We start from the raw sequence: 72089 nt of genomic DNA on the forward strand, positions 1-72089 counted from the left end.
TCGTGAGGCCATCAGCATGACTAAAGCCCAGCTGACGACAGGCCACCGAGGCGTCTTTCGTGGCCCAGCTCGAATCGTCGCAAATTGTCCCCCACTCACCCCCATGGTAGATCTCAACTCGACCCTGCCTTGGTGTCGAACCACCTGCCAACCTAAGATCACCTTCTACATCTAGGGAAGGCAATCATGAGGAGGAGATAAAGAAATAGATGAAAAATTATATTCTAAATGTAAATATAATACTGTGTACATGCTGTGCTGAAGCGGCCACATTATCGAAATTATCAGCACGTTGTATGCAGGACCATTAGATGTATTACTAAAATGAACATGGTATCATCACCAGGGTCTAGATAGTCAACGACAGATGTGATTGCATAACTACAAACGTAATAATGCTCTATCGGTCATGTATTGTGATGGGTAGAAATTATTTTTTTAGATGGTTTAATATAACAGATAATGACTATTATTGTTGTAGAAACATGCAAAATTTTCTAATCCACAAGCCCCTTCAACTTCGTTTCGGAACTAATTGGCTGGAACATTCGGTGTGTTCTCTGCCCGCATGAGATTTATAATAGCATGCATGAATTTGTGATGTTTCCACGAGTTAATTGTGCAGTTTGCGTTCTCATTGTACACGCCGTTAATTAAATGGATGTACCTCCAGTACACCAATGCCTCTACCGTGTCTACTTGCCTTTACTTTGGAATACAATCTTATAGGTCTCTATATTATCTACGCGCATAATCAGGTAACTAACGCACTCTGTCGTAAGTATGCCGTACTGTCAAGTTGTAATTACTTTCTAATTGTACTTGTCATTGTCATTGAAATCTATGACATTTTGTTTATCATTTCGAAATCAGGATTTTATCACACCACACGGATGATTATCGTTTTGTGAGAGACATTCATTTATTGCGTTGCCTTTGATAGAGTGCTGAAATTAGAATTCTTTTCTGCTTAAGCGTTTATCCTGATAGACACATTTATCGTAAGTTTATAATTTACATTGGCTACTGTGGCATCAATTCATCAGTTAAAAACAGAATATTTTCTTCGTACAATGGAGGTATGATTTTTGCTTTGTGTGAGAATAATTTCTCAATTATTTGTGCACAAATTACTGATTCTAACACTACTTTTATCGATTGTTAATTGGTTGTTTCAAAAACATTTTTGTCAGTTTCCCTAACAGATGCCACCTTTCCTAAATATCGTTGCTCAATTTATAGTCTAGAAAAGAAGATGATTTTTCTCAAAAGAAGTGGAGTTTGTATTGCTCACCTATGCCATCACTACAAAGAACACCTGCATCCTCATAGTGTCCACAGAATGAGATGAGATCTTCTGAATAGGAGCACTCAAGAAGTTCGCTCTCTGATCCCAAACAGGAGATTGGTGTTATGATTGCCTGCGAAGAGTCTCCTCTCCCGAAGAAGGCGTGCGTTGTAGCTGTCAGGGCCTCTGGGAAACCGAGCTGCCGGCACACTACGTGCGCATCCTGCAGGTCCCAGCTATCGTCACAGACCGTAGCCCACTGGGAGTTATGGTAAACTTCGACTCGCCCCTCATGACTTACATGTCCACCCATAAGACGTACATTACCCTCTAAAAATGACAATATTTTGAAATGTAGCGCACAACGAGTCTATGCTTGAATATTATACGAATACATATGTACATAGTACAAAGTATATTAAGTTCCTGCGGTCACTTGAATAGGCTGCAGACTAAATGTTTCAATTTGAGACAGTGATGTGGTGGTGAAAAAAAATACTACCAGGCAAGTTTGTTTCAAGGATCATTGGTTATGTCATTGTTGGCCTTAATCAATCTTGGTATCTCCTTTAAAAAATGCTCCATTTTAGAAAATGCAGGATGCATTCATAAGGACAGATTTTCTTCATTATAAGGAAATATCTATGAACAATCGAAAACTGACGTCTTTGTTCACAACATCTTATTGAACTTCCAAGGATTCTATAATACAACGCCGTTTACGTTAGACAGGAAAAATAGCACACGATTGTTAGTGTATTTTTTTGATTCCATCTCTGTATTCTTCGGCCTAATGTCTTGCTTTGCACATTTTACAAACTCTTAATTATTCACACTCAGCCAATATCATAGGAGCATTTTTTTTTTCAATAGTGAACGTATGAACAGATGGGCCTCATTGTCACGATACCTTTTCACCAGCGCATAATTTGGATGCCTTTTCTCAATCTATGAGCATTATGACACTGAACTGAATTAAATGTAACGGCGTAATTGTCATGTGTTTTATAGAACCCATGCTGTCCTTAACAGACTCGTTTAGTCCTTTCCGTCGCTACTAGCTCAACAGACATGAAAACACTACTGCTGACTGCTCAGCGCCATAACGCACATAATATACAAGCATATTGGAACGCCTCGCCCTTCACGTAAACACCTTGTATGGTGAATTGTATTCCATTTTTCATGCGCACATTTTGCTCTGGCAGATGTTGTCCATTCATTAGCCTATTACGTTGTATTATATTTCCACAGTATATCTTTCTAAAGATATATTTTCCTCCGAGTGTGTCGACCTAAATGAAAGAATCCTTCATCCGTCATGGCCGTCCTTCTCTGTCGCTTGTTTGTATGCTTCCTTGTACATAAGTGCATATTGATAAATTTTGTCAAATTGTGATACCTGCAGCTAACGTAGGCTCATTGAATTTATAATGAGAAGAAAAATAATGTGATTAAATTGAATGTGACGATAATAGGTGTTTTTGTATACACCTGTCCTGTTTTGGAACGATTCGATAGACCTAGTCGTCACCTTCTTGATCAAATTATGTAAAAACATCACCCTCACGCTTACGCCATTATACTCACAAAATACAACAGCAAGGACATTACTGCCCTCTGCATAGCCACCACGTACTTACCGTAATAAGCAAGGACTGTTTTTAGCAAAACGAGAAATGTGACAAATTTTCGCATGATTTCGGTGTAAAAATGCTCTGCTTAAATTCTGTCCGCGTAAAGAAATGCTCTGTTAGAATGTAATGAATACTGTCTTTCCTCTTTTACTGATGCTTGGTTGTAATGAACCCGTGTCACCAAGGAGATATGCCCATGAAACCATCAAATATGCTTTTATATGTACATGATTTCCCTACGCAAATTGGACTTCGAACTCTGAGGAAACAAATGCATAAGAGCCAACGCTCATATCATTGGCGAGCTAAATATTTGCCAATGTTGACATGACGTATAGCAAACTTTCATATTTTGTTCGAATTGTGTGGCAGGAGAATGTTGTATAAAGGTCAATGAAAAGAATTTGGGGAATCATCAGCCTTATACGAGAAAGATCTTTTTGTTCTTTCGTACAACCGATAGTGTTTAAAAATTACCGATTCTCAAGAGCAAGCATTCGCTGTAATATTGTGTATATTTTCAATTCATGAATTTTATTCATGAATTTATCAATGTTTTTTTGTTTATAAATTATCCAACAAAGAATTGCTCATAAAGCCTAGAAATTTCGATTCATTTCGTAATCATGGCAATATTTTCTGATGATTCTTTATTGAAACATAACTCAATCTTACCACGTTGGAATGATCGAAATGGAGCGCATTATACACACTGATATTACTACAGCATGTGATAAATGGTGAAATGTAAATTTCATATAAGGAGGATATTCAGGGAAGAAAACGAAAAATGAGAATGAAAACGAGAATGTTTTATAAAGGTCAATAAAAAGAATTTGGGGGATCATCAGACTTATTCGAGAATTTTTTTTTTTTCGTTCTTTCGTACAACCGATTGTGTTTATAAATTGCTGACTCTCAAGAGCAAGCATTTTCTGTAATGTATATATTGTGTATATTTTCAACAACACGCATGTCAAAATGCAACAGATTTCTTTGCACATTCTGTTGAAAATACTAAAAGTGAATATAAAGTATGAATTGAATTGAAGTTGAAAGTTAGAGTAAAATTAAAGCGGCAATGGTGACATAGAAACTACAGTATTGTGGTCTGTAATGGTTGCCCGACTCCACCCCTTCTCCGCCTCCCTCAAAGGCATAATTTACCATTTGCAGGAGAAGAAACAAAAACCTAGCATTAGTGCTTCAAAATAGTTCTAAGATGTGAGATAAAAATAGAAACAGCCAATGTAAAAATTTGAACCAGTATAGATAATCGATGTTAAGCATTGTTAAATATACAAAATGTGAGCAATAGTTATAAAAAACTTTTTTTAGACTAAACCGTCCACAGTTACGGTTTAATAAGAAAAAATAGTGATATCTCCTTATACTTCAGGCTTTATTGAAAAGAAAATATTTATATGGTAGGATGTTTTGTGATACAACTGACCTACACATATGCATCAAAAGTGATATCTTTAACATTTTTTAAATAACTGCTCCCAAAGGTAAACAGGATCTTTAAGTTTTCATGAGAAAGAGTTATCCTTTTCCAGCGGCAAAGCTTTGACATGGCCCCTAACACTGTCAACAATATTTTGTCAACTGAGTGGAGAGGAAATATTGGTTTGGTTGGACACCTTTTTCTCTTACTCATTTCATTCAATGAAAGCGAAGTTTTGGTGAATAGTTTATAATGGTGAATATCAAACTATTTCTTTTTCCAGCACGAAGTTTTTACAGAAAATATTATCTTATCATTAAATTGGCACCGTATACTGCATACATTCTATTGCAGAAAGATCGGATGAAACTGTTTAATTCTCTGCCTGTAAAACAGGAACATTATGATAACTTATAGATATATATATAGTTCGCAGTATAAGGGCCTTTGAAAAAATGTGTAACCGAAACAATTAGATATTATCATAATGATAGACAGAATGCTCCTATGAAGGAGTTTTATTTCTTTATTACTCCACCTCCTAAACATAAACCTTTTGTGCGCCTTCTTGCCGGTTGGAACAGAGAAGAGAACCCCATAGCACTGAACACACCAAATCTCTGGTACAATAAGGACTAGATAATTATCATTAATAAAAATCATGACACGGATAGGCAGTACCAAACCGCAGAATGACTTTCGGCTCTTGATGCGTTGGAGCTACACGACTTGTCAAATGAAACTGTAGGGCCTACTAGCAACAGAAATCATGAACATTCAACAAATATATCATTGCTAATTTGAATTTTATTCATGAATTTATCAATATCTTTGGTTTATAAATTATTCAATAAAGAATCTCTCATAAAACCAACAAATTTCCATTAGTTCCGTAATCATGGTAATGTTTTCTAATGATTCTTTCTTGAAACACAACTCAATCTTACCGCGTTGGAATGATCGAAATAGAGCGCATAATTATATACACTGATATTACTACAGCATGTGATAATTGGTGAAATGTAAATTGTAAGGAGGATATTCAGGGAAGAAAACGAAATTGATGTATTTATGGGAGAAAAAGGACCAAATGAATTACAACGTAACGACTCCACTTGAAGCTATGCAGGCAGACTCTGTGCAGCGGTTCCGAAGTCAACATCCAAAAGTGGACATGATTAATCGACGAACGACGTCACCAGAAAAGTACACAGAAAACACACACCTACGCACATGCACACCTACGCACAAACACACACAATCACACACACACACACACACACACACACACACACACACACACACACACACACACAAACAACACCCATGTACATTATACACACACACTCATATCGAAATATAAGGTACATGATACTATGCGTACGGAACCAAGCTATGGCTTATTATATACTGATGTGATGTGATGTGATGTGATGTGATGTGATGTGATGTGATGTGATGTGATGTGATGTGATGTGATGTGATGTGATGTGAGTGGTAAACAGTGTACTTAGTACACATCTCTGTCAAATTATCCTTATGCATGTCTTTCTTTATATCTTGTTTTCTTTAGCGCAAAGTGGAAAATCCACATTGCCTCAAAGGAGAGGAAGTCAATTTAAGTCCTCTGAAATTATCAACAAAAGCAATGACCAGCGCTAAAATACCTTGAATGTCAATATATGGTTTTATGTGATGTGAGGTTGGCAGTCTAGCCCCATAGAGTCATCATGGGGCTCTGGACATGCGTTGCTCAGATCTGTAGCGCTTTTCACGTCGCTCTTTTTATCCTTTGAAGGGTTCTTTATTCAAAAGTCTGCTGACATTTTATGATGGAAATATAAAACACAGGGGCCGATTAATCATATATATAGGGTTTGGCGCGGGGTGGAAGGAGGGGCGGCTGCAACTCTCTCCCCCCCCCCCCCCCCGCCCTCACGGTTTTTCAATGTGACCCCCCCCCCCCCCCAACTCGGGGAAAATCAGAATAAAATTTAGATTGAAGAGAAAAAAAATCGGACAAAAATCACAACTCCCATTTTCTGTGCCATTCAATGTGTTGACCTCTGACCCCCCCCCCCCCCCCGCAGCTCCCCACCCAATCGCCCACCTGAATAACTTTCGGCGGTCCCTGATCTGATATAGTTATAATATCAAAGGACGAAAAAGAGAGAATTCCTCGTACAGACACTTTTTAAAAATTCAGCTCTTTCTTCACAGACTCATACCACCAAAGATGGTAGTCTCCTTTTACAGCGATACGCTGAATGACTTAGCGATCAGACTGGGACATGTACATGTAGTTAACTTACACTTACTTGATATCGTTATACTCGATATCATTATTAAACACAGACTATAAGATAATTGCTCGAGTTATGTCTCAGCGATTACAAAGAGTGATTCATAAAATAGTTTCATGTGATCAGACTGGTTATATAAAAGGGCGTTCAGCTGTAGATAATTTGAGATTCATTCAAGATATTATTGATTATTGTCAAGTATTCAAAAAGGAATTTATATTTATTTTTTTGGGATTTTCAAAAAGGAATTTATATTTATTTTTTTGGATTTTCAAAAAGCGTTTGATTGTATGAGTCATTAGTTTCTTTTGCAGGTTGATTTATCTTTCAACTTGTTATAAAATTCCTCAGAAATATGTAAAAGAGTTGAATAAGATATTCTTTTCATTTTTGTGGAATTTTAAAAGAGATAAAGTTAAAAGAGCGGTTGTAATGAATTGTGTTTTACAAGGTGGTTTAGGAATGATTGATTTAGATGCAAAAATGAAGTCACTTAGGCTTTCTTGGTTGCCGAAATTATTAGATGCTAGTGATAAATCTTGGAAATATATATGTAAATTTTGGCTATATGAAATTGGAGGGGTTTATCTATGTCTACATTATAATTGTTCAGCTGCAGATATGTTATTGTGTAAAAGATACAAATCTTTCTACATGGGCAAAAGCGCATTATACAAAATATAATTATTGCAGGTAAATGATATACCAAATGAAATTATTTGGAATAATACGAACATCAAGTATATGAATGAAGTTTTATTTATTAAAGATTGGGTTGATAGTGTTAAACAGTTGATAGAAAATGAATCATGGAAAAATCATGAACAAATATATGAAATAATGAATTTGAATTCTTTGTTAATATTGTTTCAATACGAAAGAATTAAAAAAGCATTGCCATAAGTGTGGTTTGATTATTTATGTAAAAGGCAATGTACCCGAGATGTTTCATTCAATAAAGAATTGTTTCAGATAAATACTGGGGATATAATTGAATTGAAAGCTTTAAAAACAAAACAGTTTTATTTGTTGTTGCTGGGTAAAAAGAAATCTGAGTTAAGTGTGACGTATGTTTGGACAAAAACATTGCATATACCTCCAAAATTTGATTGGAAAGTGTTGTTTGATTTCAAGTTTGGAAAGTTATTTAATGATAAGGTAAAGCAATACAGTTTTAAGTTATTACATAGAATATTACCATTTAAAGAAAATTTAGTAAAATGGAAAATTACGTCTATATTATGATTTGTAAGAAATGCAGCGAAGCTGAATCTATTTGGCATGTTATGTTATATTGCCCAGATACAAGGTTATATTGGGAAAAAATATCAAATTTTATACGCGCTTATTTTCGTATTGATATAACTGTTAATGAGCGAATGATATTAACAGGATTTAATGTAAGAGATAATGTTTGATGTTGTTAAATTTGATGTTAGTTTCTGCCCAATATACGATTTTTCGTTTGTATATACTTAGCAATTATACAACAAAAGCAACGAATGTTTAGGCACTATTGACAGATTTTAGAACGGAGCTCATTATGAATTTGAAATTTTTGGTTAAAAAAGTCTACTTGATTTCACGAAAAGGCAACTTTGTTAATTAGAGCAGAAGTTGGATCATAAAAATCATATTTGATTACCTGTGGATGCACAAATTAATATGCTGAGGTAATGTTACATTCAGGGAATATTTTGGATATAATTTATTTGAAGTATACTTTCACCTGAGGAATCGAAATTTATGTGATGATATGATTTTGACAAGTAATTGTTCGCACCCTTATTTTCTATGTTTGTACATCCTGCTCTCTTTATGTCTTTGTCAACTTTTTCAGATATTTGAAATTAAATAAAGTCCCTCGAAGGAGGATAAAGAAAAAAACAACAACTTACACTTACTTCAATTCATGTATATGAGATAAGCTGCAGTTAAGAATGTGATTGAAATGAGAGTGCAAAAGCAGAATGTTTGTGTTGGCAATGTTGCCAAGATATGTGTGTTTACATCTTCTTGTGATCGAAGTTTATACCTGTAGTCCAGGGATAGTCAAGAATGCGGGCGTGAAAGGTCCATCTATACTTACGCTTTTGCTTTAAACAACACAGGCGCCTTTGTACAATCTATTCTTCTTCTTCTTCTTCTTCTTCCTTTTGTCTTTGAGTCCTCCTATTAAAAACAATATGTCCTTTTTCTTATACTTTTTCTTCGTAGTCATCAGGTCCCTTATTTCTATCTTACTACTTGATACAGGCAGCATCAATTTTGTACAACTTATAATGTTCTGTGTGTGTGTATGTGTGTGTGTGTGTGTGTTTATGTGATTTTGTGTGCAAAACGTGCAGGTAGTGCTCCTAACTGTTGTTGATGCACGTATATTCTAAAACATTTCTTATGCGGTTTCAGTAACTATCCCGCTCCCCTTCCCCGTGATACTTCTATACTCATCCGTGGAAAAAAAAAACACCTGATCACGCAGACACTCAGAAAAAATGAGTAAATCAAGACATTATAGTCATACACGATAATACTAGACGATGTGTTGTCTTCACTGGAATGTATTCTATATTTTGATACATTTTGCAGTAGCAGTCCCCTGATTTTTACAACCACAATAGTTAAGCATATAGAAATATGCCATTTTGTTTTAAGCTTCTCTTTTCTTTGTATATGCACATTCATTTACATTGGTATTTAAACCATTTCTTTTATCTACGCCGATATACATGCATTTTTGAAGATCTATTCATTTTTCTCGAAAGTAGCAAATCGAATTTACCCTACATGCATAATGAAAAATTCAGCCAACATCACAGACGCCATACTTAACATACATACACGCCATATATAAAAAAGAAATGGAATAGCGAAAATCACTCGTTTGTTAATAGGATGGAAAGAGTAATTTGCTCGTTAGTTTGTAACTGCCACTGAGATTTGCAACAATGTTATTTTTGTCAGCCTTAATATATCAATTTAAACACAGAAAACAGAAATTCTTCACTTCTCAAGTTGTCTTCTATAGTACTGACCTGTTGACTATTTTGATCGATCTGTCATCCTGACAGAAATATTAAATTGTTCTAAGTTTGTCATTTCCATTGACACCTTTTTGAGAGCATTTTGACTAATTTGAAGGCAGAAGTTTTAATTACACAATGGACAGATTTTTTGTTTTGTTTTGTGTATCATCATTAGATAGCTTTTTTTGATTCTACGATAGAGTGCTGTACAGAAGGCGGGTCCCACACTATTTTTAGTTATTCTTTTTAATAAATGCTTCTGGACGTACATACATGAATTCATAGAAAACTAAATGCCAAGTTAACAATCACGAGGTATGCAATTCTGTAACAAGAGCAAAAATAAAATGTCATATCACGAAATAATTGCGAAGGATACATTACCTGAAACGGAAAGGAAGCTCTACAATCATCACTTGAATGCTTAGATGAAAACATATTTGGGTTTTATGTTAAATTCTTATGACGAATAACAGTCAAAGACACTTACCGCAAATTCCCATCCAATTGGTCAAACAGATGTTAGATTTTTTTGCGCTTTCATATTATGTCTGTATTACTGATGACATGAAGTAAAGGCCTACACAGATATATGCCACTTCTTATAACCTCCCTTATCAACTGCTTATTGGTTTTACATAAAATACATTATAACACTATTATTTTTATCAACAATTGAGCTCATATGAGTACCGTGAAAGACGTAAAAGTTATCATTACATAGTTTAATATTCAATGTGATTTGACTTGAAGGAAGCAAAATATGTCTTCATGAATGCATGTCTTGACAATAATTATACTTGCATAATTGAAGAGGTGATGCCGTCACCTTACAACTTTTCATTGACCTGTTAAATTGTTTTATTGACACAGATAAAAAAAAATGATACTGCCCTTTGCACTAATTTTGATTTACGTGGTGGATAAAACGGAAACATTAGATGCTTGTATAAAAGCAACCAATCACAAGTAGACGATTTAAAAGTCCCCTTTGCCATCATTTAGCCTCCCCCGCCCCATTTTTTCTTTAAACCCCGGAAGTGGCACAAGAAAATAAAATGAAACCTTTGAATGTGAGCGCGGTAGTGCCTTTGTTTTGGCGGTTAAAAACATATTGTGTGTATGTGTGTGTGTGTTTGTGGGGGATTTGTTTTGGCGGTTAAAGACATTTTGTGTGTATGTGTGTGTAGTGTGTGTGTGTGGGGGGGGGGGGGGGGGGGGGGAGGCTGGGCAGCTGAAGAAAGCCAAAAGTACATGGCACTAGAAGTTGCTTTCCAGAAGAGGCACCAAAAGTATAAAGTGCCCCCCCCCCCCCCTCCACTTTCGAAGACGTGTAAGGCGTCGGCCATGTAAAGGAATGGATAAACAATGACGAAAGGCGTCTGGTTTGTTCTTGATCCTGGTAGGAGGTGATTCTGGTATTAAAAATGTGCGCTTCTTCCAAAGTATACGTCATCATGTAGCAATCCTATGGAAGGCCATAGCTGCCATTAAACACGAATTTCTTGACGTATGCTCCGTTTCAAGCTTGAGGCTGCTGTAGATTTTCGGCCGTGGAATCTATCGATGGTGCAACGGCGACTTTTTCGCCGTTACTCGTAGGATCTACCACAGAATTGTAGTTCGGAGGTAGTTGCGGAGGACTCGCCGATTGTGGATATGCCGTCGATTGCGGATAGTTTCCCGACTGCGGGTAGCCTCCTCCCTGTGGATAGCCTGCCGCTTGTGGATAACCTGCCACTTGCGGATAACCGACGAAATGCGGATTACCTGCTGCCGGTTGCGGATTGTTTGGTACCTGAGGATTAGTCGGGTTCAAAGTCACAGAGGGCGCTGCTGCAGTGGTGCCGTTGGGATACGTTGTGCCACTGACAGTAAATGCTGCTACTCCTGCATTAGGATGTTGTGGTCTCCTCATCCTTCCGATTAGCACCGCGACACAAGTGACCATGGAAGAGAAGACTACCAGCGAGCTAAGCACGATTCCTGTTATCACATACGTTGAGAGTCCAGATCCAGAGTATCCTGGAAACAGAAAACAAAAGGCGCCAATGCTGATGACTTAAATCTAATCACTTGAAGAAAACATTCCATTCAGGCAAACAGATTTAATAAAAACAGACAGATGGTGAGTAAATAACATAACATGATCTTAATAGTACTCTCAGAAAGAGGTGTTGATATCTTGTAAACAAAGAAACTCAAACAAAAATGCTCTATACTGACATGATACTCACATAATATGCATACCAAATTATTTTCGCCCTACAACAACGAAAAAAAGTGTTGGAGTGGATTTATCTATCTATTTATTTATTCATTTGTTGTATAATTAATTCATATCTTATAATTTTTTTTCTTTTTATATCTATTCCAGTATCTTCGGTAGAAAAAAATCCCTGCGGGGCTCAGGCTGTTCCACCGTATTTACAGGTTTCAGACCTTTAAAAGACCTACCGTAAGAGGTGTGCTCACAGCGAACCCCGACGTCCTCGGTGTGGTCGCAGCCAGTGCTGCCAAAATTGACGTACAGGCAATTGGCCAGCGTAGACTCGTACCCGTAACACGACAAGCTGCTAACGTGAATAGCGCCATCACCTGGTCCGAAGTACTCTAACGCCACATCGACATCGTCGTAGCCAAGCTGGTCGCAGACGACTTCGGCCTCGGTTGACGACCAGGTGTTGTCGCATATAGTGCCCCATGAGTTTTCGTGGAAGATTTCAACCCGGCCAGCCTGTGGTGATGTCCCACCCACCAGGCGAACGTCGTATTCTTGAGCTGCAGAAGTTAAGTCAGAAGAACATTTTGAGTTCTATTTATAGTGAGAACGTGCACTCTTGTGTCCAAATGTTAACTAACAGTTTTCTCGTGACGGCTTCTAAGAGGTAGGCCCTAATGTGACACAATCATATCATAAATGTTGAAGAGCGATTCCAAAGCATTTATTTTTGACAGTTATAAAACTAGAACAGTAAAAGAGTTCATAAACTGGTTGTATGGATCTTGGCAAAAGTGACAAGTCTTTAGTTTTCGTGGAACATGCTCAGCCGGCATAAGTTTCGCCATTGCCCACGTATTTTGACCGCTATTTTGACTGGAGGGTAGTAAAGACCGATCAGAGATACGCTTACGACTACGGCTCGCCGTAATCACGCTCAATGACATTACAATTGCATACTTTTAGCAATGCGCAGTCACTTAGATACAAAGCAGATAATGCACGGGTTTATGTTCGGGACGTTAGAGGAGATCAATGCAGAGCACTTTTGCGTATGAACTGCCATGAAACTACTAAATTCACCATGACAAAGATAATAGTGGTGATGATGATCATGATTGTGATGATGATGATGACGCTGACGATGATGGTAGCGATCTTGGTGATACTAATGGTGATGGTGATGATGGTGGTGATAGTGATGATGATGAAGGTGATGGTGATGATGATGGTAATGATGATGATGGTAATGGTGATGATGACGGTGATGATCATCAGGGTTATAATGGTGATGGTGATGATGGTAGTGATAATGATGATGATGGTGTTGATGGAGATGGTGATGGTGATGGTAATGATGATGACGGTGTTGTTGATGATGATGTTGGTGGTGATTGAGATCTTGTTGATGATGATGATAGTAATAATGGTGATGATGATGTCGATGGTGATAATGATGATGAAGAAGAAGATGATGATGGTAATGGTGATAGTGATGATGGTTGTGATGGTGGTTATGATGATGACTGAAGAATAAAGATGTTAGTGGAAGAGGGACTGTAGACCCTAAAATGAATGCGATTGTTCAATGCGTTGTACTCTGTACAGATTGCTGCTGTGCTCGTAAGCCTGCTTTTCGAATACGGGCAGGATGATGCGTTTTGATAAGGTACGTGTCAATAAAAGACCTTAATATGAAAGCATGATTGACTACCGAAATCTAAATTTTGAATTGTAAATTGTTGCCACATCAGGTAATGTTTCAAGCTGCCGAGTGAACACTTTAAGAAGATCGACTTGAGAATAAAGGGAAGGGAAAAGAGAGGCGGTCTTCATGTTCACGACAAACCACATCTCTACGTACCATACGGGCCGCCGCTACATTCGATGGCAGCTTCAAGTCCACCGGAACAAATGCTGCTCCAGCTGCTGTGAGAACAATCTTGGATATCAAATTCGTATCCGGTGCAATCGACATCTGAGAGGTGGTTAGGTCTCTCGTTCAGTCCAGAGAAGGACAAATAGGCGTACTTGACTCCGTCAAACCCGAGCTGACGACAGGCCACCATGGCGTCTTTCGTGGTCCAGCTCGAATCGTCGCAAATTGTCCCCCACTCACCCCCATGGTAGATCTCAACTCGACCCTGCCTTGGTGTCGAACCACCTGCCAACCTGAGTTTGCCTTCAACATCTAGGGAAAATAGACAGGGGGAGGGAGTGATTGAAAAGAAGGGGAAAGAAGGAGAGATGAATATATCAGCATCATATATCAATGAGTAAATGTACAATATCATATGGAAGAATTGAATATGAATATATCTTATTGGTGTAACAAATTTGAACTGTCGTTGTTTTGTTCCAGTGTTCCACGTCTGACAAGCTTGGCTTTTTAGTGGAACACTGTTTTCCATCGTTATGATTATTTACTATTTTTGTTGCCATGACAAAGTGCATTGTTTGTTTTTTATGACATCATTCGTGCATATACTTTATGCATCTAAAAAAAAAAACCTGCCCTTATCAGACGAATGAAAGACAAATCGACAACTTGTACCGCTTTGAATAATGTTCTCTTTTTCTTTTTTGATGATGGAAATTAATAAACTATTGAATCGAATATATTATTCTCTAAGTGTGCACGATATGATTAAATGGTCTGATGTAGCTAGATAAGTGCATGTGTGTGCTGAACGTATGGAGGACCATAAAATGTAGGAATGTGAAATGGACATCATTTTTAATCATCGTTGTCCGCGTTTCAATAGCCCAATGAGCGATTGTAAAAAGTATAATCACGTGAACTCGATCCATTGAGTATCGGTTGAACATTCTTAGATGATACTATATGATATAACAAGTGATTACTTTTGTTTTCGGGGGCAGGCATACTGTTCTAACATTAGGGATTGCTCCAACATGGAGGTATTAGACTGACCCTCTTTGTTTTAATTTGGCTGGAACAGTCTATGTGTTCCCTTCCCGCCTATTACCAAGTGCATAATGCCGAGAGTCAATATGTGATTGTTCGCTCACTATGTGCACGTTATAATTCAATTCAATTCAATTCAATTCAATTCGATTCAATTCAATTCAATTCAATTCAATTCAATTCAATTCGATTCAATTCAATTCAATTCAAATCTATTTCCATTTCCATTACATAAACAGGGGAATTTATACGCAATGCATTAATTTGTAGTAATCTCAAAAACGTACGTTAACAAAATACATGTGATGATGAGTAACAACATAATTGCATTTATAAGGTATAAACATATACATATTACACGAATGTGAATGGAAATGGAGGGTCCCACTAAAAAGGCAAGCTTGTAAGATATGGGACCCTCAGAAATGCATAACTCGAGAACGAATAATGACTTCATGAAACTACAAACAAATATATGAAACAAAATCAAAGAAACCAATGTCAATGTCAATTCAGATAGATGTAACTCCGGTACAAGTGGGTTAGTGATGCCTCCCCTTCGTAATACTGTCCATAAAAGAAAAAATGCAACAGCGAAAATCACTCGTTAATTATTAGCATAGAAAAGACTTATTGCTTGTTAGTTTCTGAAATTTGCAACATTTTGTCAATCTTAATTTGTCAATGTAAGCACAGAAAACAGAAATTCCCTCTTTATGAGGGATCTTCACTTCTCAAGTTGTCTTCGATACAGTACTGACTTGTTGACTTTTTTGATCGACCTGTTATCCTGGCAGAAAAATTTGTTCTAAGTTTGTCATTTCCATTGACACCTTTTTGAGAGCATTTTGACTAATTTGAAGGCAAAAGTTTTAATTACACAACGGACAGATGATTCTTGTTTTGTACGAGTCTTTCAAAAAAAAATGGTGCTAAATCCTTTTTCATCAAATTAGACTTTTTGACAGACAGATTGTATTCGTATGTAATCGTTGTTACAAGTATATTTGAAAAAAAATGGAGAAGTCAGGGAATGACAAAGTAATTTTGTCCAAAAAGGTGCTCAATCCATTTCTGTTTTTGTTCCTAAAGGTGCAAGAGGAAGACCAGTTTAGTTTGCCATATTTTGTATTACTTGATTTGATACAAGTTGTGAACTTAATGTTTCATTTTTATGCATTTAAATTTCACGGAGAAAGGTATGAACCAGTATAAGAGAATGTGTAAAGTTATAAAATTATCCTATATAAAAAAGAAAAACGTGCATGGGTTACAGAAACTAATTCTGACTTTAATTCAATATCAATTCAATTCATTCATTTCATAAAATCATATTCAAAATATTTACATAGATGTATGAGTCAAAGGAGGAAATCACGCAATAGCCTTGGGCTTGGAAATGGAGATTTCCTTTACAATAATAGTGTAAAATCACAGTTTTTAATCAAACAGATTTTTATATCAAAATGAACTTAAAACAGAACTTAAATTAGATGCCGTTACAAAATCACCAATTCGTTATGATAGAAACAGGAAACATGAATCAAAACAACGATTGAACTACAATACAATAAAAAACAAAACAAAAACGCAGGATAATTGTCAAAGGTTTGTATGGAAATTGCACAATTTTCATCGTTCATTATATAATAAACATTAACTAATACAGATTAAGAAAGAAACTGCTTATATTGAGTCATGAAAAGATTCAATGTATTAACAGCTTTCAGTTTCGTGCTTAACAAATTCCACAATTTAACCCCTTTGAACCTATTGAGTTGGACTGACTGATTTTCAGACGATAAAATGGTAAAATATAACATTGTTTGTTTCTAATATTGAAAGATTGTTTCATGGCATGAGAAGAAAAATAATCATTGAATATATCATGCAAGACTGAGACTGGAAACTACTAAAACATCTTTTAAATGTTGTAAGTCATCATGCTTACTTTTTTTTTGTTCTAAAAGGTGATATATCCTCCATAACACCCCAGTTAATTCTTTACACGTAGATTTTCCCAAAGGCACATTTTCTCTCTCTCTCATCATAATTGGGTAAGCTCTGATATTATTGGAAATTGCATGAACACTTAGAAGCTTGTGAAATATAAGAATAAGGGTTTTCTCCTTATCATCAAAAGTGGACTAAGTTTTCGTTTACACAAATTAGCGATTCTTATTGTACTTTTATAGATCTTCCCTATCAGTTGTTTCGAAGGCATTGTGTGTCCTTCCCTGGTTTTAAGACAGTTACTCCCTACAAACAATTACTTTGACCCTTTAATTCCCATGAATTTAACTCTAAATTAATCCAAAGTAATCCAGATCCCAGTCCTAGCTCTAATCATCATTCTAAATTCATCACAAACCGGTAGCCGAGGTTATTGCTGTGTGGGGGTAGTTGCTGTTTAGGTCAATTCAAACTCCACAAAGTAAGATGATCACTCGTATTTTGTGTATGCTTTACCCAATAAAATGAAGTAGATTTTGTATTGCTCACCTACGCCATCACTGCAAACAACTCCAGCATCCTCATAGTGTCGGCATAGGTAGGAATTTTCCAAATAGGAGCAGTCCTGAAGCATGTCCTCGTATCCAGAACATGAGATTGATGTTAGGATTGCCTGTGATGAGTTTCCTTCGCCGAAGAAAGCAAGCTGTGTAGCTGTCAGGGCCTCTGGGAAACCGAGCTGTCGGCACACTACGTACGCATCCTGAAGATCCCAGCTATCGTCACATACCGTAGCCCACTGGGAGTTATGGTAAACCTCGACTCGCCCCTCATGACTTACATGTCCACCCACGAGACGAACATCACCCTCTAAAAAAGAAGACAGTGATTTGAAATGCGGTAAGAAACGACTGCTGCAATACCTTCGTTTATAGAGTCACGTTGGCATACTTTATTAGATAGTGTGTGATAACGTGATAACTATTAAGAGCGAACAGCCTGGTCAAGGGATTACAGATGCTTTACGTATGATTATCTTCGAAGATTGGTGTATTTTATGCGCAGAAAAGAATTATCTAGGCATGATGGGAGATCTAAACACATATCAAAAAAATGTAGGCATTACGAAATTCGTGACAGACTTCCTTGACAATCTCTCCATACGCCATGTTTCCACTGATAAACTTCTCTGTGCATGATCCACCAAATTCGTTTTCTGCACTTGATTACATGACATTAAATGATGAATTTCTATCGATATAAGTGATCATTTGGTGGAGTTTCTTATGTGTTACGTTGAGAAAATAAATCTATCGAAATGCGACGACGTCACTATTTTCTGGATTGCAAGCTGCGTTTACACCAAATCCGGTACGGGTCACGGAACGGGGTGTTTGCTATGGTGCGCCAAAAGAAACCATGCCTCTGGTTCTGTTACAATATCACTTCCCCGCTATTAATTTTGTTGCAACATTAATCTTCCCCCTTGATTTGTTCTTGTTTTTGACATAAAAATGATATTTTGGGTGATTTTGTATGGAATTACTGATTTAAAAAAAAGATATCTATTTTTTTTTTTTAAACAGAACCAGACATGGTTCCTTTTGGCGTAAACGCCCCATTAGTACCCACAACACGCTGGCCTATCAGTCGCTGCTAGCTATTAAAGCATCAGACATTAAAGCACTGACTGACTGAGCTCACGGCGCCATAATACACACACAACATACCTACATGGATCGCCTCCCCTACATTTACACACCTTGCATCATGTGTATGAGTATGCTTACCATTATTCACTTGTACATTTTGCTTGGACTCATGTTGTTTATGAAGGATAATCCATTATTCCAATATTTACACAGGATGTATATATATATATATATATATATATATATATATATACTTACATATGTAAAATATTATCCCTCATCCGTCGTGGCCGTTTCTCTCTGTCTTTCATTAATTGTGTGCTTTCTATAGTAGGCCTACTCATAACCATTTGATATCTTTTATGGAACTAAAATACTTGCACGTAAGTAATATCATGATCTATAATGAGAAATTAATTGAAATCTAAATGAATTAAATGCAAAAATAGAAACTGTTTTGTGTATAATACAACCTTTCCTGTTCTCGAATGATTCGATAGATCTAGTCGTTATTACCGGGTTAACCGATATGAAAGCATTACGTTCACGACGCCATTACTCACAGAATATACCAGCGTGGACATCTCTGCCCTCTGTACAAACCTCGTACTTACCGTTATAAGCAAGGGCTGTTTCTAGCAAGGCGAAAACTGTGACAAATTTCCACATGATTACAGTGTAAAAACGTCGTGCTGCACTGCTGTCTGTCCCCTTTTCGTTGGTGCTGAGACGTCACGAATCTATTTCACCGAGTTGATATGATGACGATAATGACAAATATTCTCCTTTTGCATCAATTATGTACACGACCTCCCTACGCGTTTTGGACTTTGATCCCTGCCAAATGGATGAAGAAATGAAAACGGAACCAATGCGTTCTCAGTCTACAGAGAGACACAAAAGGTTTTTTTTTTTTTTTTTTTTTTTCTTCATCCGTGGAATACCTTTCTTTCAACCACGGGCTTTGTCGTGTTTATGTTTGCTAGTTTGGGCGTGACATATTTTATGATAGATTTCAGCAATGACCCTACATGTGCGAGAGATTGCAGTACGGTCAATAAAAATAATGATGTGGCATCGTTTTTTTCTTCTTTGAAAGCACCCAGTCACTGTTTTGTTGTTGTTGCTGTTTTCAGGAAAAACGTGTTTGGTATACAACGTTAAGATTAAGAGTTCTATGTGTATATCATTATGTAGGCTTATTAGTGTATCATATTCGTATTAGAAAATAGAGCCTCATCCACGTCAACCTCTGCTTATGATAACGGCCCCCTGTCAATTTCTCCTTTGATCACATACGAATACAGCATGCCTTAACATGTTGCTTTAATTCATGGTATTATAGACTGTTATCAAATCGATAATTCATGTATAGATATGCACGTTATGCTCCCCGTTTTTGCGTACTTTGTATCACTTTGTTTTCATTTTTATTGTTTTAGAAGAAAGAAAATACAAAAATAAAACCAAACCCCAGCAAACATATCACGACGTTGACGATCAAATTATCATACTAGTTGCTCATCATACTAGTTGCTCATTCACACAACACTGTACAGTGATGTCGACAGGCTGTCTTGCTCAAGTACACAAACATAGGGACATGTAAGAAGTTTGAGTGATATAAATCATTTGATAAAGCATTGGTCGTATTACTCATCTGTCATAATACGAAGATTAAATTTGCACTAGTTCCGTGATGTTTTGTTAGAAAAAAAAACCCCCGAATTACAAAGTAATTATTAGGAAACATGAAGTAACCAACGACCGACGTCACCAGAAAGCACACACACAAGCACACACCTACGCACACACTCATTGACGCACACATATTTTCAGTACAAAGATGACAAAACACATTTTTACAAGTTCAATATTTACCAGTTGAATAAAATCAATCCGACCGTTTGGTGATGGCGCTATTGTACTATTTAGCGAGACGAAATATGATTTCTTTTTGACCGACTGCGGTCATGCACTTGGCGGTCATGACTGTCCAATCGTCTCACTGCTTGGAAGAAAGAATGAACTACACCTGCCCTGGGGTTGTTTTCCACCCTACCATTATCATGATTATGGTGCTGTGTATATTACCATTTAGTTGCCATCGTCTTTTTCTCTTCGTTTTGTTTGTTCTATTGCTTTTCCAATAATCATATTTTACCCTGTCCCACAATTTACGTCTCATTGCGTTGAGGAAGGGGCGGTGGTAATTTATGTACATGGAGGTCATTGTGCGCTTTTTTTTAATGATTATATCTATATTATCCCCTCATTTCTCTTGTATTTGGCTCTGCAACTTGCAACCATCCCACCCGCGACATATCAATACGTATAACTTTACTCGCTACAACAACAACAACATAAAAAAACCATAACAAAACAACAACAACAAAACAAACAAAAAGCAAAACAAAAAGGCACTCAAACTCAATGAGTTTATTAGAAAAACGCAATTTTCCAGCGTGTTTGAATTGCACTGAAAAAAAATGTACATATTCTTGAAATTTGCACTTCCCAATTCTCAATCAGAGTTTACAACTGCAACAGTTTTCCACGATAAAATTCCTTACAGTTTATCGTTTACCTATAATGCAACATTAAAGGGATATCACAGCACTGGTGGAGATGAAAATTGTGCTTTAACTTTTTTGCGAGATACCAAGAAAACACTTATGAAATAATACAGAGCATACCATTTTAAGAGGAATTCAAAGTTTATTTGATAAAAATCGGGTTTGAAGTAGCTGAAACATCCAAAAACAAAGCAAAGCAAAACGATCGTAATAAAGTGTGGGTCCCACACTTATTTAGGATCGCTCTGTTTTGGATATCTCGGCCATTTCAAAACCAATTTTCATCAAATAAACATTGAATCCATTTTGGAATTACATGCTCTTTCATATTTCATAAGAGGTTTCTCACTATCTCACCAAAACAAAACAAAAAATGATAAAAACCTGAAGTTAAGGCTCAACCAAAACTAAACAATTCATTTAATGCATTTTTTATATAGTTATGTATAATATATTACACACAGATTTTTTTTTCTGCATAACATGTTTCAATATAAGTAACAAATCAATACATTTTGATAACTTATAGATTCAGCCCTCTTCACGGACGTAATACATAGAAAAGATTAACAAGATTTTTTTTTCACTGTGTTTATTCTCAGGAAACGATATAGTGATAATCTCAATTTACAGTTATAATATCATGTATCACAATAACCATAAACTATGATAGGAAAGCGACGGACAAACGATTTTTGACTACATCATCTATTTTGAGACCAAGTACATAACCCACATGATAGTGATGACTCAGAAAAGTTGAAATGGGTCAATTAAGTCAATCCTGAGATTTTCTGAAATAAGAGCTATCATTTTTCTACATTATTCCTGAGTTTGGGATCATAACATTAATTGGAAAGTGTATTTTCAGCATTTTTTCTACAACATTTTTGGAGAGTAGAATGATCAGGTATGTCTAAGAGGTCCCTTCACTTTCAACTCTAAACTTTTGAAAGGATGATGCTACTACTTTGAAAATTGGCATTAATCATGAACAGAATGTGTTAATAGGACATGCTCAATTTCAACTTAATCTAATAATGCCATCATTGTTGTTTCTCCAGTGGCTTAAATCCTGTGTTTTGTCCCTTTCATCACACAGCTAGCACAACTTGGTAAACAAGGTAGAGATTAAATGCTTGAATAGACCTTGTACTTCAGAGCCTCTTTTCTCAGTTTACACTTTTCCAGAATGTGCGCTTTCTTTCCAATATTTAGATAGGTTACCCCATCTCACTAGATGGCGATTCCGCCACGATCATCAAAAATTGACAAAGTGCGGCGGATCGTGGCTTGATCACTTTAAATCTTCTCCATCGTATCTTGAGCGGTTCAGAAGCGCGGAGGATCGCCACCATCGCCATGGTCGGCGACCTCGCTGCGGAAGTTTTGAACATGTCCAAAACTTCCGTAGCGAGGTCGCCTCACGAGCGCATTAAAAGCGCCACATTCTTAACTCTGATGGGGCAGCAACGCGTATTAAAGGCGTAACTCAAGCGCATCGAAAGCGGCCCCATCGCCCATGAAAATTACGACTTTGACAGTATAACGTAACAGGAACCAAGCATGAACGATAGAAAGTGATTCACGAACCAGGAAGGTGGACATGGAGAAAAATGTATAAATTTCATTTTTTTCACGTACACTCAGTACGAATCTACTCTGTTTATTAAATTGTTTGTTTGTCATATACCATTCCAAGTCAATGAAAGTAAATTAAGTTGTAATCTTTCCAAATATATCTTCATAAAACGGTTTCATTGTAGGATACGATTTGTTGATTGCTTTTAAGCCGGTTCTTTAATAGCAAATACACATTTTACCCTTTTGATTTAATGGATGACTTAAATAATAGTGCAATTTTACATCAGGTTCTTCAGGTCCTAACTGGTGTGTTCTAGAATTCTATGATGTAAGGGTAAAACCATATTATGTATATCCATGTTGTTTGACACTGACATCTGCCTGAAGAAATTCAATCATGAAATCCATTTTATACCCCGATAGCTTGAGATCGTAGCATGAGCCCGGCGTAAACGTATCACTGTCGCTCCGATCGTATCACTGTTGTAGCGAGGTCTTGATAAGCATACGAATATCGCAACACAGTCGGTTCAATCCCAGAAGCAGCGCGTCTCGTCAGCCTGGAAATGCGGCAACAACGTGGCAGAGTCGTATTATCATCGTGGCACTATCGCCTACAGCGCAGGTTGAGCGTGGATAGTGTGATCGCCTCGGAGGCCAAAAATGGAGACAGACGGCGATCGCGCCATGATTTGTTAAATCGTCACAGATCACCATGGTCGCCTAGTGAGGTGGGGGCTTTAGAGGAGGCCATTTGAAATTGATTTATACATCATTTTAAAGCTTAAAGTCTGTTCTTTCAGAATCTGCCCGTAACTAAAAATCAATGTCTTGCGACTTTATGTTGGTTTTGTGATGCAGGTTCACATTTGTATTTGTATTGTAAAACACACAGAACTTAAGTTCCGTTAATGTCTTATTTGTTGTCTGAAATTAATGGTTACCTCAATAATTGAGTACAGTGAATCATTACTCTGCATAAGTGAAATAAAACGGAAACCTGATTTGAACCTGCACTGTGCATAGCAAATTCTTTCCCCCACAAAAACAATAATGATTTCCATTCTAGATTCTCAGATTCTCACTTAACGGCGTGAATGCTATGACATACAATGTACTTCCATCCCAAGACCGTAGCGCTTGCCACCAAAGGAAGTCATAATAAATATCGACTTATGTGGAGGATCGAACGAATGTTTTAATCTTCCAGCTGCATCTGCTGTGGATTCTCTACCGAGGTAAGTGCAGGTGGTTCCACATCGGATTTTCTGCCGTCTGTTGCAGCATTTACCACAGAATCGTAGCTCGGAGGTGGTTGCGGATAACCTGCGGATTGTGCGTGTCCTGTTGATTGCGGATAGCTTTCCAACTGTGAACAATCTGCTGATTGTGGATCGCCTGCCGGTTGCGGATGGTTTTGTATTTGAGAAGGGTTCAAAGTCACTGAGGGCGCTGTTGCAGTGGTGCCGTTTGAATTAATTGCGCCACTGACAGTTAGTGCTGCCGCTTCTGCAGCTGGGGTACTATTCTGCTGTCTCCTTGTCCTTCCGAATACCCCTGCGACTACGGAGCAGACGAGTACCAAGGAGCATAACACAATTCCAAATATCGTATACGCCTTGAGTGCAGCAGATCCTAGAAATAGAAAACAAAACAAAAAAAGCACCAGAGATGATACTTTAATCTAATCATTTGAGAGAAACATTATATGTATTCATGCTTGTGAAACTGTGTGTACATGGGTGTGTTATCCTTGCTTTTTTTTTTCCGGTGTTAACGATAATGTATGACATGCTAATGTATTGGTAATATGTATGTTTTGTACATATGTTTGACTGATGAGATGAAATTCAGTTCAATTCATTTAATTTCAAATGAGTTTGTGATGCACATTTTCAATGCAGATAGGTACAATCGACCTTTAAGAATGGTGCCAGTGAAGCACCTTACCAGCACTGCGTGTGAAACACATCAAAAATACACAGACATCAATTCACATACTACATTCTAAGAAAAAAAAAGGTTCTTTTGAGCACAATTAAATGGTTCTCAGCACTGTCACAATAGCGACACCTTTTATGAAGCCTGTGAGAACCTTTTTAAATGGTGCCTGTTAGCACCTTTTAACATTGGTGCTCATTAGAACCTTTTCCAATGAAATGGTTCTCATGAGCACCTTTTAAAAAGAGTCAGAAAGGTGCCCATCTTTAGTCAAAAAGGTGCCTATGGGCACCTTTCAAAATATGTATGGTACTCACGAGCACCATTTCATCGGGAAAAAAGGTTCTAATGGGCACCTTTTGCAAAAGGTGCCGACAAGCACCATTTAAAAAAGGTTCTCACGAGCACCAAAAAGGGTGTCGCTATTGTGACAGTGCTGAGAACCATTTAATGGTGCTCAAAAGAACCCTTTTTTCTAAGAGTGTATGAAAAATTCGGAGAAAACAAATATGTGAAATCATAACAAATGATGACTTGGTCTAAATAATCTAATGTGAGCTTTAAACATACGGTTGAGTCTCTCTGGCAAACTATTGCCAATATGCTCTGCACAAAAAAAAAAAAAATCAAACAAAGTATACCATTCTGACATAATTCGTATGTGTACGGAATGGGTTGGTTGCTTGTAAAACTTTAAGCAGGGAGAGAAAAACACCCACAAACACACACCCACACCCCCACACAAACGCACAGAAACTTAGGACTAGCTGCAAATACTGTAAGAAGCCTCTCTTAATTTACCTAATAGAGATGTTCAGTTTTGAGAATCAAAGAATATAAAGAGCGAGTTCCACGAAATACATTTTCAATGAAAAGCACACATATCCTCCACTTGTTATTATGGGGAAAATACGGGAAGGATGATATTTCTTCCATGAAGAGGCGACTCAAGAGAATTTTCGATTGTAGAAATGAAAGGGGAATTACGTTTACTAGTTTTAAATAATTATGTGTTTTATCACAAACTCACTGTAGTAGTCTCCTCACCCGGTGCCGACTACACATAAGCTGCTTCGTCGTTTTTCCCCACTTTTACTGCTGTGTTTTACTTAAAATGTCTATTTTGTCCTATTTTCCCTCACTCTCACTGATGTGTTTTAATAAAGATTACGAATTTGCTACAGCACACACATTGGGTGAAGTTGTTCAAACTAATCAATAAAGACCGACACTTTTAACTACTCATAATTGTCACGTTTTCATGAATCCACGCCGACGCAGTAATGGGTTTCTAAATTTCAAAGAAAGCTTGTCAGGCATCCTTTTGAGATTATATTTCTTGAAGAGGGTTTACTTTTATTAACAACATCTGAAATCTATTTTATTTTGAATATCTTCAGTTTAAGAAAAAGAAAAGAAAGGGATGAGACTCGGGCTATTCCAAGATTTTTCAAGTGTGAGATATATAAAAGACATACCATCAGAGTCGTACTTGCAGCGAACTCCAACGTCCTCTGTGTGGTCGCAGCCAGTGCTGCCAAAATTGACGTACAGGCAGAATTCCAATGAAGACGCGCCTCCGTCACATGACAAGCTGTTAATGTGAATAGCGCCATCACCTGGTCCGAAGTACTCTAACGCCACATCGACATCGTCGTAGCCCAGCTGGTCGCAGACGACTTCGGCCTCGGTTGACGACCAGGTGTTGTCGCAGATCGTGCCCCATGAGTTTTCGTGGAAGACCTCGATCCGGCCAGCCTGTGGTGATGGCCCGTCCACCAGACGAACGTCGTATTCTTGAGCTGCAGAAGTCAATCAGTTAGGACATTTTCTTTTAAAAAGGGATGGTACAGTATCGCTTCATGTGAAGATTCAGCTTATAACTTTTTGCAAGATATTAGGAACCACTATCACTTAGTAAGAAGTGTTACAGAGCATACAATTCTAAGAAGAATTCAAAGCTTATCTGATGAAAGTTGGTTTTGAAATGACTACGATATCAAGTTACAAAGTAAAACAAGGCGTTCCTTAAAAGAGGTGGGTCACATCTTTTATTCGGATCGCTTTGTTTTGGATATGTCAGCCATTTCAAAACCAATTTTCATCAAATAAACTTTAAATTCCTCGTAGGAATAAAAAGAAAATATCGTTTGATTATTTCACTGGTTTTTTTTTTTCATTATCTCAAAATGTAATCATCAAAAAATGTTTGGAGCCTGAGGCCCCATCTCAACCGAAACTATACCATTCCCTTAACCCTTTCGATACCAGGGACTTTCTGAACAGTGTGTACAATGTTACGTGACTCTCTATGCCATTACGTACTCAAAGCACCGTAAGGCTTAGAGATTTAATTCTTGTGAAGAGGACTTTCCCTCATGTGTGTCCTAGTGCTCCACAGGAAAATACAGCTTCCTTGTGATAGCTGATCCGTGGTATGGAGACATAACCATAAACCTTATGCAGGTTGATCGTAACAAAGTCAAATCAGAACAGTAAAACCAGGGAAGTATTCTAGTAAAACAGAATGGTAGAGACTAAATAGGGAGGAAAGAAGATTCGTCAAAATCGGAGCCGGAATGATACAAAAATTGAAAAAAAAAAAGTCAGGGATTTTTAGATCTCACCACATGTTTTCTTTTAAAGGAAAGAGTGTTATTGATCAGTTGCTACCACATTATTGTGTATTAGAGGAGATTATAATAGTGATCTCATTATCAAAATGCTCTGATTGATGTGTACGTAAGTATTCTTTATCTCTTCTGTAATGACATGGTATGGATATGCATGACTTTGGACCAAATATTTTTGTAATCATGTTGTTGCCTGGCAACAGTGACCTTTAGTGCAACTTTTATCAACCCCAACGATCGTGTCAGATGGCGAGTACTAATCATGCACTCAATCGGGACAATCCTATCGGCATAAAATAGACCGATCGTGATCATTTCGCATCCAAGCGTCCCAACTTGTACCGACTCGCATCACTTCACGTAAAATTCCGGATGAGTTGAACAAAACTTCCACGATCAGTAACGAACGCCCAATCGTGGCGTTCGTAACGGATCGCACGATAGTAGGGACCCAGCATGATTATAGGGCTCACACGGGTAAAATAATTCCCCAGAGAGAAGCGTGTTAAAATTCAAAATTCAAAAAATTCTGTAAAATAGCTGGGAAAAAATGAGGTATTTCACCTTCACTAACCTGGATAAGTGAGAGATACCCTTTCATCCATCAAATTTCCAAGGCGGGTTCTTCAGCTCAAACTCTCTCCAAGGGTCCGGAAACCCAGACTACGAGTTCTTTTCACGCAAAAAAAAAGTAAAGAAAAATCACCTATTTTCTGCACATACACCCAATTAGATATAGTCCCTTCAAATTCCATGAGAAAAACTTTCATCTTCCAACCAATTGCACTTTGTAGAGGAATTCATACTCAATATCTGCAGCTATTCAGTTTCTTTCTTTTTTTTTTGGCCAAACTGCATTATTGATTTTTAATTAATTTTTTCTTCATTTATTTTGGTATCTTTGGTACGATTATGTGAAGGGGTGTGGATCATTTCATTTACAGGTGTGAGCCCTATACTGAATGTGCGAATGTGTTCATCTTTATGTGTGCGTGTTTGTGTGGAGTTCTCGCCTGCGCAGGGTCTACTGTGGGTGCTTGTGCTAACATTGTATGCGTGTGTGCGTGTGTGCGTGTGTGCGTGTGTGCGTGTGCGTTTGCGCGCGTGCGTGTGTTTGTATGTGCGTGCATTTTTGTATTCATGTGGGGAAAACTCTGTTAAAACAGCTACCGGTACTCCGTGTCATTCCGCATGCACAAATCTCTACGTACCGTACGGGCCACCGCTGCATTCGATGACAGCTGCACTTTCAATGGAACACGTGCTGCCCCAGCTACTGTGAGAGCAATCTTGGATCCTGGATTCGTATCCGGTGCAATCGACATCTGAGAGGTGGTTGGGCCTCTGCTCCACTTCTTGTGTGATTTACACATAGGTGAACGTGACGCCATCATACCCGAGCTGACGACAGGCCACCATAGCCTCTTTCGGAAGCCAGAAATCGTCGCAAATTGTCCCCCACTCACCCCCATGGTAGATCTCAACTCGACCCTCCCTTGGTGTCGAACCGCCCGCAAACCTAAGTTTGCCTTCAATATCTAAAAAAATAAGTTTACATGTATAGTTCGGAGGTATGGGGGGGGGGGGGTTCGGAAAGGAAGAGAGAGATATGGAAAATTAACTTTATGTGAGTTCGGTAAGTAAGCAGGACGATAACATGTATGAACGTGAAATGGATATCTCTCTATATCATCACTATAATAGGTTCACAACAGTCAATAAAGTGACTGAATAGTTAAGAAGTACTTTGTATTCGTGGGATAGATAAGAAATATAAATCAGTACCTGGTGTTCGCGTAAAAATTGATCTGTTGAACATGCTTTCCTCTCACTTCAACATTATAGGGACTTCATATATTTTTCTTGTAAACAGGACAAAAAAATAAGGCTTTTGTTGTCGGAAACAGACAAAGTGTCACAACCTCAGGGATTTATTTGCCATGGAAGTCAACTATGATAACTCCTATAAAAATAGACTCCAGTGCAAGTGCTATCAATCTCGATAAAGGCATGCAACAGCGAAATTGGGAATCATCCATGTGTGTATAATATGTCAAACGAGATTCAAAGGGTGATTGCCTTTTGAGTTTTACATATCTAGTGAAATCATTATGACAACGTTGTGGATCAGAAAGAGAAGGATTTTATCGCAGTAAGCAAAATAATAATTACTGCTTTATGAGGGACCCTCATCTCATTACCCTTTATGTGCCATGGAGTAAACCACCATGTATGTTACATTATTCTGTCTTTTGTCTTTGATACAGTAATGACGTTTAGATTACTTTAATTGATCTCCTTCAAAGGTTATGGCGAAAAAAATTCCGATTGCATCATTTCCGTTGACACCTTTGACAGTATTTTGTCAATTTGAAGGCAGTTTTCATTGTACAGTATACTTTGTGTGAGGCTTTCATCCCTCCAAATGTCCTCACCGACTACTGATTCTTACTGTATTTTATATGTATCTGCTTTATAAGTTGTTTCAAAAGCGTTAATTCTTATCTCTTTTCATGGTTCTAGGACAAAAATTACTCCCAAGATAATTAACCCGACCCTTCCCTTCACCCTAACCCTTACCCTAAATCTTCACTCTAACTCCCGGTATTTAGATTGGGGTGAACATTTTCCTTGGGATAACCACTTTCCCTTTGGAATAGATAGCACCTTTCCCAACAAATGCTGCTTTATGTTAATTCAAATTCCACAAAATGAAGCTGATCTCTCGATACCCTCATCACCGATGTGTTGGCTCAGTGAGTAGAGCGGCTGCCCTCACAATCGGGAGGTCGTGGGTTCAAACTCCGGCCGCGTCATACCAAAAGATGTTAAAAGATGGGAGTTGCTGCTACCTTATTTGCCGTTCAACAGTTGAAAAGGTTAGAGCAACGTCGATCTGGCGCTGCTCAGTGGCTGCCGGGCCCACGATCAATTGGGCAAAAAGAATTTCCATTCTTGGACAATAAAATTTGGAGTTTATATCCACTGCTTGAAAGAACACAGTGTCCCATAACGTGAAACACAATGCGAAACACGGAGTGAACACAGTGTGAGATCTCTTCGCACCATCGAACTCGAGCATTTTAACAGTGTGAACAAAAGTCACTGTGAATCATCAATTCGCAGTGTGAAACAAAGCATCACCATGTGAATACCCTTTGAAAAAACCCCAACACACTACAGTGTGAAAATAATCTTCACACTGTGTGACACTGACTTGTGTCCTTTCCAACAGGTTGGCAGCTTTAGACTTAAAAAGTAGAGTTTGTATTGCTCACCTATGCCATCACTGCAAACAACTCCTGCATCCTCATAGTGTCCGCACCTAATGTCGGTATTTTCCGAATACGAGCACTCCAGGAGCCCGCTCTCGTATCCCGATCAGGAAACAGTTACGATTGTCTGCGATGAGTTTCCTTCATCAAAGAAAACGTATGGTATGGTTGCCAGGGCCTCTGGGAAACCGAGCTGTCGGCACACTACGTGCGCATCCTGCAGATCCCAGCTATCGCCACAGACCGTAGCCCACTGGGAGTTATGGTAAACCTCGACTCGCCCCTCATGACTTATATGTCCCCCAACGAGGCGAGCATTGCCCTCTAAAGACAAGACGATATCGATATACTGAAATAAATATTGTTACAGAATGTTGTTATCTTTTTCGTATGTTCTCCATGTCATTCACAATTTAAAACAAACCATGGCACCATGATGACAGTTATTTCCCTTTCGATTTTCGATCAATTTGATTTTAGCACTTCCATCAAACAATTTAACATTTACATCATCAAAATGAAAAGCAGCAGCATCATATTTCGCGGGAATGCGAGGGAGGATCTTTCTCAGCATTCAAATTCGCATAATGACGAGTGGACAGCTGAACAGAAACTGACATTGCCATGAAAGAATGGAGAGCACAGCTGCCATGTTAAACAACAGGTCGACAGGACAACCTCGATTCTACCACTCGAGAGAAAGAGAAAAAATATGTTGGACTTATAAACACACCAAAACGGTTTATTTTAGAAATAATTTTGATACAACTATTGTTAACTTTTCGGATGTTTTACAATAGCCAACATTGATTATACAGATTAACATTTTTACATTGGTTATTTCCCCCTCACATTTTAGAGCTATCTTTTAAGCTCTGGTGCTGGATATTTGTTTCATATGCAAATGGTAAGTAGCGCCTTTGAGCTCGCGGCGCAATCAATAACGGAATATCATATAAATTAGATACCATCGTGGATATTAATGCCCTTTGTCGAAACCTTCTACTTACCGTAAGAAGCAAGGGACATCTTTAGGAAAACAAGAAATGTGACAAATCTCCACATGGCTTTGGTTTAAAGATGTTTTGCAGAACTGTTGTTTGCCCTCTTTTTACCGGTGATTATGAGACGTAAGGAATACGTTTCAGCCAAATGATTGTTGGGACGGAAGGTCATATTTATTTTTTACATACATACAACGAACCTTTATTAGTAGCCGATTAGACTTTGACCAAGGAAAATAAAGGAGGAACCATGGCGTATAAAGTGACACAAAAGCTTTATCTTGTTCTTGAATTGTTTGCTGTCATCCGAGCTTTATCTCTGCTTAGTGTTGGCATGACGTATGATAGATTTTATAATGACCCGAAATTAGTTGGAGATAGCAGAACGGTAAAAATAAAGAAGACGGGACAGCATTTAATAATTCGAGAGAGGTGTTTGTTCTGCGATGCAACTGATAATAATTGAAAATTACCGACTATCATGAGCAAACATTCTCTTTAATGATGCAAGCACGGTCATTTCTATAACGGTACACTGTAAAAACATCGGTGTTAGATTTAACACCACGGGTGTTAAATCTAACACCGATCAAACTTCAATAAAGGACCACACCCACAGGTGTTGAAAATGCACTATGATGGTGTTGAAAAGTGTTCACCTGACACTTCGTGGTGTTAATTTGACACCGTACCTGGTGTTATTTTGACACTGTACTGGTGTTAATTCAAAAATGACACCACATGGTGTTGATTTGATATTTGTTGGTGTTAATATCAATGGTTTAACACCCGTCCAGCTTCAATAAGAGACCACACCAGCTGGTGTTACTTTGGTGTAAATTTATTTTCACATTTTTTCAAAAATTTAGTATTTTAATGTAAAATTCTTGATCGTCTTGTTTAAATTAAAAATCAACAAAAAGTGCAGTTACTAAGAAACTCTTCAAAAAACAGTTTAAAATTTGGAAATGACACCCGGAGGTGTTAATTTAACACCATAAATGAGCACCGAAAATTTAACACCAGCTCGGTGTTCACTATTTAACACCGGACTTTTTGCAGTGTAACTGGCCGTTAACGATCGTCCCGTCACTGTACAGGCATGCTAACCTGGAAACATTGAACTGCACAGTACTTGAATATGAGACCATTCTGAAGCAAATAATTTTCACACAACAATAGATATAATGTACTCTTAAATGAATTCCACAAGGATTGGAACAATCATCCCCCACCATTTCCATTGATTCCTACTGATCAGTTACTAGCCATCCCCTTTAAGAGTTCTATATGTTTATTTGTGTTGCAATATATTCGTATAATATCCAATCCACGTCAAGCTCTACTTACAATGACGGTCCCTTCTCCCTTGTTCAAATAATGGATATGCTTTAACATGTTACTTTGATTCACATGTTATTAGACAGCGTTAGAGACTGATGTTGTTATGAAACTGACAATTTCTGTATTGATTTGTATGCTATACTCTCCTTTTTTTAGCATACTCTGTATCACTCTGTTTTCATTTGTTGTTTTCTATTTGGAGAAAGAAAATACAGAAATTAAAATATACCAAACCAAACATCTCACGATATTGACGATCAAGGTATCATACTGGGTGCTCATTCGTACAACACTGTACAGAAAAGAGCGATAACGAAAGGCTGTCTTGCTCAAGTACTCAAATATAAAGACATGTAAGGAGTTCTCTTGAATACTATAAATAGTTAACTAAGAAAGCATTTTCATGGTCGTATTCATGGTATTACTCATCATTGTGTCACAATACGAAGAAATTTGCATGAGTTCCGCAATGTTTTGTCGGAAAAACAAAAAACGATTTACAACGTAATAACAGGGAAGCATGAAGTAACCAAACTACCAGAAAACCACACACAGAGACACACCTACGTACGGAAGCCCATTCGTGCCACGCAGGATAAAACTTTCAGTGAAGCTAACTGGCGGCCGCCAGATAATTATCGTTTAGCGATATCGATATCGATAATTATCTGGCGGCTGCCAGTTAGCTCCACTGAAAGTTTTATCCTGCGTGGCATGAATGGGCTTCCGTACCGACGCACAAACTCATTGACCCACACATATTTTAAGTAAATAGATGACAAAACACATTTTTTCCCCAATTCAATATTTACCGGGTGAATATACATTGTAATCATTCCAACAATTTGATGATGGGCCTATTCTATTATTTATCGAGTCAACATTTGATTTTTTTTTTTTTTTTTTTTTTACCGATTGCGGTCATTATCTTGCACCAGGTCTGTTTTATGTACCTGGCGGTCATGACTGTCCAATCGTCTCAAAGGTTGGAAGATTTAAGAATGAGCTATATGTACAGCTGCCACGGGGTTGTTTTCCACCCTACCATCATGGTGCTGTGTATCATTCAGTTTCCTCCGTCTTTTTATTTCGAGTTTTACTTGTCCTATTGCCTTTTCCATAATTATTATCTTTTACCCTGTCCCACAATTTACATCTTTATTGCGTTGGATGGAAATTTCTGTGCATGGAGGTCATTGTGCTTTTGTGTGTGTGTTTTTCCCTATCTATATTTTCCCGTTGTTTCTCTTTTATTTGGCTCTGTAACTTGCAACCACGCCACCCGCGACATATCTATACATAGCTCACTCGAGACAAAAACAAGCAAGCAAGCAAACAAACAAACAAACAAACAAACAAAAAACAAAATCAAATGACACTCAACTTCAATGAGTATGTTACAAACACGCAATTCTCCAGCGTGTTTTAATTGCACTGAAAAAAACGTATATATTCTTGATATTTGTACTTCCCAATTCTCCATCAGAGTTTACAACTGATATAGTTTGCCACAATAAAATTCATTACAGTTTACCGTTTACCTGTAATACAACATCAATGCATTTTATATAGTCATTATATGTATAAAATATTACATACAGTTTCTGCATAACGTGTAAGTGTTTCAATATAAAGTAATAATTTAATACATTTTGATTACTTATAGATTCATCCCTCTTCAAGGACGCAATACATGGAAGAGATTAAAACAGAGATTTCTTTTATTTTTCTTCTTCACTGTGTAATTCTCAGAATATATAGTTATAATCACAATGTACAGTTATAATAATATTATGTGTTACCATAACCATAAACTATAATAAGGCGGACAAGCGATTTCTGACTATATCATCTATTTTGAGACCAATTGCGTAGGCCACAAGAAAACCATTAAAAAAATATCGACCTATGTGGGGGGGGGGGGGGGGGGGGATCGACCAAGTGTTTTCATCTTCCAGCTGGGTCTGCTGTGTATTCTCTACCGTTGAATTCGTCGGTGGTGCAACAACGGACATTCTGCCGTCTGTTGCAACATCTATGCAACAGAATCGTAGCTCGGAGGTCGCTGCGGATAACCTGCGGATTGTGCGTTTCCTGTTGATGGCGGGTAGTTTTCCAACTGCAAACAATCTGCTGATTGCGGATCACCGAACGATTGCGGATCGCCTGCCGATTGCGGATGGTTTGGTAGTTGAGTGGGGTTCAAAAATGTTGCAGTGGTGCCGTTGGAATTCATTGCGTCATTGACAGTTAATGCTGCCGAGTCTTCTGACATGTCTGCGGAACTATTCTGCGGTCTCTTTCTTCTTACGGATATCTTTGCGAATATGGCGCAGGGAAGTATCAGCGTGCAAAACACAATTACATATATCTTAATGGATCTGAATCCAGCGGGTCCTAGAAATGAAATAAAACAAAGAGAAAGGACAATAGATGATAACTTTAATCCAAAGTTCCATTTGAGAGAGACACTCAATACGGAAAATTCGGAGATATGAAATCATAAGAGATAATGACTAGCGACAGCTTAAATGATCTAGCGTGATCTTTAATGAAAAGTTTGAGTCTCTCTTGCAAAGAATTGCTAATATCATGCTCTGCAAAGAAAATCAAACGATGTGCACCAATGTGACATACTTTGTATGTAAACGCAATGGAATAGTTTTTTTTTTACACTTAAAGAGAAAGAGAGAAAACACACATACACACTTACACAACACAAGCAAATACCACGCCCCGTTTAATTGATTCTAACTATATAGAGATGTTCAATTTTGAGGATCAAAGAAGATAAAGACTGAGTTTCACGGAATCCATTTTCAATGGAAGGTGGTGCACATTCCCTCATCTTGTTACTCTTTATCCCCACTCAGTGAGTGGTGACTTGTATATTATCATATTCTTACAATGTTGTATTGTTTAGACAATCGATTTCTGAGGCCACTGTCCTCGTCAAGCGTTTGTTTAATATAATGATGCTCTCCTGTATTTCTGTCACATCAAGAGTTGCTTAACTTGTCTTTGAAAGACAGACATATGCGGGATCCAATGTTTGGAAAAATATATGCATTGTGTCATAGAAAATGCTGGAAATTTGAATTAATCATTTATCTGTTTTAAATGTCAGATTCAAATTATACTGTGCTCAATTATTTCAATCAACTGACTTTGTATTTCATTAATGTACGAAAAAAAAAATCATAAATGAAAAAAAAAAATCAAATTTAATAAAATGCTAAGCCAGGTTACATTGTTTCCATGAAGAGGCGAGTTAAGTGGATTTTAGTTTTGTAGAAATGAAAATAAATAAGGAATTATTTTTTGTTAACTTTTACACACGTGCCATCACAAACCGCGCGTAGTATAGTCTCCTCGTGCAGCGTTGACTACACAAAACTATTTTGTCCTATTTTTACTCCCTCTCACTGACGTGCTTAACTATTATAGCACACATATGTTGGGTGAACTTGTTATTAAAGATAATCCAGTTTTATTTATAGATTTCACGGTTTCCTGAATCTACGCCGAAACAGTTAATGAAATATGGTGCTCATATTCATTTCAAAGACCCAGTGAGATACATTTTTGAAGAGGGATTTACCATTATAGACCATATCTAAGATTTATTTTGAATATCTTCGCTAAAAAGAGGGAGAGGGAGAGAGAGAAAAAAAGATATGGGACTCGGGCTATTCCAAGATATTTACAAGTGCAAGATCTACATGAACAAAAGACATACCGTAAGAGGTGAACTCGCAGCGAACCCCAACGTCTTCGGTGTGATTGCAACCAGTGCTGCTAAAATTGACGTACAGGCAATTCTTCACTGAAGACTCGTCCCCGTCACATGACAAGCTGTTAATGTGAATATCGCCATCACCTGGTCCGAAGTACTCTAACGCCACATCGACATCGTCGTAGCCCAGCTGGTCGCAGACGACTTCGGCCTCGGTTGACGACCAGGTGTTGTCGCAGATCGTGCCCCACGAGTTATCGTGAAAGATCTCTACCCGGCCAGCCTGTGGTGATGGCCCGTCCACCAGACGAACGTCGTATTCTTGCGCTGCAGAAGTTAGTCAGTTAGGACATTTTCTTTTAAACACACTTTAGAGATGGAGCGAGAAATGCAACAATGCGTAAGGGAGTGGCACAATGGATGATTTAAAAGAAAAAAAAAAACCCTGAAACCAAACAAATTTGAGCTGTATATTAATAACATTCACTGTAAAAACATCGGTGTTAGATTTAACACCCACCATGGGTGTTAAATCTAACACCGATCAAACTTCACAGGTGTAGAAAATGCACTGTGATGGTGTTGAAAAGTGTTCACCTGACACTTCGTGGTGATCATTTGACACTGTACCTGGTGTTATTTTGACACTGTATTGGTGTTAATTAAAAAATGACACCACATGGTGTTGATTTGATATTTGTTGGTGTTAATATCAATGGTTTAACATCCGTCCAGCTTCAATAAGAGACCACACCAGGTGGTGTTACTGTGGTGTAAATTTATTTTCACATTTTTTCAAAAATCTAGTATTTTAATGTAAAATTCTTGAGTCTTGTCTAAATTAAAAATCAACAAGAAGTGCAGTTGGTAAGAAACTCTTCAAAAAAAAGTTTTATATTTGGAAATGACACCCGGAGGTGTTAATTCAACACCAGAAATGAGCACCGAAAATTTAACACCAGCTCGGTGTTCACTATTTAACACCGGACTTTTTGCAGTGTTTCATCTTAAATACGCTACCAAACTCACTCATTTAATGTTTTAGAAATCCAAGCAGTCCATGCTTAATGAGGTTATTGTATGGTTTGCGATCATCTTTATTTAACACTGTTCAATGGTTTTCACCAATTGTACACGTTTTCGTCATATTCATAGCTAATTTCAGCAAATATTATATATTTTTTGAATGTCGTATGTGTTTTGTAAAATGAACTCTTTCAGTTTTTGAGACGCATGTTCTTTTTTTTATTATGAATAAAAAGTTGAATTGAACTGAATTGAACAGGAGTGTTTCACATACCCCACAAAAATAACTTTTGTGACCTTTGTTAGTGACCACTCTCATAAACAGTGACAGAAGTTAGTTAATAAGTGTAGCAATACAACTGCCAAATAATTTTTCTTAGATTTTTTACATTAAAATGTGGCATGGTTTTGATTAGGAGCAGTTACTTTTCTGTTGCGTGTACATCAGTTATATTAAACATTGTCAAGCAATACAATAAATCGAGCCAAATCAAATCAAACTTTCAAAACCCTTCCTCATAAGATAGACATCAATAAAAAAGACATATTATATGCGAATACAAAATGAAGCACAAAAGCAATATCATCAAATTCGGCCAACCTTTTCTAGTATTGAGGGTATGATTATTAATGAAGCAATAACAAAAGATCTCATTATTCTTTAACATTTTATCATATTTTGTACATGTATTTCAGGGGAATTCAGCCGCAAACATTTAAATAGATTTATTTTCCCTTGGGAAGAGTCGTGCAGTGGGAACGGGGTATCATACCCCGTTCCCACTGCCGATCAGATCAACTCGATCAAGCGAGATCAATCCCGATCACCTATTTTTACCAGAGCAATCCCGACCAAATGCTCGATCGTCCTTCAACACGATCCCTTCCCGACCGCTATTCGATCTTGTACGATCCGCACCCGACCGTTCTCGACATCTCCAGAATCTCTCCTCGACAACCACATAGATCTCTACTCGAACATCCCGATCTACACACAATCAATACACGATCGCTACACGGTCAATACTCGATTTCTACTGACTGAGTTGGTAACAAAACTTGGTAGAAAGAGTTGGTAACAAAACTTGGTAGCAGAACTTGGTAGCAAGAGTTGGTAGCAAAAGTTGGTAACAAAATAGGTATACCAATTTAACATCCTCTACAAGTGGCGCTTGGGAGTGACATACTTTAAGTGATGCTGAACTTGGTATGTGTGCCGCTTGTGTTGGTGAGCTGCTTCTGACACAACATATCACATGGTAGACACAGACTAGCAGTTTTAATAATTTAAAGGGATCGTTGTAAACTGCAACAAAACCAACCCCGCCTACTCGGCCATCCTGACACGGCTTGCGGAGGCGTTTGTACACACAGTCAAATACACTCTCTTAATTCACGACGAGAAGGCGAGTTCGTCACAGGGGGGGGGGGGGGGGGGGGGGGTCATATATATTATATATATATATATATATATATATATATATATATATATTATATATGCATATATATATATATATATATATATATATATATGAAGACCGGAATATAAGAACGACCCAAGTCCAAGTTTTTGGCCAAATTCAGTTTGACATGGGGAATTGTAGCTTATGCATGGCCTCATCTTGTGTATAAATGATAAATCCTAATTACCCCCGGAAGTACCTAAAATAAATGAGTTAAATCTTATATGAATGTAAGAATGAAGGACTTGGGTCATTCTTACATTCATATAATAGCGCCCTCTCTCGTCCTTCTCTCATCTCTATAGCAGAATATCATGTATATGAATCAAAGAACGACCCAAGTCCATATGAATCAAAGAACGACCCAAGTCCATCACACAAAATGGCCTCTCCACAATTAATGTAAATGTTAATTGTCATAATAATATATGTTCTAATTTGTATATTCAATGTTGCCTTCCCATCATAGTTAAATAGAATATTATTGGACAAATAAAAAAGATATGAAGTTTTTTTAAGTTTACTCGAAATGGTCTTCCATGGACTTGGGTCGTTCTTATATTCATATACTCATATATGAATCACCAATAGTGATCATGATGCAGAAATACAGAGCTACACCATAAAAATAATTATGGCTTCTTGGGCTTGATATTATTGAGCTGCAGAAACAAAGAGATATTTGATGAAGTTTTATACGCAGTTCCAGGATTTCTTGTTTTTGTTTAGAAATGCTCTATTCTTCGCTTTAATTACACAGGCATATGGCTGTCTACTTGTTTTCTTTTTTTTCATAATTTAATTTTTCATTTTTAATTTCAAATAATTTTATTTCCATATATAATATTACAAAGCCATATACACTCAGCAAAAAAGAAGAAGAAAGTAAACACTTTTTCAAGTTCACCTTTCTCATAGACTATTTGGCTATTACAAAAATATCAATGTTGAATATACCAAACTAAAGGTAATTGAATCGGCTATCAACCTACTAGGTCAATAAAAAGGGAAACTTTATGTATGAGTGACCACATTCATTTTTACTTCCAAGACACAAAAGTAAAAATGGCAAAAATGGACAAGTTGTTATTCAAGCGTATGTGCTCTCTCATATAGCAATGAAACAAAAGGCATTTTCAACACAGTAAGAAATGCAAACTAGACTTGGAATTTGTCAAGACTGACAAATTAGGTGATCCGATTTTTTTTAATCAATGATTCGAGTCCTGATCGCAATAGGCATGACCATATAGGTTTCATCTGTGTTTAGAGACATTGGACGTGTGATATTTGGATTCTCATTTAGAAAAGAGAGTTAGGTCTGCTATCTCTGTTACCAAATTCGGTATACACTATAAAGAAGATACAGAATGAAGTATATTTGACCATTGACCCAACTTTGCACAGCCAAGATGGCATCTGACCAAAAAGTGGTTATTTTGTGAAATGATTCTTGTAACATGGCCTTTGCGTGTGTAAAATATGGGAAAGATAGGACATGTATTCACCAAGATACAGGTTAAAACATTTATGACCTTTGACCCTAATTTACATACCCAAGATGGTGTCTGATCAAGTAGTTGTTATTTTATGAAATAATGTACGTGACATAAACTAAACATGTGCCAAATATGGGGATGATAGGGGCTGTTTTTCTTGAGTTATTGCAAAGAAAGTTGCAGAGAGAAAGAAATATCTCAATACATCGAATATAAGTTTGATGTCAACCAAGTTTTTACGTGATCTCGGCATCGTATGAAAAAATGAAGAATCACTGATGATAGCCCAAAGTCTCAGCTACATCATATTAAAATCTGGGAGAAATTTACAGAAGAGTAAGTGAGGTAGTGCTCGATAAAGAAAGTCATGTCAATTTTCATTTCCAGAAAAATTCCCTCCCATAGAGATAACACGTAAACTGGTTAAATTTGACAAGGTTACATTATATCCATTTTCACGTGGTGAAGACATCATCCGATTAAAACTTTGATTAACAAAACTTAAAGAGTATTACATTGGCTACAACATACTAACATCTGGAAGAAATTCACCGAAGGGTAATTGAGCTAGTCGTCGATAAAGACAATCATGTCAATTTTCACATCTAGAAAAATTCCCTCCCATAGAGATAACACGTCATAATAAAGATAAAGAAAGAAGTACATATGACCTTTGACCCTACTTTGCACAGACAAGATGGCGTCTGAGCAAAAAGTGGTTATTTTGTGAAATGATTCTTGTAACATGGTCTTTACGTATGCAAAATATGGGAAAGATAAGACATGTATTAACCAAGATACAGGATGAAACATTTTTGACCTTTGACCCTAATTTACATACCCAAGAAGGTGCCCGATCAAGTAGTTGTTATTTTATGAAATAATGTACGTGACATAAACTAAACATGTGCAAAATATTGGGCTGATAGAGCTTGTTTTTCTTGAGTTATTGCAAAGAAAGTTGCAGAAAGAAAGGAATATGAAAATACATGGAAGATAAGCTTTAATTTCAACCAAGTTTTTGGGCATGATGCCGACTCCGTATGAAAAAACGAAGGGCACATTAACGATAGCCCAAAGTCTCAGCTACAACATACTAAAATATGGGAGAAATTCACCGAAGCATAAGTGAGCTAGTGCTCGATAAAGATAGTCATGTCAGTTTTCATTTCCAGAAAAACTGCACTCCCATAGAGATAACACGTAAACTGGTCAAATTTGACAAGATTACTTTAAATCCATTTTTACGAGGTGATGCCGTCATCCAATCAAATTGTTATTATTATATATCTGAAAGACCATTTAATAAGCTACAACATATTGAAATTTGGACGTAAATCAATTAAAGAAAAAGTGAGATATGCTTGAATGAACTTGAAATTTGATGACGTCATTTTGAAAATTTACTTTTTTAACTTTATTAAGAAATTTGATATCTTTGAATGACTTTTTCAGTATCGCCAACCCATAAACTGACATGTACAACTCATCAGCTTTCAGAATATGTAAAGAAAATGGGGGGTCACCGTCCATCCTGACGAGTAAAATCGGATTTAAAATTGGCGGTTTTGGGGCATTGTTGTACTGTATATCGCCATTGACGCGCGCGCGGAATTTCAACTTTGACAGTCCCGTATGACGTCATATTGAGTCGGATTGACTTGAAACTTGCTAGAAATATTCCTTGACTTTTCAGACATCCGATAAATGTAAAAAATCGGGAAATTTCTGTTGCATATGAGCTGTACGTGCGTATATGTGCGCGCGCGTACGCGTCCGTCCAATTTTTTCAATTTTTCAAAAAATGCTCCAAATGGTCTGAAACGTATGCAAAAAAAATTTGAGCTTGATTGGAGCATACAAATATTTCAACGCGCGCGTACGCGCACGTCTTTACGATGCGAGGAATTCTGAAAATATGGGTAGAATTCCCTTGAATTGAAATTTATGTGACGTAAATTTCATTGAGAAATTCCACTCCATTAATGAGATATGATTGAAAATGTGTTTTCATATAATGACGTCATAGTGACGTCACGGTCGACTGATCACTACGATTTTACTTGACATGTCGTCTTTGGGACATGATACACATATGGTATAAGTTTGACATTCATAGGCAATGCACTTTCTGAGCTTATCTCTACACAACTTTTGCGGAGAAATAAAGAAGAAGAAGAAGAAGAAGAAGAAGAACAAAGAATCAGTACAGATACAGAAGGTGATCCGAGAGGATTCTCGGATCACCTAATAAATTTGCAAAAATCAACCTATGATCTCTATAATGTCTCTGTAACCCTCCAAAGATAAAGTAAAGCAAAAAGAAAATAATGGAGGAAAATGAAGAATCTTCTGTCAAGTTCATATTCAAAACATATAAAAGACGAAGCAGTGGTAACAAAGATGGTAAAAAATTTGAAATGTTATTCCAAATAAAAAACATTTGAAATGATATTTGGTTCTGGTATATGAATAATGAATTCTTAAATTCCTTAATTTAAAAAGGAAATAAAGAAATTCTGCCTATCTGTCCCCTTTGCAGCTTACTCCGTATGCCATTTTAATTTTTGAGTTCACAGAAATTTGTCATGTTCCCCCTTCAGTTTCCCAACTATGTTTTGTTTGCGAACACAAAGAGAAACAAGGGAATGAAAACTTATTTCTGTTATTTTATTCCTGTCTCTCATTGCGGTTAATTGGTCTTTTGTTATCATTGTTATTTTTAAGGGCTTTTGCATATTAATTTCAATATATCAAGTTCTGCAATTTTTACTTTTATGCCTTGGAGGACAAAAACCGAATGTGTTCACTCATGCGTAAAATTCCATCTTGGTATAGACCTATCATGTTGATTGCCAAGTAAATAACCTTTAATATGGTACACGGCACGATGATTTTTATCAAAATCTTCTATGAAATATATGTTTTAATCTATTTGTTCTCATGAGGATGACAAAAGAATTTTACAGTTTTGATTTAAAGGAAGCAAAAGTCAGAGTATCTTTTAGAGTATTTTAAAATGCTCCATGTTCATTAACTCTTATTCTTATTGGTACACCAGTTACCATGTTATCCAAAAATCTTTTTTTATGAAAAATATGAAATATATGTTTTAATCTATTTGTTCTCATGAGGATGACAAAAGAATTTTACAGTTTTGATTTAAAGGAAGCAAAAGTCAGAGTATCTTTTAGAGTATTTTAAAATGCTCCATGTTCATTAACTCTTGTTCTTATTGGTACACCAGTTACCATGTTATCCAAAAATCTTTTTTTTTCTTAAATAAATCCTCTATCTTACATAAACATTGAAATTCAGATAAACTCATAACGACCTACACAAGCATACTTCACTGAACTCTTGAGATACGTTACTTGCTTAAATTAAAAACAAAAATCTGTCCCCACTGTTTGGTAGATTGCTAGGAATCCTGAAAACCAAAACCAAATAAAAAAACAAGACATGCACAAAGGGACATAATGAGGAATCAAAGCACATTGTTTCAATGGAGTGACCATTCATTTACTTTCATTTTCCTTAATCGCGGAGGGAGTGGCGCCATTATAGTCTAGTGGGATTTGGGGAAAATATGACTGTTAGAGGCATTTTTTAGTAAAAGTTGGGAACCGGTCTAGTTTGTATAATTCAAGTAAGCTGTATCCAAAAATTCCGGTTCCCAAGCGGAATTTTGAGTCTAAGAGCAACTAATTTGCATAAACAAAATGGCCGCCAGTTCATTTCTTTTTAAGGTGTTTCGATGGTCTAATTGTCATAAAATCTCCCTAGACATGCAGAAATTGTAATAATTTCAGAAATTAAGGTGCAAAGACAATAGCTAGGTCATCAAGTGTTCGTAACTCTCACTTTTTATATGCAAATTAAGAAGTGAAATATGCAAATTAGGAGTTGCCGCTGATACAGCAATGGATTGCCGCGTAAATATGCACATGTATAGTACCTACGTGTTCACTTCTGTTTTTACTCATGTTAACAAGTTATCGGGCAAACAAAAAGTACTTGGTGTCGCAAGAGTCAAATCAAAATTGATCAATTTAAAAGAATTCAATCAATTCAAAAGAATTGAATGACACGTATGCAAATATATATGCAAATTGATATACAAGAGGATACATAACTGGCATGGTTTAGATTCTACAACGCGTTGCCGCAAATCTGAATCATAATTCTGATGATAGTTATCATTTATCAAGACCGGTTCACGAGTCCTAGTATGATAAAGAGATACAAGAACCAATTTTAAGTATTAAAATAAAACATGCATCTCATTTGCATAATAAATTATGCAAATATTCTTCTATTTTCTCAACATATTTACCCCTAAAATAGAGTTTTGTTATGAAAATATACCTTAGCGAAGTGAAAAATAGATATGCTATCGGTCAAACAATGTGTACATGGTGTCATCTGAGTCCGAGGAAAATCAAGTACTGGAATCAACCAATTCAGAATAAAAAGAAAAATAAATAACAATATTTGCAATAACGTATGCAAATTTGTATGCAAGAGTCTATATTACGACAGGCCTCGAGATTCTACAACACATTGCCGCGATATATGAATCTGAATCATTAGAGCTATATCCAGACATAAGTTGACGATTCTTTTGTGATAAAGAGATACAAGAATAAACAGCTATTAGAAATACCCTAATAATCTAATTTGCATAATGAATTATACAAATAATTGGCCATTTCTTTGGATATATTTCTTAAAACAAAGTCTTGCTATCAAAATGTACCTTGGCGTACTGAAATACAGCTAAGTTATCGGGCAAACAAGTTGAACATTGTGATGTCGTCAGAGTCCGAAGCAAACCAAGTACTGGAATCAATCAATAAAAAAGAACTGAATGACACTAAAAGGAAATATGTTTGCAATTTGATATTCAAGAGGCCGTAGACCAGGCAGGTTTCGAGATTCTACAACGCACTGCCGCAATATATAGATATGTTTCATTGTACAAATGATGCACAGGATAGAGTGCGTTAGTGCAGGCGCATAGTGCACTCGAGGGTATTTACAATTGTGAAACATGCACTGCATTGTAAATATCCGAGAGTGAGCTATACGCCTCCACTAACGCCACGAAATAATCCTGTGCATCATTTGTTTTATAAAATCGGTCGAAAATTCGAAAACTAACAGCATTTTTCAGCGTTTTTCACGTACCTTTGTGGGTCAAGACGTCCGAAGATGTTCGTCCCAAACATTTACGCACGTCGCACTCGGAAATCCCGCACATATAAGTATGAGGGGGGGTTGGGTTTCCGGATACTTAAGTTCCCGCATGAAAACTTACTTATTTTACATAGAATATGCACCCTTTACCTTAAAGACTTGGATAGACTCCTCATATAGGCCTACTAGACAACATACTTTGAAAACGGCGTGAGAATTAACCTGCTAAATCGTTGGATTTGCCCTTCAAAGTGACTCCATGTACGCGTCCGGTCCCACAACGCTTGGTCTACTGTACTGTACGTATAAGAGTATACGTACGCCACACATGTTATGCACAAGGGAAGAAAGGCCGGCGGCCGGCAGCCCGAACTAGAAGTTGTTTACAGGATTGACAGCGCGTATGCATGCAATTCAAAGGCCACAAGGAGCCGCCGCGCGCACAGACGATCGGCAATAGGATTTAACACGCAGTGCAATTGGACTGAGTAACCAAAGCACACGTCACTCATTTCAGCGCTTCCTATTGGCTACATTCTTGAACCCATTTTATAAAACAGTTATAACATCAAGACCTTTTAATGATTCCTGGTGTGATTAAAAGATGCAAAAGTTAATTGCAACTACTAAACAACACATCTCTATTATCTCATTTTCATAATAAATTATGAAAATATTCACCCATTTTCTATGCATATTTACCATCAAAACAAGGTCTTGCCATCAAAGTTATTGTGCAATCACATCACTACACATTACTCTATGGATTAGTGCAAGGTCGCTTTACCCTTCCCTGTACTTTGTCGTTTTCATTGGATAGATTGGTCTATAATTATTTTCAATCTGTTGAATTTAAAATCAAGTGGCAACTTTCATAAATCTCGTCTGCGAAAGTAATTTATTTATTTTTTATCTATCTCTTCACCCACTCTGCAGGCTCAAGCAAAAAAAAAAAAAATGTAAGAAAAATCCTGGTATCTCGGACAGTGTCGGAAACAGAAACGAAGGATGAACTATGTAATTCCAGTCATCAACACCTTTATTTTGGCTGAAAAGAAACATAATCTGAGTCGAAAAGTCTATTTCTCAATTGATCTACATTCATGCAAGGTTTGCATCATCACATTGATGCTAACATGCACACACTGCTGTACATCGTAGGCCTGATTTGTGACATTAATTTGCATCGAAATGTTCTGCATTGCTTTCGCATACACATGAAATAATCTCAAGGCAACTTTGCAGGATTGGAGATCAATACGTTCCCACCCATTATCTATTGGTGAAAAAAGATCAGGTCTGGAACAGTGAGCAGAACTTTCTTCTTTTTTATCTTTTTTTTTTTGATACAGGAGTATTGACGTTGAACTGCTTCCGCGAGCGTTCAGTATACTTTGGTCGGTAAAATTGCGGAACATATTTTGTGACAAACCAGCTTGTGTGATGCATCTTTTGAATGGAATATAAATTTATTTTTATAAAGACGACCGATAACAACCATGTTCTTGGAACCCTTTAGTTTTCTTCTCGTACAAGCAGCATCCTTGATGATTGTGAGTCATTGATCACTTGCTTTGATCACTTGCTTTAATAAGAGCTCTACTGTCAGTATCAGTCTGGCAGAAAAAGCACAACTCCAGCATCTATATACGGAAAAAGGTCTCTTTAAGGTAGCTATCAGATCGATGTTATTTCTCAAGGGAACAAAAGTAACTTCATTTTCGCAAGGTAGTGAAAACCCCAGGTCCTCCATGAAAAGATCCATATCCTTATTCTTGGGTAGAAATTCAAGTGACAACATGGACATTCAAAAACTATACTTGATAAAGCATAAATAAATTATAATGAGAGGCAAAATGTACGTCTGATACGAAGTGGAATCCTCTGTATGTAACATGGTTTCTAATGAGTATTCACTATTCCTTAGTTCTTATACAATCCACTGGTCCTTAAAGCTAGAGGCCTGTTTGCTAAGAATGCTGTTTCTATGATCTGAATCACACCTGGTGAGATATATCATAAGTCAGACGGACAAGGGTGCGTGGCGTCGTCCAGTTAAGAATAAATTGAAGTGCATCATGGTGGTTATCACTGGCGGCATGTTATCCACGAAGGAAGGTGTAAACCCCTTATTTCGCAGATTGCACTGGCCGAGGCAATTTTGGAAATTGACTAAGTTACATTCTTATAACAGATTTAGAAGGATCAAATCTAGGTAGATGTGTGCCACACGTCTTTTTTTTTTTCCATTTCTTCTCCCGCACTGGTATTCTAACATCGTTATTTAAGTTTATCGTAATAAGGCGCGGTCAGAGTGGCAAGAGATCGCAAAGTTTAAGATCGCGAAGTCTTCACGATCTTTTGTTGTCCGGTTACACTGGCAAAAAATCGAGAAGTCTGGCGGGGACAGCATTATTAAATGAAATATCCCTAACTGTAGTGGGAAGTTTCGCGGAAAGTTTACTGTCACACGCACTTGAAAAACTTCAAGATCTTAAAGATTGCGATCTTAAACGTTTCGATAATTTGCCAATTTGACCGCGCCTTTTGAGATCTTGAAGATCGCGATCTTAAACTTCTTGATCTTTTGCCAGTACGTGATCGCGGCTATTCTACAAGCTTAATATTCCAATGGATCCTTCTCCAGTCTTAAATATATATATATATATATATATATATATATATATATATATAATTTCATCTGACGGACTTACAATATAATTTTGTTTATTCATTGGGGCATCAGTAATGTTTGTTGTGGCATTACAGGTATTTGTCATCGACTTGCAAGGAAAAAAAAAACTCCTCAAGAGAAAATAGAATAAAACTACATAGCCCATATCAAACTATACACGAATGTTTGCTACATATAATCATATGTAATCATTCATATATTATAATTATTATTATATATATACGGTATATATATATATATATATATATATATATATATATGTTAACCATGCTCTGGTTAACTAGGAAACAGAATTTACGTGCTGATGCTACAGATTTTCTTATTGGAACAATACAACGATGGATGTTGCATATGAACAAAGTGGCATTGATCGATGACATTCCCCCCCCCCCCATAAAAAGTTGAGTCATGATCCGCATTGAGCGAATTTTCATCAATTCGTTTTGCGATTATCGATGAACTAAAAATATTCTTAATGGAATTAACAATTTTATGGCAAGATTGCAGGTATTTTGTATATATTATGCAAATTAGATGTAAAAGTTCATTAGCTTGAAAAAGACCCGTTTTTTGTTTTGTTAGGTGATCCGAGAATCCTCTCGGATCACCTTCTGTATCTGTACTGATTCTTTGTTAGGTGATCCGAGTATCCTCTCGGATCACCTTCTGTATCTGTACGGATTCTTTGTTGGTTCTTCTTATTTCTGGACAAAAGTTGTGTATCTACTTACTCAAAAAGTTCTCAGAGTATCAATTTTAAACTCATACCATATATGTATCATGTCCCAAAGACGACAAATCTAATGTATAATTGTGATCAGTCGACCGTGACGTCACTATGACGTCATTATATGAAAACACATTTTCATTCATATCTCATTAATAGAATGGAATTTTTCAATGAAATTTACGTCACATACACTTCAATTTATGCACATTCTATTCATATTCTCAAAATTCATATTTTCTCTTAAAACGTGCGCGTACGCGCGCGTTGAAATATTTGTATGCTCAAATCGAGCTCAAATTTTTTTTGCACACGTTTCAGACCATTTGGAGCATTTTTTGAAAAATTGAAAAAATTGGACGGACGCGTACGCGCGCGCGCATATACGCACGTACAGCTCATATGCAATAGAAATTTCCACTTTTTTTACACAGATCGGATGCCTGAAATGTCAAGGAATATTTCTACAAAGTTTCAAGTCAATCCCACTCAAAATGACGTCATACGGGTCCGTCAAAGTTGAAATTCCGCGCGCGCGTCAATGGCGATATACAGTGCAACAATGCCAAAAAACTGCCAATTTTAAATCCGATTTTACTCGTCAGGATGGACGGTGACCCCCCATTTTCTTTACATATTTTGAAAGCTGATGAGTTGTACATGTCATTTCATGGGTTGGCAATGCTGGAAAAATGATTAAAATATATCAAATTTCTTAATAAAGTTAAAAAAGTAAATTTTCAAAATGACGTCATCAAATTTCAAGTTCATTCAAGCATATCTCACTTATTCTTTAGTTGATTTTCGTCCAAATTTCAATATGTTGTAGCTTATTAAATGGTCTTTCAGATATATAATAACAACAATTTGATTGGATAACGGCATCACCTCGTAAAAAGGGATTAAAAGTAACATTGTTAAATTTGACCAGTTTACGTGTTATCTCTATGGGAGTGCAGTTTTTCTGGAAATGAAAACTGACATGACTATCTTTATCGAGCACTAGCTCACTTATGCTTCGGTGAATTTCTCCCATGTTTTAGTATGTTGTAGCTGAGACTTTGGGCTATCGTGTGTGTGCCCTTCGTTTTTTCATACGGAGTCGGCATCATGCCCAAAAACTTGGTTGAAATTAAAGCTTATCTTCCATGTATTTTCATATTCCTTTCTTTCTGCAACTTTCTTTGCAATAACTCAAGAAAAACAAGCTCTATCAGCCCAATATTTTGCACATGTTTAGTTTATGTCACGTACATTATTTCATAAAATAACAACTACTTGATCGGGCACCTTCTTGGGTATGTAAATTAGGGTCAAAGGTCAAAAATGTTTCATCCTGTATCTTGGTGAATACATGTCTTATCTTTCCCATATTTTGCTTACGTAAAGACCATGTTACAAGAATCATTTCACAAAATAACCACTTTTTGCTCAGACGCCATCTTGTCTGTGCAAAGTAGGGTCAAAGGTCATATGTACTTCTTTCTTTATCTTCATTATGACGTGTTATCTCTATGGGAGGGAATTTTTCTAGATGTGAAAATTGACATGATTGTCTTTATCGACGACTAGCTCAATTACCCTTCAGTGAATTTCTTCCAGATTTGAGTATGTTGTAGCCAATGTAATACTCTTTAAGTTTGGTTAATCAAAGTTTTAATCGGATGATGTCTTCACCACGTGAAAATGGATATAATGTAACCTTGTCAAATTTAACCAGTTTACGTGTTATCTCTATGGGAGGGAATTTTTCTGGAAATAAAAATTGACATGACGGTCTTTATCGAGCACTACCTCACTTACTCTTCTGTAAATTTCTCCCAGATTTTAATATGTTGTAGCTCAGACTTTGGGCTATCATCACTGATTCTCCATTTTTTCATACGACGCCGAAATCACGTCAAAAAACTTGGTTGACATCAAACTTATCTTCGATGTATTGAGATATTTCTTTCTCTCTGCAACTTTCTTTGCAATAACTCAAGAAAAACAGCCCCTATCATCCCCATATTTTGCACATGTTTAGTTTATGTCACGTACATTATTTCATAAAATAACAACTACTTGATCAGACACCATCTTGGGTATGTAAATTAGGGTCAACGGTCATAAATGTTTTAACCTGTATCTTGGTGAATACATGTCCTATCTTTCCCATATTTTGCACACGCAAAGGACATGTTACAAGAATCATTTCACAAAATAACCAATTTTTGCTCAGATGCCATCTTGGCTGTGCAAAGTTGGGTCAATGGTCAAATATACTTCATTCTGTATCTTCGTTATAGTGTATACCGAATTTGGTAACAAAGATAGCAGACCTGACTCTCTTTTCTAAATGAGAATCCAAATATCACACGTCCAATGTCTCTAAACACAGATGAAACCTATATGGTCATGCCTATTGCGATCAGGACTCGAATAATTGATTAAAAAAAATCGGATCACCTAATTTGTCAGTCTTGACAAATTCCAAGTCTAGTTAGGTGATCCGAGTATCCTCTCGGATCACCTTCTGTATCTGTACGGATTCTTTTTAGGTGATCCGAGTATCCTCTCGGATCACCTTCTGTATCTGTACGGATTCTTTGTTAGGTGATCCGAGTATCCTCTCGGATCACCTTCTGTATCTGTACGGATTCTTTGTTGGTTCTTCTTCTTCTTTATTTCTGGACAAAAGTTGTGTATCTACTTACTCAAAAAGTTCTCAGAGTATCAATTCCAAACTCATACCATATATGTATCATGTCCCAAAGACGACAAATCTAATGTATCATTGTGATCAGTCAACCGTGACGTCACTATGACGTCATTATATGAAAACACATTTTCATTCATATCTCATTAATGGAATGGAATTTTTCAATGAAATTTACGTCACATACATTTCAAGTTATGCAAATTTCACTCATATTCTCAAAATTCATATTTTCTCTTAAAACGTGCGCGTACGCGCGCGTTGAAATATTTGTATGCTTAAATCGAGCTCAAATTTTTTTTGCACACGTTTCAGACCATTTGGAGCATTTTTTGAAAAATTGAAAAAATTGGACGGACGCGTACGCGCGCGCACATATTCGCACACACAGCTCATATGCAATAGAAATTTCCCGTTTTTTTACACTTATCGGATACCTAAAATGTCAAGGAATATTTCTACCAAGTTTCAAGTCAATCCGACTCAATATGACGTCATACGGGCCCGTCAAAGATGAAATTCCGCGCGCGCGTCAATGGCGATATACAGTGCAACAATGCCAAAAAAACGCCAATTTTAAATCCGATTTTACTCGTCAGGATGGACGGTGACCCCCCATTTTCTTTACATATTCTGAAAGCTGATGAGTTGGAAATGTTATTTCATGGGTTGGCGATGCTGGCAAAATGATTAAAAGATATCAAATTTCTTAATAAAGTAAAAAAGTAAATTTTCAAAATGACGTCATCAAATTACAAGTTTACTCGAGCGTATCTCACTTATCCACTGCCAATTTTCTCCCATATTTCAGTATGTTGTAGCTTATGAAATGTTCTTTCATTAATGTAAAAACAACATTTTGATTGGATGACGTCATCGCCTCGTAAAAATGGATTGAATGTATCCTTGTAGAATTTGACCAGTTTACGTGTTATCTCTATGGGAGAGCAGTTTTTCTGGCAGTGAAAATTGACATGACTCTCTTTTTCGAGCACTAGCTCACTTTTGCTTCAGTGAATTTTTCCCAGATTTTAGTATGTTGTAGCTGAGACTTTGGGCTATCGTAAGTGTGCCCTTCATTTTTTCATACGACGTCGGCATCACGTCGAAAAACTTGGTTGAAAATGGCACGTGGCTTCGATGCAGCGTCATTTTGCTTAATACACAGGGCCTATGGAGCATGAAATAGGTCATTGCATAGCGCATCCGACTCGTAATCCTAAGGTCCCTGGTTCGAGGCTCACCCCTGCCAATATTTTTTTTTTCATTTTTTTAAACACTTTTTTTCTTCTTTTTCTTTAGTTAGTCTTAATCTCCCTTCCTAACTTTATCTTTTTCTGATTTTTTTATGCTTCTCCTTCAAATTTCTATAAAATAACATATTTTTTTCTTTATTTTTCTTTCTTTCTACTACTTTCTGTGCAATAGATGAACAACAACAATGGCTATCAATCCCATATTTTGCACATGTTTAGTTCATGTCACGTACATTATTTCATAAAATAACAACTACTTGATCAGACACCATCTTGGGTATGTAAATTAGGGTCAAAGGTCATAAATGTTTCATCCTGTATCTTGGTGAATACATGTCCTATCTTTCCCATATTTTGCACACACAAAGACCATGTAACAAGGATCATTTCACAAAATAACCACTTTTTGCTCAGACGCCATCTTGGGTGTGCAAAGTGAGGTCAAAGGTCATATGTACTTCTTTCTGTATTTTCGTTATGACGTGTTATCTCTATGGGAGGGATTTTTTTTTAATGTGAAAATCGACATGCTTTTCTTTATCGAGCACTAGCTCTCACTTACCCTTCGGTGAATTTCTCCCAGATTTTATGTTGTACCTAAGACTTTGCATTTTGCATCTTGGTGAATACCTGTCCTATCGTTGCCATATTTTGCACACGAATATAGACGATGTCGCAAGAATCATTTCACAAAATAACCACTCTTTCCTCAGATGCCATCTTGGGAGTGTAAAGGTGGGTCAAAGGTCATATGTATTCGTTGCTGTATCTTCGTTATTCAGTGTATACAGAATTGGTACCAAAGATGGCAGATATGACTCCCTTTTCTAAATGAGAATCCAAACCTCACACGGCCAATGTCTCTAAACACAGATGAAACTTGTATTGTCATGCCTATTACGATCAGGACTCGAATCATTGATTAAAAAAAAAAATCGGATCACCTTAATTTGTCAGTGATGACAAATTACAATCTCTAGTTCTTCTTCTTCTTCTTCTTCTTCTTCTTTCTTTATTTCTGGACAAAAGTTGTGTATCTACGTACTCAAAAAGTACTCAAAGTATCAACTTCAAACTCATACCATATATGTATCATGTCCCAAAGACGACAAATCTAATGTATCATTGTGATTGGTCGATTCTGACGTCACTATGACGTCATTATATGAAAACACATTCTCACTCCTATCTCATTAATGGAATGGAATTTTTCAATGAAATTTACGTCACATATAGTTCAAGTCAAGCGCATTCTACTCATATAATCAAAATTCATATTTTCTCTTAAAACGTGCGCGTACGCGCGCGTTGAAATATTTGTATGCTCAAATCGAGCTCAAATTTTTTTTGCACACGTTTCAGACCATTTGGAGCATTTTTTGAAAAATTGAAAAAATTGGACGGACGCGTACGCGCGCGCGCATATACGCACGTACAGCTCATATGCAATAGAAATTTCCACTTTTTTTACACAGATCGGATGCCTGAAATGTCAAGGAATATTTCTACCAAGTTTCAAGTCAATCCCACTCAAAATGACGTCATACGGGTCCGTCAAAGTTGAAATTCCGCGCGCGCGTCAATGGCGATATACAGTGCAACAATGCCAAAAAACTGCCAATTTTAAATCCGATTTTACTCGTCAGGATGGACGGTGACCCCCCATTTTTTTTACATATTCTGAAAGCTGATGAGTTGTACATGTCATTTCATGGGTTGGCAATGCTGGAAAAATGATTAAAATATATCAAATTTCTTAATAAAGTTTAAAAAGTAAATTTTCAAAATGACGTCATCAAATTTCAAGTTCATTCAAGCATATCTCACTTATTCTTTAGTTGATTTTCGTCCAAATTTCAATATGTTGTAGCTTATTAACTCTTAACGTGCCATGGTCGCCGAACGGCGACCTTAGTCCTGACGTGCCATGGTCGCCGATCGGCGACAAAGAAGAGCACGAAAAACATTGGTCATTTAAGTTCTTATGGTACCATAATGTGTTACACCAAGAAACTGACAATGATATGTACTGGCAGCTGACTAGCATAGCCATCGTTTCCACTAGAAATATGAGTATGCTTACATTGGAAAATTTCGAGTAAATACGTGATTCTTCGGCTAGACGTATTTTTTTCGCGTCGGGAAAATCCGCAGCGAGCGCACCCTCTGCGTGATGTGTATAGATCAAAAGACTCATTGATAAACCACGCGAGTGTATGCTATTGAATCTGCGTGTATTGTCTATGCGGTTCCACTTGTATTGTTCCGCTTGGATGCTGTCCGGCGGGAAGCTGCTTTGATTTTGTCCCTCAGATACGGTAAGCTTTCGTTCGTCGGTCAAGTCTTTCATCCTTTTGTTTTGTTGAACTTCACTAATCGTCCCCACGCTGGCATACAAAAGAAGAAAACGCTTTTGTTCTTGTCTATGCACGTGTACAGTGAAAGGAAAGTAGACCTGTAAACTATGCCGCTTGGTACCACACGTAGTTCCTAGTTTGTTTTGGCGTGATCGTCGTCTCCTATAGTTCGAAGCGAAATGAAAATCAAAGTAGAAATCTAGTATTTCGGAATTTCAGACAAAATATAGAGCATTGAAGATGAACATTATTTTGCTCAGTTCAGTTTCAAAATTTATTGTAGGCAGCGTTCTCAAAGCGCGAAGAGAGCTGTTGTTTTGAGCGACGACATGCGAATAGTACCAATACTAATCAACTTACAAAAGTGACTAGAAATAAACCTATCTAGTATTCTCTGTGATTTTGGGGCAAACTGGCTGTATTGGTTCAACTCCACGGATATGAAAGAACATTATAGCGCCTGATTCTCTGTATGTGACGATGTGCACGTGAAAAGCGGCCAAACTATGATGTTTTCCATGTACACTGTACTAGCATTTGTTTTTGTGCTAGCGTTCACTGTTGCATTTTTTCTTTTCTTTTAGAGTTTCTCTTCAGTTGGTCTTCATATACTGTAGGGTACCTACCTCTTTCGCCGTGCCTTCTCTCTTATTATGTCGCTTCTTCTTTTCCCTATACATTTTGAAGAAAATTAGTTTTCACGCATTGTGCATGTCTCCTTCTCCGTATGATTTGTCATTTTGCTGCCGTATTTTGAAGGATGTTTTAGTTCTTGTAGCTTTCCGGCTATAAATGGCGTGTAAACAACTTTGGCTGTATGGGAACAGCAAATGTCTCTAACTACGTACTCTCGAATTAGCGACCGGAATCGTTGCGAACGTCAAGAATATATATTTTATTTCTTTTGGCCAAAAAACAAAAACAGACAAAAACAAAAAAGAAAACAAACAAAAAAGAACCATCGACAGCCGATTGGTGTATCATAGTAATTGTTTATTCAACCACGCAAAATGATCAATTTATTATTTCATGATGACAAAAATCAAAGCAGTATCGTTTATCGCCAAGCGATGATGCAGACACAATGTTGGAGAGAGTAGCGTGCCTACAGCACAGTCTCGATAAAGTAGAACAGAATTCGATCAGTAATTCGTAGACAGCCGATATCAAATTCGCAAACGGGTTTTCTTGTTTGATTTTGATTGCAACTGTTTAGGAAGCTCGAAACCTAAAATTCGATAGGTTTCCAAACATTCATCGCTGAGTGAGACACAGAATTAAAGTATATTCACGTATTTATATTATTTGTTGAGCTGTGCTTATCGTTTTATTCCTACTTCTTATGGAAACATGCTATTTTCCCCGAGTCGCAGGTGAAGAGGAAAATGTTCAAACTCAAGCAAATCCCTCAAGATTATTATTACGTAGAACTGTAGATGACAGATAGAGAGAGCATGACCAATGCAAATTAACGTCAAACTATTTGTTAGCATACATATCTTGAAAACTTCAAACTCTAATCCCGCTGTTCAGTCCTTGGAGTAAATCAGTGTTGGAGATCACACAAAAAAGGAAAGAAATGTCGGATGATGCTGCTTCGTGAAAACTGTGTCACAGCGCAATGAAGGTAAATGATAGGTTTGAATTCAAGTACGGAACTAACATCCATCGGCTATTATAAACCAATGAAGGAACTTCAGTAATAGAGTGATGTTATAATTTCCATGAAAGATCAAAATGATTCTGATGGTTACAAATCGCTCGGTGAAACCAATATTGACAGGCGCTAGAGATTTCCTACGCCATGCGAAAGTAAGGAATGTGCCGCTGAATAATGTCATATTCAGATAATCAAATGTGATTAGCGAATGAGACTAAAGACAATCAAAGACAGCAAACATCGAAAAAGCATACCAGCAATGTAAAACTTGATTTCATATTTGTCGTTTACACAAGTGTAGACTCCATATATCACCACCTTCAGTTTTGTCTTCTTGTTACCAATTTTGCTATACAAATCAGGCCTGCTCGGGGGGCTTTTGATTATTCTTTACCGTAATAATTTCGTTGAATGTAATTGCATTGTTTGCCCCTTCATCATGATATGCGCAAGCTGCCTTTCCTTTCACTGTTTATCTGTGTCATGTTTCAGTGTCTTGTCACAATGCGTTTTTATTTTCGCTGTTCTGTTCTGATCTGACTTTTGAAAATTTCAAATCCGACAGAATTTATTTGTTTGCAAGATTAGTTACTTCACAACTATAGCCGAATAGTTCACAAGTACGGCGTTATTGAAATTTACTATTTCTAAGTGAGGTGATCGTTTCGAGAATGAGAGGGCTCAGCCCTACGTAGTGCTATTTTACCCAATCATGAAATGAATGGTGAGCTTTTTCAGTTGCACGCTCGTGGCTTCAAACACCAGCGCTGGGCTTGCAAGAACGTGGTTTGTTACACCGAACGACTGACCTCGTGGTGGTGAGATTGAACTGGTTTTCTAGCCAAAACCCACTTCACTTTGATTTTCCTGGATTTGCAATAAATATGTAAGTGGTATACTATCGTGAATTAATTTTGTTAAAATATTTTAGTAATGTTGTGATCGGAATGACAGCGGCTGGCGATAGGTTGATCGGATTCTTGATTGGATACGGCGTTAGAAAAAAAAAAAAATCCGGAAGGCGTGTACACTTTTATCAGTCAGATCATGGCAGCATCTTCGCTTTCAGGAGTTATGTTCATCCTTCAAGCTGCCCCTAGCAACCACTAGTGTGTATTGTACTCAATCAGTACTCGGATTATCTCCGCCGTTACCAAGGAATTGCGCGCGCACAAATCCCTCGCTGATAAAGGCCTGCCGATTTCAATAGAGTACGCCCGCCCGCAGTCCGCATAGACAAAAGCAGGATTAGTAGGTGCTTCCTTCTCAAGTGGACAAAAGACACTCTTCCAGGGCCCGGGACAATTACTTTAGTTTCAAATACAGGATCTGGGACTAAAGGACTCAGATTTGGGAATGAATTATTGAGGCAGAAAAAGAAATTGCTAAGACAAAATAAACTGCTTGTATCTTTGGAATCATACAATTCTAGAAGACAATTTTGCTATCATTTGAAAGGGGAGATGTAGCTCTAAAACTTTCTCACAGAGTCAAGGGAGCGTTCTATTGAAGAAAAACCACGACTGACTGTTTCTTTTCATACTACACAAAATATTCTAATAATTTTTTGATGATATTAATTGTTTCTGCAATATTTTAGGTTCAGATAGATATTACGGCAAACTGACTACATGACACGAAAGAACAATCATTTCTCGATATTTGTTGTGTAGAACTCAATTCAAAACAATCGATAGTTTCAAAGATATGGTAGTTTTAAATTACATTGTCAGTCCAGTTTCGAAACATTCTGGCGTTAAGTAAAAACCTCTGGCACGTTAGGGGTTTTGGGCATGGCACATTAAGAGTTAAATGGTCTTTCAGATATGTAATAACAACAATTTGATTGGATGACGGCATCACCTCGTAAAAAGGGATTAAAAGTAACATTGTTAAATTTGACCAGTTTACGTGTTATCTCTATGGGAGTGCAGTTTTTCTGGAAATGAAAACTGACATGACTATCTTTATCGAGCACTAGCTCACTTATGCTTCGGTGAATTTCTCCCATATTTTAGTATGTTGTAGCTGAGACTTTGGGCTATCGTAAGTGTGCCCTTCGTTTTTTCATACGGAGTCGGCATCATGCCCAAAAACTTGGTTAAAATTAAAGCTTATCTTCCATGTATTTTCATATTCCTTTCTTTCTGCAACTTTCTTTGCAATAACTCAAGAAAAACAAGCTCTATCAGCCCAATATTTTGTACATGTTTAGTTTATGTCACGTACATTATTTCATAAAATAACAACTACTTGATCGGGCACCTTCTTGGGTATGTAAATTAGGGTCAAAGGTCAAAAATGTTTCATCCTGTATCTTGGTGAATACATGTCTTATCTTTCCCATATTTTGCATACGTAAAGACCATGTTACAAGAATCATTTCACAAAATAACCACTTTTTGCTCAGACGCCATCTTGTCTGTGCAAAGTAGGGTCAAAGGTCATATGTACTTCTTTCTTTATCTTCATTATGACGTGTTATCTCTATGGGAGGGAATTTTTCTAGATGTGAAAATTGACATGATTGTCTTTATCGACGACTAGCTCAATTACCCTTCGGTGAATTTCTTCCAGATTTTAGTATGTTGTAGCCAATGTAATACTCTTTAAGTTTTGTGAATCAAAGTTTTAATCGGATGATGTCTTCACCACGTGAAAATGGATATAATGTAACCTTGTCAAATTTAACCAGTTTACGTGTTATCTCTATGGGAGGGAATTTTTCTGGAAATGAAAATTGACATGACGGTCTTTATCGAGCACTACCTCACTTACTCTTCTGTAAATTTCTCCCAGATTTTGATATGTTGTAGCTGAGACTTTGGGCTATCATCAGTGATTCTCCATTTTTTCATACGATGCCGAGATCACGTCAAAAAACTTGGTTGACATCAAACTTATCTTCGATGTATTGAGATATTTCTTTCTCTCTGCAACTTTCTTTGCAATAACTCAAGAAAAATAGCCCCTATCATCCCCATATTTGGCACATGTTTAGTTTATGTCACGTACATTATTTCATAAATTAACAACTACTTGATCAGACACCATCTTGGGTATGTAAATTAGGGTCAAAGGTCATAAATGTTTTAACCTGTATCTTGGTGAATACATGTGCTATCTTTCCCATATTTTGCACACGCAAAGGCCATGTTACAAGAATCATTTCACAAAATAACCACTTTTTGCTCAGATGCCATCTTGGCTGTGCAAAGTTGGGTCAATGGTCAAATATACTTCATTCTGTATCTTCGTTATAGTGTATAGGCCTACCGAATTTGGTAACAAAGATAGCAGACCTGACTCTCTTTTCTAAATGAGAATCCAAATATCACACGTCCAATGTCTCTAAACACAGATGAAACCTATATGGTCATGCCTATTGCGATCAGGACTCGAATCATTGATTAAAAAAAATCGGATCACCTAATTTGTCAGTCTTGACAAATTCCAAGTCTAGTTAGGTGATCCGAGTATCCTCTCGGATCACCTTCTGTATCTGTACGGATTCTTTGTTTTTAGGTGATCCGAGTATCCTTCGGATCACCTTCTGTATCTGTACGGATTCTTTCTTCTTCTTTGTTTCTTTATTTCTCCGCAAAAGTTGTGCAGAGGTTAGCTCAGAAAGTCCGCTGCCTATCAATTTCAAAATTATACCATGTATGCATCATGTCCCAAAGACGACAAATCTAATGTATCATTGTGATCAGTCGACCGTGACGTCACTATGACGTCATTATATGAAAACACATTCTCAATCATATCTCATAAATGGAATGAAATTTTTCAATGAAATTTACGCCACATATATTTCAAATTATGCGCATTCTACTCATGTTCTCAAAATTCATATTTTTTCTTAAAACGTGCGCGTACGCGCGCGTTGAAATATTTGTATGCTCCAATCGAGCTCAAAATTTTTTTGCACACGTTTCAGACCATTTGGAGCATTTTTTGAAAAATTGAAAAAATCGGACGGACGCGTACGCGCACGCGCATATACGCACGCACAGCTCATGTGCAATTGAAATTTCCAGTTTTTTCACTTTGATCGGATGACTTAAATGTTAAGGAATATTTATACCAAGTTTCAAATCAATGTAACTCAATATGACGTCATACGGGCCCGTCAAAGTTGAAATTCCGCGCGCGCGTCAATGGCGATATACAGTGCAACTATGCCAAAAAACTGCTAATTTTAAATTCGATTTTACTCGTCAGGATGGACGGTGACCCCCCATTTTCTTTACATATTTTAAAACCTGATGAGTTGTACATGTCATTGCATGGGGTGGCAATGCTGACAAACTGATTAAAAGATAGCAAATTTCTTAATAAAGTAAAAAAAGTAAATTTTCAAAATGACGTCATCAAATTTGAAGTTCATTCGAGCGTATCTCACTAGTCCTTTGTCAATTTTCACCCAGATTTCAGTATGTTGTAGCTTATTTAATGTTCTTTCAAACACAAACTTACAAAATTTTGATTGGATAACGGTATCACCTCGTAAAAATGGATTGAAAGTAACCTTGTCAAATTTGACCAGTTTACGTGTTATCTCTATGGGAGTGCAGTTTTTCTGGAAATGAAAATTGACATGACTATCTTTATCGAGCACTAGCTCACTTACCCTTCGGTAAATTTCTCCCAGATTTTGATATGTTGTAGCTGAGACTTTACGCTACCGTAAGTGTGCCCTTCGTTTTTTAATACGTTGTCGGGATCACGTCAAAAATTTTGGTTGAAATTCAGGCTGATCTTCGATGTGTTGAGATATTTCTTTCTTTCTGCAACTTTCTTTGCAATAACTCAAGAAAAACACGCCCTATCACTTATATATTTTGCACATGTTTAGTTCATGTCACGTACATTATTTCATAAAATAACAACTACTTGATCGGACACCATCTTGGGTATGTAAATTAGGGTCAAAGGTCATAAGTGTTTCATCCTGTATCTTAGTGAATACATGTTCTATCTTTCCCATATTTTGCAAACGCAAAGACCATGTTACAAGAATCATTTCACAAAATAACCACTTTTTACTCAGATGCCATCTTGTCTGTGCAAATTGAGGTCAAAGGTCATATGTACTTCTTTTTGTATCTTCGTTATGACGTGTTATCTCTATGGGAGGGAATTTTTTTAAATGTGAAAATTGACATGATTGTCTTTATCGAGCACTAGCTTACTTACCCTTCGGTGAATTTCTCCCAGATTTTAATATGTTGTAGCTGAGACTTTGCGCTATCGTTAAATTTGATTTTGTTTTTTCATACGATGTCGGGATCACGATAGAAAACTTGGTTGAAATTAAAGCTTATCTTCTATGTATTGAGATATTTCTTTCTTTCTGCAACTTTCTTTGCAATAACTCAAGAAAAACACTCTCTATCACCCCCATATTCTGCACATGTTTAGTTCATGTCACGTACATTATTTCATAAAATAACAACTACTTGATCGGACAACATCTTGGGTATGTAAATTAGGGTCAAAGGTCATAAATGTTTCATCTTGTATCTTGGCGAATACCTGTCCTATCTTTCCCATATTTTGCACACGTATAGACGATGTCGCAAGAATCATTTCACAAAATAACCACTTTTTCCTCAGATGCCATCTTGGGAGTGTAAAGGTGGGTCAAAGGTCATATGTATTTAATGTATCTTCGTTATCTAGTGTATACGGAATTTGGTACCAAAGATGGCAGATATGACTCCCTTTTCTAAACGAGAATTCAAACATCACACGGCCAACGTTTTTAACAACAGACGAAACCTGTATGGTCATGCCTATTGCGATCAGGACTCGAATCATTGATGAAAAAAAAAAATCGGATCACCTTAATTTGTCAGTAATGACAAATTACAATCTCTAGTTCTTCTTCTTTATTTCTCCTCAAAAGTTGTGCAGAGGTTAGCTCAGAAAGTCCGCTGCCTGTCAATTTCAAAATTATATCATGTATGCATCATGTCCCAAAGACGGCAAATCTAATGTATCATTGTGATCAGTCGACCGTGACGTCACTATGACGTCATTATATGAAAACACATTCTCAATCATATCTCATTAATGAAATTGAATTTTTCAATGAAATTTACGTCACATATATTTAAAGTTATGCGCATTCTACTCATGTTCTCAAAATTCATATTTTCTCTTAAAACGTGCGCGTACGCGCGCGTTGAAATATTTGTATGCTCCAATCGAGCTCAAAATTTTTTTGCACACGTTTCAGACCATTTGGAGCATTTTTTGAAAAATTGAAAAAATCGGACGGACGCGTACGCGCGCGCGCATATACGCACGCACAGCTCATATGCAATTGAAATTTCCAGTTTTTTCACTTTGATCGCATGTCTGAAATGTCAAGGAATATTTATATCACGTTTCAAGTCAATCCGACTCAATATGACGTCATACGGGGCCGTCAAAGTTGAAATTCCGCGCGCGCGTCAATGGCGATATACAGTGCAACTATGCCAAAAAACTGCCAATTTTAAATCCGATTTTACTCGTCAGGATGGACGGTGACCCCCCCTTTTCTTTACATATATTGAAAGCTGATGAGTTGTACATGTCATTTCATGGGTAGGCAATGCTGACAAAATGATTAAAAGATATCAAATTTCTTAATAAAGTAAAAAAAGTAAATTTTCAAAATGACGTCATCAAATTACAAGTTTACTCGAGCGTATCTCACTTATCCTCTGCCAATTTTCTCCCATATTTCAGTATGTTGTAGCTTATGAAATGTTCTTTCATTAATGTAAAAACAACATTTTGATTGGATGACGTCATCGCCTCGTAAAAATGGATTGAATGTATCCTTGTAGAATTTGACCAGTTTACGTGTTATCTCTATGGGAGAGCAGTTTTTCTGGCAGTGAAAATTGACATGACTCTCTTTTTCGAGCACTAGCTCACTTTTGCTTCGGTGAATTTTTCCCAGATTTTAGTATGTTGTAGCTGAGACTTTGGGCTATCGTAAGTGTGCCCTTCATTTTTTCATACGACGTCGGCATCACGTCGAAAAACTTGGTTGAAAATGGCACGTGGCTTCGATGCAGCGTCATTTTGCTTAATACACAGGGCCTATGGAGCATGAAATAGGTCATTGCATAGCGCATCCGACTCGTAATCCTAAGGTCCCTGGTTCGAGGCTCACCCCTGCCAATTTTTTTTTTCATTTTTTTAAACACTTTTTTTCTTCTTTTTCTTCAGTTATTCTTAATCTCCCTTCCTAACTTTATCTTTTTCTGATTTTTTTATGCTTCTCCTTCAAATTTCTATAAAATAACATATTTTTTTCTTTATTTTTCTTTCTTTCTACTACTTTCTGTGCAATAGATGAACAACAATGGCTATCAATCCCATATTTTGCACATGTTTAGTTCATGTCACGTACATTATTTCATAAAATAACAACTACTTGATCAGACACCATCTTGGGTATGTAAATTAGGGTCAAAGGTCATAAATGTTTCATCCTGTATCTTGGTGAATACATGTCCTATCTTTCCCATATTTTGCACACACAAAGACCATGTAACAAGGATCATTTCACAAAATAACCACTTTTTGCTCAGACGCCATCTTGGGTGTGCAAAGTGAGGTCAAAGGTCATATGTACTTCTTTCTGTATTTTCGTTATGACGTGTTATCTCTATGGGAGGGATTTTTTTTTAATGTGAAAATCGACATGCTTTTCTTTATCGAGCACTAGCTCTCACTTACCCTTCGGTGAATTTCTCCCAGATTTTATGTTGTACCTAAGACTTTGCATTTTGCATCTTGGTGAATACCTGTCCTATCTTTGCCATATTTTGCACACGAATATAGACGATGTCGCAAGAATCATTTCACAAAATAACCACTTTTTCCTCAGATGCCATCTTGGGAGTGTAAAGGTGGGTCAAAGGTCATATGTATTCGTTGCTGTATCTTCGTTATTCAGTGTATACAGAATTGGTACCAAAGATGGCAGATATGACTCCCTTTTCTAAATGAGAATCCAAACCTCACACGGCCAATGTCTCTAAACACAGATGAAACTTGTATTGTCATGCCTATTACGATCAGGACTCGAATCATTGATTAAAAAAAAATCGGATCACCTTAATTTGTCAGTGATGACAAATTACAATCTCTAGTTAGGTGATCCGAGTATCCTTCGGATCACCTTCTGTATCTGTACTGATTCTTTCTTTATTTCTCCTCAAAAGTTGTGCAGAGGTTAGCTCAGAAAGTGCATTGCCTATCAATGTCAAACTTATACCATATATGTATCGTGTCGCAAAGACGACAGATCTATTAAAATCATTGTGATCAGTCGACCGTGACGTCACTATGACGTCATAATATGAAAACACATTTTCATTCATATCTCATTAATGGAATGGAATTTTTCAATCAAATTTACGTCACATATAGGTCAAGTCAAGGGAATTCTACACATATTCTCAAAATTCATCTTTGCCCTTAAAACGTGCGCGTACATGCGCGTTGAAATATTTGTATGCTCAAATCGAGCTCATATTTTTTTTGCACACGTTTCAGACCATTTGGAGCATTTTTTGAAAAATTGAAAAAATTGGACGGACGCGTACGCGCGCGTACATATACGCACGCGCAGTTCATATGCAACAGAAATTTCTCGGTTTTTCACACGGATCGAATGTTTGAAATGTCAAGGAATAATTCTACCAAGTTTCAAGTCAATCCGACTCAATATGACGTCATACGGGCCCGTCAAAGTTGAAATTCCGCGCGCGCGTCAATGGCGATATACAGTGCAACTATGCCAAAAAACTGCCAATTTTAAATCCGATTTTACTCGTCAGGATGGACGGTGACCCCCCATTTTCTGTACATATTTTGAAAGCTGATGAGTTGTACATGTCATTTCATGGGGTGGCAATGCTGACAAAATGATTAAAAGATATCAAATTTCTTAATAAAGTAAAAAAAGTAAATTTTCAAAATGACGTCATCAAATTTCAAGTTCATTCGAGCGTATCTCACTAGTTCTTTGTCAATTTTCACCCAGATTTCAGTATGATGTAGCTTATTTAATGTTCTTACAAACATTAAACTACAAAATTTTGATTGGATAACGGTATCACCTCGTAAAAATGGATTGAAAGTAATCTTGTCAAATTTGACCAGTTTACGTGTTATCTCTATGGGAGTGCAGTTTTTCTGGAAATGAAAATTGACATGACTATCTTTATCGACCACTAGCTCACTTAAGCTTCGGTGAATTTCTCCCAGATTTTAATATGTTGTAGCTGAGACTTTACGCTACCGTAAGTGTGCCCTTTGTTTTTTCATACGATGTCAGAATCACGTCAAAAAATTGGGTTGAAATTCAGGCTTATCTTCGATGTATTGAGATATTTCTTTCTTTCCGCAACTTTCTTTGCAGTAACTCAAGAAAAAGATACCCTATCACTTCCATATTTTGCATATGTTTAGTTCATGTCACGTGAATTATTTCATAAAATAACAACTACTTGATCAGACGCCATCTTGGGTATGTAAATTAGGGTCAAAGGTCATAAATGTTTCACCCTGTATCTTAGTGAATACATGTCCTATCTTTCCCATATTTTGCACACGCAAAGACCATGTTACAAGGATCATTTCACAAAATAACTACTTTTTACTCAGATGCCATCTTGTCTGTGCAAATTGAGGTCAAAGGTCATATGTACTTCTTTTTGTATCTTCGTTATGACGTGTTATCTCTATGGGAGGGAATTTTGTTAAATGTGAAAATTGACATGATTGTCTTTATCGAGAACTAGCTCACTTACCTTTCGGTGAATTTCTCCCAGATTTTAATATGTTGTAGCTGAGACTTTGCGCTATCGTTACGTTAACCTTCGTTTTTTCATACGATGTCGGGATTACGCTAAAAAACTTGGTTGAAATTAAAGCTTATCTTCTATGTATTGAGATATTTCTTTCTTTCTGCAACTTTCTTTGCAATAACTCAAGAAAAACACGCCCTATCACCCCCATATTTTGCACATATTTAGTTCATGTCACGTACATTATTTCATAAAATAACAACTACTAGATCAGACGCCATCTTGGGTATGTAAATTAGGGTCAAAGGTCATAAATGTTTCACCCTGTATCTTAGTGAATACATGTCCTATCTTTCCCATATTTTGCACACGCAAAGACCATGTTACAAGGATCATTTCACAAAATAACTACTTTTTACTCAGATGCCATCTTGTCTGTGCAAATTGAGGTCAAAGGTCATATGTACTTCTTTTTGAATCTTCGTTATGACGTGTTATCTCTATGGGAGGGAATTTTGTTAAATGTGAAAATTGACATGATTGTCTTTATCGAGAACTAGCTCACTTACCTTTCGGTGAATTTCTCCCAGATTTTAATATGTTGTAGCTGAGACTTTGCGCTATCGTTACGTTAACCTTCGTTTTTTCATACGATGTCGGGATTACGCTAAAAAACTTGGTTGAAATTAAAGCTTATCTTCTATGTATTGAGATATTTCTTTCTTTCTGCAACTTTCTTTGCAATAACTCAAGAAAAACACGCCCTATCACCCCCATATTTTGCACATATTTAGTTCATGTCACGTACATTATTTCATAAAATAACAACTACTAGATCGGACAACATCTTGGGTATGTAAATTAGGGTCAAAGGTCATAAATGTTTCATCTTGTATCTTAGTGAATACCTATCCTATCTTTCCCATATTTTTCACACGTATAGACGATGTCGCGAGAATCATTTCACAAAATAACCACTATTTCATCAGATGCCATCTTGGGAGTGCAAAGGTGGGTCAAAGGTCATATGTACTTGTTGCTGTTTCTTCGTTATAGCGTATACAGAATTTGGTGCCAAACATGGCAGATATGACTCCCTTTGCTAAATGAGAATGCAAACATCACACGGCCGATGTCTCTAAACACAGATGAAACTTGTATGGTCATGCCTATTGCGAGCAGGACTCGAATCATTGATTTAAAAAAATCGGATCACCTTAATTTGTCAGTGATGACAAATTACAATCTCTAGTTAGGTGATCCGAGTATCCTCTCGGATCACCTTCTGTATCTGTACTGATTCTTTGTTCTTCTTTTTCTTCTTCTTTCTCCGCAAAAGTTGTGTAGAGGTAATCTCGGAAAGTCCTCTTCCTATCAATGTCAAAATTATACCATACATGTATCATGTCCCAAAGACGATCCTTCTAATAAAATCATAGTGATTAGTCGACCGTGACGTCACTATGACGTCATTATATGAAAACACATTCTCAATCATATCTCTTTAATGGAATGAAAATTTTCAATGAAATTTACGTCACATATATTTCAAGTCAAGCGCATTCTATTCATATAATCAAAATTCATATTTCCTCTTCATACGTGCGCGTACGCGCGCGTTGAAATATTTGTATGCTCAAATCGAGCTCAAATTTTTTTTGCACACGTTTCAGACCAATTAGAGCATTTTTTGAAAAATTGAAAAAATTGGACGGGCGCGTACGCGCGCGCACATATACGCACGCACAGCTCATACACAATAGAAATTTCCCGTTTTTTCACATTTATCGGATGCCTGAAATGTCAAGGAATATTTCTACCAAGTTTCAAGTCAATCCGACTCAATATGACGTCACACGGGCCCGTCAAAGTTGAAATTCCGCGCGCGCGTCAATGGCGATATACAGTGCAACAATGCAAAAAAACCGCCAATTTTAAATCCTATTTTACTCGTCAGGATGGACAATGACCCCCCATTTTCTTTACACATTCTGAAAGCTGATGAGTTGTACATGTCATTTCATGGGTTGGCGATGCTGGAAAAATGATGAAAAGATATCAAATTTCTTAATAAAGTAAAAAAAGTAAATTTTCAAAATGACGTCATCAAATTTTAAGTTCTTTCGAGCGTATCTCACTTATCCTTTGCCAATTTACACCCAGATTTCATTATGTTGTAGCTTATTATATGATCTTTCATTAATATGATTACAACATTTTGATTGGATGACGGCATCACCTCGTAAAAATGGATTGAAAGTAATATTGTCAAATTTGACCAGTTTACGTGTTATCTCTATGGGAGAGCAGTTTTTCTGGCAGTGAAAATTGACATGACTGTCTTTTTCGAGCACTAGCTCACTTATGCTTCGGTGAATTTCTCCCAGATTTTAGTATGTTGTAGCTGAGACTTTGGGCTATCGTTGGTGTGCCCTCCATTTTTTAATACGATGTCGGCATCACGTCGAAAAACTTGGTTGAAAATGGCACGAGGCTTCGATGCAGCGTCATTTTGCTTAATACACAGGGCCTATGGAGAATGAAATAGGTCATTGCGTAGCGCATCCGACTCGTAATCCTAAGGTCCCTGGTTCGAGGCTCACTCCTGCAAATATTTTTTAAAAATTTTTTTAAACACTTTTTTCTTCTTTTTCTTTAGTTAATCTTAATCTCCCTTTCCTTACTTTATCTTTTTCTGATTTTTTATGCTTCTCCTTCAAATTTCTATAAAATAACATAATTTTTTCTTTATTTTTCTTTCTTTCTACTACTTTCTGTGCAATAGATGTACAACAACAATGGCTATCAATCCCATATTTTGCAAATGTTTAGTTCATGCCACGTACATTATTTCATAAAATAGCAACTACTTTATCGGACACCATCTTGGTTATGTAAATTAGGGTCAAAGGTAAAAAATGTTTCATCCTGTATCTTGGTGAATACATGTCCTATCTTTTCCACATTTTGCACACTCAAAGACCATGTTACAAGAATCATTTAATAAAATAACCACTTTTTGCTCAGATGTCAGCTTGGGTGTGCAAAGTGGGGTCAAAGGTCATATTATATACTTCATTCTGTATCTTCGTTACTGTATACGAAATTCGGTACCAAAGATGGCAGGTCTGACTCCCTTTTCTACATGAGAATCCAAACATCACACGGCCAACAAAGTATATTGTCTCTCACTTTTTCTCCCTCTCTGTCTCTTCGTGACATTTCCATACCTGTCTCTTTCCATTCATATGATGAAATGCTGATGCAGATATTTTCCATTTGAGAACAGGCTGAGTGATGCATTGTAATGAATTCTCACATTCATGTCTAAGGGAGTTTTAATAAACATCACAAGCAACTTAATTGGTAGATTTTCTCCCACCTCCCCCTTCACCCCAAGTATGTTTTATTATAAGCAAGTTCAATTTTGTGGTTTGGTCAATCATGTCGAGGTGTGGATGGTAAATTACACTGTTCCACAATCAAGTTCTGTTCCATTCTGAGTTCATCCTAATTCCTTACTCCTTTCACTGCTTAAACTTGTAGACAGGTTTGAGGCGGAGCTTTGCAAGTGAGTAGCTTAGCCTCATTTATTATATATATATATATAAATATATATATATATATATATATATATATATATATATATATATATATTTATATATTGCTACAAGTGCCTGTGTATGAAGATTGGAACGAACTCTTACATGCCTCGCAGGCAAGCATATCAGAGTGGTGGAGAATTGATAGGTAAGAACATAAAGTTTGTATGTGTTGTGACTTGTGCAGGATGTAAACTTACATTCAGCGTTTGAAACATTGTTTCATTTAAGTGCCGACAAATACCCTGTAACTCTTATAGGGCCAAAACCATTAAAAATGTACAATTCAGGTTTTGAAATTTTGAAAAAATAAAGTTTTCTCAAAAACATTCTGACAACGAAAAATTGCTAGAGGATACACTGAATTTCAACTTAAACAAAAATGAGCAACAAATATTGCAAACTTTTTATGTTGTGAAATTTGAAGTTGAACATGAAAATTTCACCACTGTAACTTACGTTACTGCGCTTATTTTTCTTTGACCATATTCATTCTGTTTAGGGATGGACAATTTAACTATCCTTCTATTGGTGGATAGTTTCGAAGATATGACCATTCTTATTTCAATGTGCCTGCTATATTTTCCATTCATTTGATGAGTTGCTGTAACCGTGAATTAAGATATTGATAGATATGATGGAGGTTGTTAACTATGTAAAGTTAGATTGTTTCCTGTGGTTTTTTTATTCGTACACATAGAACTTGCAGAAAACTGCCAAATGATTTTAGATGGATTTGTCCTGCACATATTCTCAAACAATCTCAGTCACCATATGACAAATGAAAATGTGACTGTTTAAACCTTGGTAACGTTTGTTACGCATATGAGTCACGTATGTTACATGAATATAATAAACACTAAAAAAGAAGATAAATTTTAAGAGTTCTAATAAATATCAAAAGTACCAGCGTTGCAAGACCTTCAGTACTTCTGGAAGCAGATTTATTTAATTGTCGTCTGATTTTATCGTCCTTATAGTATATACATTTGGCCAAAAATGAAAAATTGGAATACAATATTTAGATTTCAAGAGTTTATTTTGTCTGAATATCATGCCGTTTCACTGCAAAATTACCTGTTGAAGTGCCCTGTTTAAAACCAAAGGAATGCATTTATATAAGAGTCACAAAAGACATTGTCAAGAACCCATAAAATGTATCAGTGTGTACTATAAACAATTGTAACGTATGTTTCAAATGTTTCCAGATTGAAATATTAATCACTCGAAAGTGGAGATGCATTGGAAAGTGCATTAAAAAGGAATGATGCATCGCTAAACAACATTGCACATGTGTGAGTGCACAAACTGGTCAGCACTTAACTGTTTAGCATATTAAAGTTTACATCAATAAGATATATCAGGCATAAGAGTGAAAAATGTGAAATAAATCACATCGAGCCTATGAAGTTTAAAATGCAAACACCAGCACTGCTTTATGATTGATAATGCATGATTATCACGAGTTTCATTAATGAACAAACCATGCATTATTGTTGCTTAAAACGTACAGATTTCTTGGCACATTATTCAATAA

General features: G+C 36.9%; 3 protein-coding genes across 3 annotated transcripts in view; all 3 read right to left on the reverse strand.

Moving 5' to 3' along the window:
• The window catches only part of LOC139718590 (CD5 antigen-like), an 8136-nt gene extending 5088 nt beyond the window's left edge, over positions 1–3048 (reverse strand). Inside the window, exons 1-3 of the mRNA XM_071630056.1 lie at positions 2932–3048; positions 1295–1618; positions 1–171 (exon numbers count right to left, since the gene is read on the reverse strand). The exon at positions 1–171 is cut by the window's left edge and continues 174 nt beyond it. Of these exons, the coding sequence (XP_071486157.1) occupies positions 1–171; positions 1295–1618; positions 2932–2986 (550 nt within the window). The 5' untranslated portion in view covers positions 2987–3048. The remainder of the gene's footprint in view (positions 172–1294; positions 1619–2931) is intronic.
• Positions 3049–11022: 7974 nt separating this feature from the next.
• On the reverse strand, positions 11023–19211 carry LOC139718565 (CD5 antigen-like). The gene is made up of 5 exons (XM_071630032.1): positions 19071–19211; positions 17354–17674; positions 13787–14113; positions 12159–12482; positions 11023–11726 (listed from the first exon to the last, which is right to left on the reverse strand). The coding sequence occupies exons 1-5, from the start codon at positions 19123–19125 to the stop codon at positions 11224–11226; spliced, it is 1530 nt and encodes a 509-aa protein (XP_071486133.1). The 5' UTR covers positions 19126–19211; the 3' UTR covers positions 11023–11223.
• Positions 19212–30571: 11360 nt separating this feature from the next.
• On the reverse strand, positions 30572–37582 carry LOC139718592 (neurotrypsin-like). The gene is made up of 3 exons (XM_071630057.1): positions 37579–37582; positions 36553–36876; positions 30572–30789 (listed from the first exon to the last, which is right to left on the reverse strand). Exons 1-3 carry the CDS (start codon positions 37580–37582, stop codon positions 30572–30574), a joined length of 546 nt encoding a protein of 181 aa, XP_071486158.1.
• Positions 37583–72089: the final 34507 nt, after the last annotated feature.

The sequence above is a fragment of the Diadema antillarum genome, unplaced genomic scaffold (assembly GCF_040938485.1).
Source record: "Diadema antillarum isolate AM-2024a unplaced genomic scaffold, OU_Dant_1.0 scf00000097, whole genome shotgun sequence".
NCBI lineage: Eukaryota > Metazoa > Echinodermata > Echinoidea > Diadematoida > Diadematidae > Diadema > Diadema antillarum.

What these genes read in the sequence shown, in the direction of transcription:
- LOC139718592 (XM_071630057.1), bottom strand. An exon ending in CTGCGAGTTCACCTCTTACG is followed by an intron (nt 30,790 to 36,552) that starts GTATGTCTTTTG and finishes TCTTGTCTTTAG; the next exon opens with AGGGCAATGCTCGCCTCGTT.
- LOC139718565 (XM_071630032.1), bottom strand. Translation starts at nt 19,125, where the DNA reads ATGTGGAAATTTGTCACAGTTTTCGCCTTGCTAGAAACAGCCCTTGCT. An exon ending in TGTTTGCAGTGATGGCGTAG is followed by an intron (nt 14,114 to 17,353) that starts GTGAGCAATACA and finishes TATTTTCCCTAG; the next exon opens with ATGTTGAAGGCAAACTCAGG. An exon ending in CTGTGAGCACACCTCTTACG is followed by an intron (nt 11,727 to 12,158) that starts GTAGGTCTTTTA and finishes TTCTGTTTCCAG; the next exon opens with GATACTCTGGATCTGGACTC.